The sequence below is a fragment of the Rhipicephalus microplus genome, chromosome 5 (assembly GCF_043290135.1).
Source record: "Rhipicephalus microplus isolate Deutch F79 chromosome 5, USDA_Rmic, whole genome shotgun sequence".
In the NCBI taxonomy this organism is placed as follows: Eukaryota; Metazoa; Arthropoda; class Arachnida; order Ixodida; family Ixodidae; genus Rhipicephalus; species Rhipicephalus microplus.
The window spans coordinates 68,524,281-68,582,008 of record NC_134704.1 but is presented as its reverse complement, the minus strand read 5'-3'; the positions used below and the strand labels follow the sequence as shown (position 1 = coordinate 68,582,008).

General features: G+C 47.2%; 2 protein-coding genes across 2 annotated transcripts; both read left to right on the top strand.

Moving 5' to 3' along the window:
• The first annotated feature begins 7,063 nt into the window (after window positions 1–7,063).
• On the top strand, window positions 7,064–28,174 carry LOC119185706 (uncharacterized). Its single transcript, XM_075895637.1, has 2 exons — window positions 7,064–7,763; window positions 27,464–28,174. The coding sequence occupies exons 1-2, from the start codon at window positions 7,365–7,367 to the stop codon at window positions 27,689–27,691; spliced, it is 627 nt and encodes a 208-aa protein (XP_075751752.1). The 5' UTR covers window positions 7,064–7,364; the 3' UTR covers window positions 27,692–28,174.
• Window positions 28,175–29,743: 1,569 nt separating this feature from the next.
• Window positions 29,744–37,768, top strand: LOC142817497 (uncharacterized). The gene is made up of 5 exons (XM_075894513.1): window positions 29,744–29,847; window positions 31,522–31,808; window positions 34,844–35,082; window positions 35,671–35,906; window positions 37,335–37,768. The coding sequence occupies exons 1-5, from the start codon at window positions 29,744–29,746 to the stop codon at window positions 37,699–37,701; spliced, it is 1,233 nt and encodes a 410-aa protein (XP_075750628.1). The 3' UTR covers window positions 37,702–37,768.
• Window positions 37,769–57,728: the final 19,960 nt, after the last annotated feature.

Here is a 57,728-nt window from a genome sequence, read left to right as displayed (position 1 = left end):
TCAGCTCGTCACTCGTGCACCCAGAGCCACTCGGCTGCCTTCTTTTTATTCGCGTGGCCAGCTGGCCAAGACTAGCGCGGTGCTAGAAACTCTTTTTGTTTAATTACCCAACTTTGGCTGAAGACCCGAGGTATGTACGCAGAGTTGTAAAGCACTTTCAAAAACCATTCTTTCCCAAAACGACGCCTCTGGCGTATAGCCTTCTTCTCCCGCGTTGCTGAATGTCCGCGAAATAGGAAAAGAAAAAAAAAATGGCAGATCCCACATACTTGTAGTGGAAATCGATGATATGCAAAGCACGAGTGAAAAGTTTTACATCTCACTTTAAAATCAGCACAATTAAAAATACGAGGCAGAGGTAAATTATGGAGCGCATGACTTCGTGTCATGACTATGATGTTTGGACGTGTCATTTACCTTCGCGTCCATTCACGTCACGTGATACCGAATTTCCTATATGTGGAGCTATAGAGCGAACAGCCGCGAGCATTTTATGGGCGTAGCATGTAGTCATGTTTTACTGACACGCATGCCACGATTATCATGTTTGGACGTGCCATTTACCTTCTTCATCGATTTGCGTCACGCAATACCAAATTTCGTATAAGTGAAGATAGCGAACCGACTGCTAGCGCACAACGAGCGTATCATCTAGTCATGTTTTTTTTACATACCACCCAAGGCATGAATATCATGTTTGGACGTGTCATTTATCTTCTTCATCCATTCACATCACGTAATACCAAATTTGGTATATATATATGAAGCTGTGTTTAGAAAAAAAAGGGTTCACAATTTAGAGTACTCGGTACTCTACTATGGGAGAGCATAAAGCTGTCCCGTGGGCCTCACACTTGATGAGTGTGAAACGGCATTCGAAAAGCGCACCAAATGTTGCCGGGCAAGAAACAAAAAAAGCTGGCGAAACGGCCGCGAGTGCATCATGAGCGTGGCATGTAGGGATGTTCTTACATGACACGCATCTCATGATCACGGCCACTCGATCTCCCCCTCTGGTGATCTCCCCCTCTGGTGAGAGGGGGAGATCGAGCAACGCCGACTAAATTTCAAGGCCGAGAAGCTGCCGCAGTGACGTCAGAGGGTGGGGGCCCAGTTACGCCGCGAACGTGGCGGAAAGCCTGTGTTTCGTTCACGTTTTAGGATAACCAACGCTCCCGCTCTCGCAGCTGCTGCGGCTTGATTGGACCGAATAAAAGATGTGGGAAAAAAAAAAAGTCTTACTGAGCACGCTCAGTTGGGCAACTGGGCCCCCAACCTCTGACGTCACTGCGGCAGCCTTTCGGCCTTGAAATTTAGTCGGCGTTGGATCGAGCGGCCGTGGTACGCGCCTATGCTCGTACGTGCTGTCGTCGCCGAGGCGGGACACCGGCGCCGACGGTCAATTTGCGCGTTTCGAGAAGAATCTAAGGACTCCGTCTTAAAATATGGTGTGTGCTAGGATTTTTCCCCACCGAATGATGGAAACGTGGCCGTCACCTATCTTGTTTACAATTTACCCGTAGATTTTGAAAGAAAAAAAAAAACTGAGCGCATTCGTAAAATTTGTACAAAAAGTATTAGGTGCACAGAGAAACAAGACAAATAAAATAAGTGAACTACATGTTTCGAGCGAACGTCATAAAACAAAACGTACGTGAGACAATAGTTACTGACATGGCTTTCCCCGTTTGTTAGAAAAGCGTAACACTTGGCGAATTTAACGTGTAAGTAATTTTCGGGACTTATTTCGTATACTCGATGTTTCGGGCTTCGTAAATATACATTGGTATGAATAATTAAATAGTTGGAGTGATGAAAACGGATGAATAATAACAAGGAAATATTTTTTTCTTGTTTTACCTCATTAGAAAATTTAGTGCTGATGCGACTCCTCTAGATAAGGACAATCCCGATGCATAAGTGACCCCAGATCACACCGAAACATACAGTTGCTATACCTGTTTAGAATATATGTTTTTTTTTTCATTGAACATTTTTGTCAGGTTAGGGCATGTGAGAAATACGTATTTAAACAATTTTCTAATGTAACGGAACATTTTTACATATGTAGTTGCTCGACGTATTCTGTTACTAGTAAGTTAATTTGCACAGTGAGAGCGCTGCTGTTTGCACCTTTATTTTACGTTGTATGGATATATTTAGGGCAGTTTTCTATATTATGTATTTATTGTATGAACATGGAATAATATGTGTTATTCTGGCACTTGCTTTTTTTCGAATATCTGAATTAAAACAAGCTTTACTCATGGCAAACTTTGTTGCTGTACGCTAGGTCTAAAACGAAATGAGTTAAAAAAAAATTGCTGTGGTACGGCCGTGTTCTCTTCTGGCTGTTCTCTGTTTTTAAAAAGTAGTAGTAAAGGCCAGCAAGTTTTCTAGTAAAACATGTGTGCGTGGCTGCGAATCGCCGGCGACCGTAACTAAAAAGCCCGTAACGGTGGGCCAAGCGCTCACTGCACGCCAGTATTTCAGTTGAATGAAAAAGTAATTTACTTTATTCATTACTCGTATTTCTTGCATGCATGGTGTTATTACTCTCTACCCATGCGATTCAGGTTCTTTTCGTTCTTTTCTTTCATGTTATGCGCTTTCGCACACGCACAGCTACCAAATTAGCGCACTCGAACTCTAACACCAGAACATAACCGCGTTGATGCCGTTTCAAAGATCGTTTTTTGCGTTCCCCTGCTGCCCCAGGCACTAACACAACTCTTAACAATAATCGAGCTCCATTTCACACCTCATTATTGAAGTTGAGCATACTTCAAGTGCCCTGCATGCAAATACAGTGCAAAAACTACTGCGCGTAGCAGACGCCCCTCGCTTTGCGCGTGCTTCCGAGCGCGGAAAGCCCACGATGGATGGATGGATGGATATGGCTGTACCCTTTAGATCGGGCGGTGGCTAGCGCCACCAAGCCGTAATACCTAATGAACCAAAAACTATATTTATTTTTTTCCTTAAAAAGTGAGTTTGAGGATTCGTACTTTGCAGTGAAGAGTTTAATTTTCACTCGTGTCTTGACTTTAGCCACCAATCAGGTAACCTCCTTCTGGTTAAGTCTACCCGCTTAAAGTTTATTTTGCCCTCCCGGTCCCTAAACCCCAGTGCTTTGAAAAACTCTGCGCCATCATCCTGAACTATAGGGTGAAGCCCTTTACAGAACATTATCAAGTGTTCGGCAGTTTCTTCTTCCTCTCCACACGCACTGCATACTGTGTCTACCCCTTCGTATTTGGCTCGATATGTCTTGGTTCGCAGTACTCCCGTCCTGGCCTCAAACAGTAGAGAACTACCCCGAGTATTATCATAGATCCTTTCCTTGGCAATTTCCTGCTTAAAAGTTCGATAGATCTCTAGTGCGGACTTCTTAATCATGCCCATTCTCCACATGCCAGTCTCCGTTTCTTTCACTTTCTTCTTAACCGATAGTTCTTTTTGGTTTGGCCACCTGCTGTTTTCTAAGTATTTACCAGTCAACTTCCTGGTTCGCTTCCTCCATTTGGTATCGACATTCTTCATGTACAAGTAGCTGAAAACCTTCCTAGCCCAACGCTCTTCCCCCATTTCTCTCAATCGTTTCTCAAACTTTATCTTGCTGCTAGCTTCCTTGCCCTCAAATGATGTCCATCCCATATCACCTTGTACTCCCTGATTTGGTGTATTCCCGTGAGCTCCTAAAGCAAGCCTACCTATTCCACGTTGCTTAATTTCTAATCTTGCTTGAACTTCTGATCTCATGCACAAGACCGCATTGCCGAACGTCAGCCCAGGAACCATGACCCCTTTCCATATTCCTCTCACAACATCATACCTATTGTAATTCCACAGTGCCCTATTTTTCATGACTGCTGCATTCCTGTTACCTTTAGTCGTCACGTATATTTCGTGCTCCCTCAGATACTCGGTCCCATTGCTTATCCATACGCCCAGATATTTGTATTTATCTGTTATCTCTAGCGTGACCTCCTGTATTCTAAGCTCACTACCTTCGTTGTCATTGAAAATCATGACTGCTGATTTTTCCTTACTGAATCTAAAATCTAACCTATCTCCCTCATTACCGCAGATGTCCATCAATCTCTGCAAATCTTCCTTGTTGTTGGCCATTAGCACTATATCATCTGCGTACATTAATGCTGGTAGTGCCTGATCAATAAGTTTTCCTTGTTTGACTAAAGAGAGGTTGAAGCCCAGTCCACTTCCCTCTAATTTTGCCTCTAATCCTTGTAGGTACATCATGAATAATAAGGGTGACAGGGGGCACCCCTGCCTAAGCCCCCGTTTTACCTCTGCAGGCTTGGATACCTGTTTTTCCCACTTTATAACTACCTTGTTACCTTTATAGATACCCTTTAAAAGATTAGTGACTACATGTTCCACGCCTAGTGTGTCCAGTATTACCCACAATTCCTCTTGAACCACGCTATCGTACGCTCCCTTGATATCCAAAAATGCTAGCCACAGGGGCCTGTGTTCCTTTTCTGCTATTTCGATGCACTGCGTCAGTGAGAACAGATTGTCTTCCAACCTCCTGTGTTTCCGAAACCCATTCTGCAGTTCCCCCAGCACCCCCTCATCCTCTATCCACGCCTGCAATCTTTCCTTTATAATTTGCATCGCCAGCCTGTAGACCACTGATGTCACTGTTATAAGGACGGTAGTTGTTTATGTCAGCTTTGTCCCCCTTTCCTTTATAGATCATGCTCATCCTGCTAAGTTTCCATCCATTGGGAACTTCACCATCGATTATTATTTTGCTCACTGCCTCTCTCAAAGCCTGCTTAGACTTCGGACCTAATGTCTTTATCAGCCTAATTGGAATGCCATCTAGGCCTGTTGATGTACTACCAGGAACCCTTTTCTCAGCCCTTTCCCACTCTTGTTGTGAAAATGGAGCCATTGCACCACTTGATTCGTCCTTGTCTATTGTGGTGCATAAAGTACTTCTTCGTTGAAATTTTTCTGTCACCCTTGTTCTTATATATTCAATAGCTTCGTCCCCTTCTAGCCTAGCACCTTGGGCTGTAGTTATAAAACTCTGCTCTAGGCTCGTCTCATTTCTTAGGGAGTTTAGATGGTTCCAAAATTTCGCAGCTGCCTTTCTATCTTTTTTATGTACTTCTGCCAGCCACTGAGCTCCCTTCCTTCTAATCTTTTCATTGATCAGAAGGGATGCATCCCTTCTACAGCTTAGAAAGGTTGCCCATTTTCTTTCAACAACATCTGTCAGTTCACCCCGCTGCTTAGCATGTCTGTGTTCCCTAGAGGCTTCCTGACGTTTTGCTATGGCTCTCTTAACTTCCTCATCCCACGAACTTTTGGGTTTGTGTCTTCTTTTCCGGGGTGATTTGTCACGCGTCTTAGCAAGCTCTAGCTCAAAGAGTCTAATTAGATTCGTGTATGTCCATACTGTCTTATTATCCTCCGTGATTACTTTCTCAATTTGTTTAGTGGCTATTTCAATTTGCCTTTCTGGATAAAAATTTTTTTGTAGTTGCTCATCTTGTCTCCTTCCCACTTTCACTGCTCTTCCAAAACTTAGCTTGATACGTTTGTGATCGCTACCCAGACTTCTGGAGCCACCTTCATCTATGTGCATTCCCCTAAGCTTATCATACATCCTATGTGACATCAGTGCATAATCTATTGTCGACTGAAGCCTTCCTACCTCCCATGTTATTTGCCCTTCACACTTCTCGCTACTGTTGCAAATGATCAAATCAAGCCTTTCACACATATCCATGATCACTTTGCCTGTCGGGTCGGTATACCCATCTATATCTTATATGTGCGAATTCATGTCTCCTAGTATAATTATCTCGCACTCTCTTCCTAACTCCTGAATGTCCTTTGATATACACTCTACCATTGCCTGGTTTTCCTCTCTGGCCTTTGCTCCCGTCCAGAAGTACACGAAACCAAGGAGTGTCATTTGACCTGCCACTTTCCTTTTTAGCCATAAATGTTCCTTGCACTCCTGCCTGACCCTTTGCCAGTCTGTACTTTTATGAATGAATGCCCCAATACCACCCCCCTTTCTGCTGCCTTCTGTTCTATTAAAATATTCCCACGCGTAGTCCGGATTGTTCGGAGGTTGTTCCATGTCCCTGAGATGTGTTTCTACAAAACCGTATACCATCGGCCTCTCTTCGCTTAGCTGTTCTTCTATCTCTTCCCACTTCAGCCTGTTCCTACCACCCTGCATGTTAATATACCCTATGTCTGAATTGGCTCGGCGCTCGTGGCTACGTCTATTTATGCCCCGGACTCTACGTATCTTAGATATTGGTGCCACTTTGGAATCGTATCTGTCCATACCACCTGTCGAAGAGTCTCCCTGGTTGTTTTCCTCGTTACTAGCTATCCTGCACCCCGAAGGGCTCGCTTGCCCCCCAAAAAAGCTACTGCGCGTCCTGCAAGTCGCCCACCCACCTCATGACCTAGCCGCCCATCGAAGTGAATTCTGTCTCGTTGAAAACCCCCCCACCTATGCACCTCTCTGTTTATTTCCACCACCTCAAAGCCTTTCTCTCGACTCATCCGCCATATCTCTTGGTTTGCGTTGACCACCGCTCTATGCAGGTTGCTATCACGCACCGGTACCTCCGGTATCGTGCATATAACTACCTGTACCTTAGGAGAAGTGGCGCGCATGTCATCAACGCCTTTCGCCAGTGTGGCTGCTAGTCCTTCTGCATCTTCATTGAGGACATCGTTTAAACCGCCTGAAATTATCACGAGGTTTCGTCTATCAGCCGTCGTTTTGAGCTTTGCGCTCGCTTGCCTCATGACTGCTTCCAGCTTGCGTCCTGGGAACGCCCCTACCGCAACCCTCTTGTCACCTCTTACCCTCTCTTTGATGGCTACAACCCTCTCTTTGATGGCTTGTCACCTCTTACCTTCTCTTTGATGGCTTTTGAGGTACAAATAGCCACGGGTCGGGCGCAGCAGTGGCGCGGCGCGGATGTTCACGGCAAAAGGTCAACGCGGGAGCCTGCACTTTGGACACTCTCCAAATTCACTCTAACTCGGCGCGCAGCCCTAGAGAAGAAGCACGTCTATCGGCCTCGCACCGGGTGCAGTAACCAACTCCTTTATTTACAGATATATACATTTGATACAAAACACTGTCACAAAAGGCACCACATAACATTTGAAATAAAAACCGAAACTGAACGAAACATCACGACAAAATAGTAGGCGGATGCGCATGGCTGCAGTGCCCACAAGATAATTATGATCATCACCACCACGAATCCACGCGCAAGGCGGCACGTTATCCCGTTAGCCGCGTGCTGCACAAGTCGACAGCTTGTTGGAGATTCTCGCGACTTACGACGATGAGGCGATGGGTTTCCGAGGGAACCGCGAACACCACAGCGCACCGCGACAAAGATTTCCGCCGCACGACGACCGCCGGCAACGCCTATGCCACTGACGACGTGCCAAACTCTGCTCGAGCTCCGCGCCCCGCTGAAGACGTGTCCGTGGAGCACCTCACGTACAGCATCAACTCCAGCCATCCGCGGACGTTGCGGGACAAGGACACGCTGTGCAAACGACACCAGCGGCGACGCGCGATGGTGCGTCGAGTCTGCCAGTCGGAAGGGCAGTTGAGGCCGACTTTGCCGGCCGCCAACACGACGCCGGTGATCCCTGCTCTGTCAGATGACCAGGAACAGGAAACGACACTGCTCGAGGTGCTTGGAACCTTGCACCAGGGGCTCGGAAGACAGACCGTAAGTTGAGATTTATTTACTATTATATGACGATTCCTTTCGAGGACGCGACACAGAAGGTTAGCGAGGTACAAATAGCTTACGAGAGAACAACGGTGAGAAATGATGCAATACTGCAATATCTGCCTCTTCGCTGTACAAAAAAAGCTAGTTAATTCGGCACCAGCTGATTCGCAAAATCGGATAATTCGGAGGCGTTCCGTGGTTCCGGCAAGCATACATGTAATGTTTTAAAGCATCAAACTTGTGTTGATTCGGTCATATTTGGCAGCAGCCCGGTTAAGTCATATCACTGCGACCCAGCAAAATGTCACCTAACATTGCCATTTGAAAGACCGCATTTCTCATATTCCAGGTATAGGTAATTTCTAACTGGGAATACGCATCAGGGTTGCAAAAACATATCGATACCGACCTAGCCACACTGAAAACCTGGACGCCGACGCTGGAATATGAGTTTTCGTTCCGTGGTGGTGTTTCAGCTAGTAGAGACCGCATGGGGTACTTAACGAAAGAAACAAAAAAATGGCAGCATATCCACGGAGTGAATGATGGAGAGTGGGGCGAAGAATTCGTCCGTCCATTCGTTCTTGCTTCCGTCCATCCATGCGTCCGTCAGTGTGACCGTCCATGCGTCCATCAGCCCGTCCGTGCGTGCTTCTGTTCGTGCGTCCGTTCCTGCGTTCGTCCATGCAACCGCCCCTGCGTCCGTTCATGCGTCCATCCATGCATCTCTATGTGTCCGTTCGTCCATCTATTCAACACTCCAAGTACCACCATCTCGCATCTTTTCATCATATATTCCCCATTAGGGAGCCTACATGAACGGCCGTGTTTAGGGTGATGTCAGCCTTTGACCGACTACATGCCGCCAACGCACCGCCGCCCGCCAAAACACAATGTTGCCAGGCAGCAACGTCGCGCTGTCGCCCCATCTTGGTGCCCGCACTGCGTCTACGCCCGGTTGTGTTTAGTTCTCAATAATACGGCGTCGAACGTTGCGGTAGCGTGTTGAACGCTGCCGGTGAAGCCTTAGAATGCCTGGATGCTGCGTACCGCTCTGCACTAACCACAACAGAAAGGGGGTGCGAATGTTCCGCTTCCCAGCGAGCCCTGGCTGACAACTATGGCTGGCTCAAGTGAAGCGAGACGGCTGGGAGCCCACCAGTGCGTCTCGTATTTGCTCTGTGAGTACTGCGTATTTCATTCACTGTTTTTTCCTGCGGCACACGTATATGTGTTTCGCGGTGTTCGCGAATGAGTAGATAACCGAAGTTGTCGTTGCTGCGTCCACGCATTGCGAGTAGGAAGCCCACAAACGGGACGCGTCCGCGCGTTCGTACGGAGACGCGCTGGCTAGTCTGAGCTGTTGCCACGCTTGCGTTCGTGTCAGCGTAACCTCAGTATTATGTCGCAAGTGTTTGTGTGTGGGCTGCGAATTTCTTCGTGCGCTCACTTTGAGAACTGGGTCGCTTACACGACCCTGAGAACCGCCGCTGTCAAAAGTCCAGGTGTTGTGTGTTGTTACGTCACACGGTCGGCTCCTTTTTGTTGCGCCGTACTTCGCGTAGCTGGAGGAAGCGGCGGCTGGCTCCAAAATGGCGGCGCACAGAAAATTATGCTGAATTTGGTGGAAGCTGGCAACAGCGTGCCCCGTTGCCCGCCTGGTTTTGGCTGAGTTTCTTGAAGGCACTTATTAAGATGTCTCCACCCTAAAAACGGCCGTTCATGTAGGCTCCCTATTCCCCATATAGAAGCACCGCCATCCAGCGGACATTCCAAGGACTAAACGAGAGGCGGCACACGCACACTTTCTTACGGCTTGCGCTTCGGGTCCACTTCCCACCTTTAACCACCTCGAGTTCATGGTATATACTAGTTCACTGTATTCATGGCACTGCGGCCGAACGCTCGCTAAACCTTTCGAAAACCAAGGAGGTTACGCCCAGCGAGTATTACGTAGCAAGCTTTTTCAGTCAGGGCTCAATGTACATGCCAATGGCTGCTAATGGGAAATGAGAGGCGGAGAATTCGGCTTTTACTTTCTTACGGCTTGCGCTTCGTATCTACTTCCCATTTTTAACCACCTCGAGTTCATTCATGGTCTATACAAGTTCATTGTATTCATGAATGGCACTGCGGCTCAACGCTCGCTACGCTCGCTAAACCTTTCACACCGTGACCTTTCTAAAGCTAAGGAGGTTACACCCAGCGAGTATAACGTAGGAACACTCTCTTGTCAGATAGTGCTCAATGTACATGCCAATGGCTGCTAATGGTGATCACAGCCTGCGCGTTAACTAAAAGCCGAATGCTCCTGTCTCTCATTTCCCATTAGCAGCCATTGACATGTACATCGAGCACTATTTTTTATTGTTCAACAACGCACAGAAGAAGTCTCTCACCGGCACCACCTTGGAGGTCAAAATGTTATACTTGTTACATACTACGGAGAACGAACGGGTGCCGCTATAAAAAGCTTCGCCTCTAAAATAGTGAATGTCCAGCGTTCGCGCTTCACAACCTTATTCTTTTAGGCTCATCATTTCGAATCGGGTCACAAAGTTCAAAAGGCTTCGGTCTTTCCTTTAAAACAAAACCATAACCAGCAATAAACGAAGCCGCTAGCGTACGATTCGCCGCCCGCAAGTATGAAGACTTGGCAAATGTGTGTACTACCCATCATTCCCATGGTCGCTGAACGATCGCAGCGCCAGAGTCCCCTCTAGTTAATTTTAGGAAACTACATCTGGGTAACGCATCGTCGCGAAACGCAGCATGTCGCATTTCGCGCCGGTTGCCATCGGACCGCGCCGACGGGCGCTGGTCGCGCTGGTCGCGCCTGGTGTCACACTATGGAGTGCTCGCGTTTTGCTAACGTAGCATCGCTATGCACAGCGCGCGCACACGTCAACGCTATATTGGAGCATATTGAGCCCTTCATGATGCGCTCGCGGCCGTTTTGGTGGCTCCGCATATACAAAATTGATTTTGCGTGACGTCAGTGAATGACGAATAATATGACTGGTGCAAACATGATGACCCTGACACACGCGTCATGTAAGAACATGACAACATACCACGCTCATAGCGTGCTCGCGGCCGTTTCGCTAGCTCCGGATATACTAAATTTGGCATCACGTAACGAGAACACATGGCGAAGGTAAACAGCACATCCAAACATGATAATCATGACACGGAAGTCATGTACGGCATCATTTATGTCCACCTCTTAACCTTCTACTGTTTTTAAAGTGACAAATCAACATTTCTCATTAGTGCTTCGCATAGCATCAATTCTCACTGTACGTGGGATCTGACAATTTTTTTTTATTTTAGCTGGCGCTTCCTTCTCTTTACTTACACAGCCACAGCACTATCCCTATCTGGCTCTACCTTATCTAAGCAGACAAAAAAGCGCCGATACTTCATTACTGCCACGTGAATCTCTTCGAAATTGTGACGCAACCCACACATTAACACAATCGCAGAGTAATGAGCGTCTCCGCCATAGGCCACAATCACGTTGCCTCCAAGCTTGTCTTAGGTACGCTCACATTACCGATTAGCCACGTATTCAGTTCGGTGGAGCTCATGGTGCGACGTAAGTCGCCACGACCCTACAATAGCGTGTGACGCGTCCATGCACACAACGGGTGACAGTGAAAAGGAGTGAAAAAAAAAATGAGAGGCCTCTTACAGTGATCTGTGTTTTGGATGATGATGATGAAATAAACATTTATTTTTCAAAACAGTGTTTTCGAGTTTGTGAGTTCGGGGTCACCCTTGGTGGGTGGGTCCCTAATTTCAGGAATATTCTGGCTGCAATCGCCTCCCGGGCCCTGGCCACAAGTCCTCGTTGGTCGTCTAGGTCACGTGCGGCAATCTTGGCCTCCCACGTCTCGGCTAGGGGGTCGATACGTGCAGTCGTTGCGGACTTGGTATTGGCATCTTCGTGGCGCCACGGGCACTCGAGTAGTAGGTGGGCCAGTGAGTCTGGCACGTCGCATATCGGGCAGTCGTAGGCGTATACCGTTGGGTAGATTCTATGCAGCAGGTGCCGTGTGTATAGGTGTTAGCTTGAAGTCTCCGAAATACTGTTGCCTCTTCTTTAGTCAGCTGGGGGTGAGGTGGCGGGTACACCCTGCGAGCTAGACGAGGGTGTTGTAGGATGGCATTGTATGTTGGTGGTACGGTCTCCACTTCTTCTGCAGCGCTGGCAAGCCGCGGGTCAAGCGAGGCGCTGAGAAGGGCCCGGTTGACGTGACAGCGGGCTGCTGCGTGAGACGCTTCATTTCCTTCGAGCCCCTCGTGCTCCGGCATCATACCACGCAGCTGTAAGGAAGCGGAGCTTGGCTCTTTCTCAGAATTTTGAGAGCTTCGGCTGTGTTTTGGAAGACGAAATAAATGTTTATCCAATCCAATCGGAAAAAGTATGGAGAGAAGCTTGTCGTGTACGTGCAGATCGTACAACTGCTGTTTCCTTTGTCCTTCCTTTCTTTATCTCTTTCTTTTCGATTTCTTTACCTTTATTTCTTTCTTATTTTCTTTTATTTTTCTCTTGCCTTTCGCGTGCTCCTTCCTAAATGCTTCTATTCTCCGCGCCCGCATTGGGACCTTCATTCACGTGCTTAGCAGCGCCACACTTTATTTGTCCTAGGCAACAGCAAAGGTCATGAAATCGTTTTCAAGCAACATTGAATTGTGACGTCTAACAACGACTAAATTCAATAAAAGATCGAGTTGCCGTATCAAAAGTGGCTGATTTCAAGACAAGTCTCTCAATGAAAAGACGTTATTTATTCAGAAAACTGATACAAGAGCACGCGTCTGACCGGGATATATTTATGGGTTGCACTTGGTTAGAGTCGTCAGCGTTCAAATATGTGCACAACACCGCCGCCAAAATGTGCGGCATAGCAGTATATCTCGCAGTTTGGGGCATTCAGGCCTACGGGACGGCTTTAAGCTCTCCCATAGTAGAGTACGCTGTACTCTAAATTGTTACCCACTTTTTTCTATCTCCCCTCCCCCCCTCTTTTCAAGATGTTCGTTACGATTGACACGGCCCCATCAAGTTTGTGGCCCACGGAAAGGCATAATGCTCTCTCATAGTAGAGTACCAAGTACTCATAGTCGTTAACCACTCGTTCTAAACGAAAAATACTTCATACAGTTGTAGTCCAAAAAACGGCTTTAAGCCCTCCTATCCAAGTACGAACTACTCAAAATCGTTACCCCCTTTTAAATGCGAAGCATTTCTTAGCGAACTACGGCGACTTTGAATCTATCTATCTATCTATCTATCTATCTATCTATCTATCTATCTATCTATCTATCTATCTATCTATCTATCTATCTATCTATCTATCTATCTATCTATCTATCTATCTATCTATCTATCTATCTATCTATATATCTATCTATCTATCTATCTATCTATCTATCTATCTGTCTGTCTGTCTGTCTGTCTGTCTGTCTGTCTATCTATCTATCTATCTATCTATCTATCTATCTATCTATCTATCTATCTATCTATCTATCTATCTATCTATCTATCTATCTATCTATCTATCTATCTATCTATCTATCCACCTACGACTTTTTGCTCTCCTGGTCATTTAGATAATGGTATCGATACCAAACTTGGTATGGCATAACATGACTGTATGAAGAACATATTTGATGAGTCATAACATGAAAGTTATGACACGTATGTCTTAAAAAACATGATTTACATTTCATGGTCCGGCAGCTCTTGCGGTGGTTTCGTTCACATGGCATGTTGCAAAACTAGTATGGCATGCTGGTATGGCGAGCACAAGAAACACACCCTAACATGAAAATCATGACATGCGTGTCATGTCACAACATGACTACATGCCACACTCATGATGCGCTCCCGGCCATTTCGCTAGCGTCACATATACCGAATTTGGTATTACAGTACGTGAATGGATGACAAAGGTATGTCACTGGTGCAAACATGATAATCATGAGATCCGTGTCATTTAACAACATGACTACATGCCACGCTCATGATGCGCTGGCGGCCGTTCCGCTAGCTTCAGTTATACCTAATTTGGTATTTCGGGACGTGAATGGAAGACGAAGGTATGATACTGGGGCAAACATGATAAACATGAGATGGGTGTCATGGAACAACATGACTACATGCTACGCTCATTATGCGCTCGCGGCCGTTTTGCTAGCTTCACATGTACCAAATTCGGTATTATGAGACGCGAACGTACGACATAAGTAAATGACACATTCAAACATGATTATCATGACATGCGTGTAATGGACAACGCGACTACATGCCACGCTCATGATGTGATCGCGGCTGTTTTGCTAGCTTCACATATGCCGAATTTGGTATTACGTAACGCCAATGGATGGCGAAGGTATGTTGCTGGTGCAAACATGATAATCATGAGAGGCGTGTCATGTGAGAACATGACTACAAGCCACAGTCAAGGCTCCAATACATTTCGACGTGACGCGGTGCGCGTGCTCGCCGGCGTTCATTTAGCCGCGTCACGCCGGCGTTGACACGCCCGGCGCCGGTCCTGCGAAATACTCGCAGCCGCGAGCCGCGCTGCTTTGACGCATGCGCATTTCAGCACGTCTGGCGTCCCTCCGTCACTAAAAGTGGATGTCGCAGTGTTGTCTGGGTAACGCATCGGCGCGAAATGCAGCATGTCGCATTTCACGGCGGTTGTCGTCGGGCCATGCCTACGGAATCTTGTCGCGCCTACTGTCATGCAGCTTATAGAGTGCTAGCGTTTTGCTAACGTAGCGTCACTGTGCCTAGCGTGCACGCGCGTCAACGCTACATTGGAGTATATTGAGCTCTTCATGATGCACTCGCGGCCGTTTGGCTATAGCTCACATATACCAAATTTGGTGTTACGTAACGTCAATGGATGACGAAATATATGACTGGTGCAATGCATAATAATCCTGACACGCGTGTTACGTAAAAACATGACAACATTTCACTCACATAGCGTGCTCGTGGCCGTTTTGCTAGCTCCACATATATTAAATTTGGTATCATGTGACGTGAATAGATGAAGAAGGTAAACGACACATCCAAACATGATAATGACACGGAAGTCTTGTGTGGCATCATTTGCCTCCACGTCGTAACGTTGTGCTTATTTTAAAGTGACATATCAACAATTTTCATTCGTGTTTCGCATATCATCAATTCCCACTGTATGTGAGAGAGAGAGATAGACTTTATTATTTCTGGCAGATCGCTGGGATGGGCGCCCACCTAGGGGCCAACGGAGAGACCATGTCTCCCGGCAGCTTCCTTGGCCTGCTGGATCGCCCAAAGTTGTTTGTCCAGGCCCGAACTGAGCAGCGCAGTCCGCCAACGCGCCCGAAGGTCTTCATTGGAGGCCGCGACCCCAGAATTTCTGACTAATGCTGGACATTCCCATAGGATATGGTCGAGAGTGGCTCTGGTGGTACAGTTCTGGCATAGATTAAAACTATAGACGTCAGGATATATGTGGTGCATGATGACAGGGTTCGTGTATGTGCGTGTTTGTATAGCTGTCAACACTGAACGGACTGGGCCCGATTTAGCTTGGAGTGAGGCGGAGGGTACTCCCACCTTTGCAGTCGATAGTGTTGAATTATGTCATTAAATTTAGTGAGCCGATCATCCCATTCCCACACCGGCGCAGAAAGACCCGTTTGGGTGGCCGCTTCGTCTGACGTGACTCGGAACGTAAGACCTCGAGCCACGTTGTGCGCCACTTCATTCGGTATGGCCTCCGCGTTACCTAGTAGTGTGTGGGCAGGGAACCACAATATGTGTACGTATTTGTCCGCCTCGTGAATTTTGCCTGTATTAAGAATTCACAATGCCTCGGTGGAGATTCTGCCGCTGGCGTAGTTTCGAACGGCTGTCTGCGAGTCGCTGATTACGCATGAGGCGTTAGTGTGGGCTATGGCCATCGCGATAGCCACTTCCTCTGCCGTTTCTACGTTCCGTGTGATGATTGACGCGCTGCTTTGGCATTGTTGTGTGCGGTCTACGACAGCAGCCACGAAGTAGTGACGTTCCTGGTAGCGTGCTGCGTCGACAAAGACTGCCTCATGCATTGCGCCCAAACATGTTTGACATGGTCCTGGCTCTACTGACACGTCTGCCCTTGTTGTGTTCAGGGTGCATGTTTCTTGGTATGGGTGGTACTGTTAGCTTAGCACGGATAGTGCGTGGTATGTCGTGTTTCTCTCCGTGTTGAGAGTGGTAAGTAATACCGAGATTACATAGAATCTGGCAGCCTGGCTTAGTCTTGGCTAAACGCTCGAATTGGGAGATTTGTTGCGCCTCAATAGGTTCCTCAAGGGTATTGTGTAAACCAAGTTGAAAGAGTAGTTAGGTGCTGGTGTTTTGAGGCAAACCTAGCGCTTGTTTGTAAATTTTCCTAATTAGACTGTTGAGTTTTGACTTTTCCGCGGTGAACCATCGGTGGTACGCCACCGTATAGGTGATGTGAGTTAGAAAAAACGCTTGGATCAAACGGATGATGCTGGCCTCTTTCATGCCTTTGTGTTTATTGGTAATGCGCCTAATGAGGCACATCGTAATAGACACTCTGGCTTCAATGTTGCGAACTGTCTCTCCGTTTGTACCCTTACTTTCTATGATCAAACCTAGCACTCTGATTTTGTTCACGGTTGGTATGGCGTGACCATCGCTTGTAGTGAGTTTTATATCAGCGTGTGCCTGCGCTTGGGGATGTTGTTTGGGTGGCCGACCTCTAAGTGTAGGGCGATATAGCAGTAGCTCAGATTTCTCCGCCGAGCAGGATAGTCCAGTTTCTTGTAAATACTGTTCGACTGTGTCAACCCCCCCTGTAATCTCTGTTCAATGGAACCGTCACTGCCGTCGTACACCCACAGGGTGATGTCGTCGGCGTAAATAGTGTGATGAAGTCCTTGGATGGTTTGAAGTTTTTAAGGAAGACCAATGAGGGTGAGGTTAAACAACATGGGAGATATCACGGAACCCTGCGGGGTGCCCGCACTTCCTATGGTTATTTCGGACGACCTGAGTGCTCCCACAGTGATCGTGGCCGTTCTGCCCGTAAGAAATGCCCTAATATAGTTGCACGTGCGAAGCCCCAAGCTTAGGGTATTGACCTGATTTAGAATGGTGCTATGCGTGACAGAGTCAAAAGCCTACTTCAGATCAAGACCAAGTATGCCCTTAGTGGAGCGTCCCGTACTGTCTATGATGTGATGCATAAGCTGCAACATATGGCACCCTGCGTTGAAAGATGCCTGCGGAAGCCGATCATGGTGTGTGGGAAAAAATCATTGTCTTCGAGGTAATTTGTCAGTCTAGCCAGGAAAGCGTGTTCCATCAATTTGCCTATGCAAGATGTTAAGGAGATGGGCCTAAGATTGTCAGTATTCAGTGGTTTGCCTGGTTTCGGAATCAGAATCACCTTGGCCGTTTTCCAATGCGGGGGCAAGATTCCGGTGTTCCAGCAGTTATTAATATAGTCTGTGATATGCGTGATCGACTCATCGTCCAAATTGCGTGTCATCTTATTCGTGATGTTATCCGGACCTGGTGCAGATTTGGTGTTAAGTTTTTGTAGGGCGGCACGGATATCCGCTTCGGTGAATTCTTCGTATAGAGTAGTGTTGATCTGGCCCGTATAATCTGGATGCTGCTGAGTAGGAGCCTGAGAGATATATTTGAGCTCTACCTCCCTAAGAAACTCCTCGTCGGTGCCCTTGTAAGCATGTATTAGTTTGTTGATGGTTTGTCGTTTGGCGGTTTCGCTGTCTTCTGGGTCGAGCAGGAACCGTAGAAAATGCCAAGATTTACTAAGACTTAGCTGCCTGTCCATCGCATCGCAGGTTTCATCCCAGTGTTGCCGGCTTAGCTGTGTTGCATACATCTCTATCTCTGTGTTGAGGAGTGCTATGCGTTACTTGAGGTTTCTGTTGTGTTTCTGTGTCTTCCACCTCTTTGGAGCGATTGCTTTGCCTCCCACATGTGGAGGAGCCGGCTATCGATCTCTTTGAGGTGTGCCTCGGGAGGTACGATTCGGGTGGCATTATTAATATCCTGTTTAAGCGTGTGTATCCAGTCCTCTATGTCGCTGATGGGTTGGACCTGGTTCTCACGTGATTTGCGGAACTGGGTTCAGTCTACCAACTTTATACCTGTGTCACACGGGCGCGCAAAAAGTCTTTTAAGTAAGCGGTCTTTTACGAAGTTGAAAGACTTTTAACAAAGAGGTGTTTGCGGCGCAGACACACGGCAGCAACGATCTCCTTTTAGTGTTTTCGTTCGAAGACGCTAGCGAAAGCGTGGCGCTAGCAGTTAAAAGAGAAGCAATGAAAATTAAACGATGTATCACGATGTACAAATTAAAGACTTGTTGCACTGCTCGTTTCTTCAAATAAATTTAAGAATAAGAGATGAAGAGACACCAATGTGAATGTTATTTTGCACTAGATAAGGAAGCATTCCCATAACTAGCGACGTGCACAAGTCCGTCTGGCACCACTGTGCTTTTATTTACCGTATTTGTTTTTCGCTGCTGTCGACTGCTCTCGACACGTTATGGGCGACCGTACGGGAGAAAAAGCGAGGATCGCAAGCCTCAAGGCCTGCCTTCTCGCTCTGGAAAGCGAGGCAGACGCTGCAAAAGCCGCCAAGGAGAGGATAAAGCAGCGCAAGACCGAGCGTCACCACGTGATATTGCCGACGCGTTGTAGCTGCTTACGAGAGTAGAAAAGGAAATAACCATTAAAAGAGTTCATTACACCTTCTGCAGGATATGAAATTTGTTTTTACAAAGAGTTTTGGTGACAGAAAAATAAGCATTCGCTCTTTTTTTCCCACCACTCGAAAATTGCTGGCGCCCACTGGTTTCGAGGCTACTCATTCGGAGCCGTAAAAGAGATCGACGAACGCCGTTTACGAAAAAGACCGCTTCTGAAAAGGAGTTCGCTCTGTGCCGTGTGTCTGCTGTCAGGAACTCCTTTTCGGAAAAAGAGCGCTTACTTAAAAGACTTTTAAGTGCCCGTGTGACAGGGGTATTAGCTCTTTTCCCGTGGGTTTACGTGGGCCACCTTGAACATGTACCTCGATGGTGTAGTGGTCGCTACCCAGGTCCTCTAGGGCATTTTTCCAGGTGGCTGCTGATGTGTTTCTCGGGAACGTCAGATCAGGCGTTGTGTTGTGTCTTTACTGGGGCTAGTGCCCGCACGTGTGGGTGTGCTAGGGTTGGTGATAGAGCTAATCCTTCTTGCTGCGAGTCAAACCAGAGGGCCCTACTTTTAGGAAACACATAAGGGTATCCCCAGGCAGTGTGTGGTGCGTTGAAGTCCCCCGCTATTAAGATGGGATTTTGGCCAGCGATGCTGAGGGCGCGTTTAAAGAGTGTGAGAAATCTGTGCTTTTTTTGTTTAGGGTTGCTGTATATGTTTAGTATAAAAAGACTTTCCTGTGTCTTGCGTTGCGGAACGAGTTCAATAAATATATAGTCTATATTGGTAATTTCCGTGTCGTGTTGCGTGAACGTAAGGTTTCGTCTAACTAGGGTGGTAAGGACAGTCGTCTCCCGGTTGGCATGTCCGATCGAGCGGTAGCCTGCCAATTTAGCGAGACAATGTGTCTCCTGCAATAAAATGATATCGGGCTTAACTTTCCCCTTAAGGTATTGGTGAAGATTTGCTTGCTTATTCGCGTAGCTTCTACAATTCCATTGCCAAATTGTGTAGGCGTGATTTCTAGCTATGATGAGATGCAGGGGGTAGGAAAGTTCGCCGGCTGTATCACACTGAATGCCGACGAAGAAGGTTGCTTTACATTCGCTGTAAGGTCCAGTCCGCTAGGTGGCAGAGGGGTGATTCCAGCATCCACAGCGATGAGTCGCTGTTGTAGGTGTTCGTTTTGTTGCTGGGTAATATTAGCTATAGTCTCTACGCGGTCAGTAAGGGTTGAGATCAGTCGGGATGCGTTGCTAATCCAATCATTTAATTCTTTGACTGATTGCTGAACTTCCTTCAGGATTTTATTCTCGGGCGTCACGCGTGCGGGTTTGTATTCATTGGCCTAGGTTTGGGCTCTGCGCTTGGGAGGTGGTGGTGTTGTACCTTCCTCCATTTTTTCACTGGGTGTAACAGCTAAGAGCGGTGGTACTACTGGTGGAGCATGCTTTGTTTTTTTATAGTGGTGGACCTCCTCCTTGAGGAGCCTGTTTTCCTCTCCTAAAGCTGCCATTTTCTGGTTACATTGTGCTAACATCTGCTTTAGCTGTGCTATTTCAGCCTCTAATTTATCAAGTTTGCCTTGAGAAGTGGCCTCCTCAGACCCCGAGCGCGCCCCCTTGACTACGTCTACCCAGCCCACCTTGAAGGTTACGCCAGGTCCAGGTGTACGGCTCCGAGATGTTGACTGCGACCGGGAGCGGCGCCGGGAGCGGGGCCGGGAGCGGGGCCGGGAGTGGGGCCAGGAGCGGTGCCGGGAGCGGGGCTGGGGGTGAGACCGCGACCGAGACCGTGACCGAGATCTCGACCAGGCTTTCTTTCCGGGCTTCCGGGTAGGGGTAGGTCCCGCTGCCCGAGGCTGTTGCCGACAGGCGTTGGCTTCGTCGGGTAGTCTTCGTATTGTTGTTGTCGCTCCCATCGCCGGCGTTTCACCAAGTACGGCGTCTTGTAACGTGCCCTGCACGCCTTCTCGGCCGTCTGATGGTCGCCGCCGCATAGTTGACAAGTGGGCTGGCATTGGTGACCTTGCGGGGGGTCGGTCGTACCACAGCCACGGCACACGTGGTCTTTCGGGTTTGGGCATACATCTGCGCGGTGCCCCAGGCGACCGCATTGGTAACACGTCTCTATCTGTTTGCGGTAAAGAGAGCACTTCAACATTGCCCCAACGTATCGAACGTATGTTGGCACGCGAAGACCAGCGAACAATACGATCACCGTCGTTGTGTTGCTGAGGCGTTTTGCAGCGATGGCTGTAGGGTTCTTTGTTGTAATCACATTAGCTGTAATATCTCGGGCAGTATCTTCCAACGGGATATCACGTATCACGCCTTTTGACGTACCGTCTGGTGCTGCTTCATATGCGCTTGTATCGTACGTCTTGTTGCTGACCACAATGCGAGAGATTTTCTGGTATCTATTAGCATGCGCCTCGATGGGTGTGCTCACAACGATGATATTTTGCAGGAAATTTGGGCATATTGTGTGCTCATCTTTTGCGTCTCTCGGAATTTCAGCGGCGTGGTAAATGCTAGTCGCCAGTCGGGCGGCTCCATGATCGGTGAGTCGAAGGCCGCCTTTAGGTCGGATGATGATCTTGTAGTCACCTCGGGGCAGTGGAGGCATACGGCTTAATCTTGTTATTTGACTCAGGCATTGCTCACGCCGTTTCCTGCTGTCATTCCCTCGTGGAGAATCCGCACCGGGTTCTAGTGATTGCCCGCGGGTCGACTTCTTTGATCCTAAGGTGCTCCATCCTGTACTTTCTTCGATTTCTTCACGAGAAATGGGTTCTCCCTCCACAGTGACCTCCATTTCTTCTCAAAAAGTCGGACGCGTCAAACGCGCCGACCGGTGTTTCTTGGTGTCCGCAGAGCTAGGCCGGCCTAGGCAGCAGCGGCTCTGGCAGCTGCGCTGCCGGTGGCTTGGCAGGCGTTAGGCCTATCTCTCTCGCCAGCGTGGTTGACAAAAATGCGTCGGTAAAGGTGTCAAAATTCAAGTCCCATCCTGGAACTTGGTGCCGGTCGATTCCTGATGACAAGCTGAGTACGCGGGTACCAAAGTCTTGTGGGCTTCTAGGTGACTTCCGCTGCAAAACATTCGTTGAAACCGGAGCCGACACGACGCGCGTCCACTCGCTCCGACGAGAGCAGCGTCTCTCCACTCCGTGGATATGCTGCCATTTTTTTCTTTTATTTTTCTCTTGCATTTCGCGTGCTCCTTCCTAACTGCTTCTATTCTCCGCGCCCGCATTGGGACCTTAATTCACGTGCTTAGCAGCGCAACACTTTATTTAACCCAGGAACCAGCAAAGCTCATGCGACCATATTCAAGCAACATTGAAATGTGACGTCAAACAACGACTAAATGCAATAAAAGATCAAGTCGCCGTATCAAAAGCGGCTGATTTCAAGACAATTCTCTGAATGAAAAGACGTTATTTATTTAGAAAACTGGGACAAGAGCACGCGTATGACCGGGATATATTTTAGGGTTGCACTTGGTTAGAGTCGTCAGCGTTCAATTTCTGTGCACAACACCGTCACCAAATTATGCCGCATAGCACTATGTGACTGAATTTCCGGGGACGGCTTTAAGCTCTCCCATAGTAGAGTACCGAGTGCTCTGAGTCGTTAACTACTTTTTCTAAACGCTTATACAGCAGCTTGGCCATTGAGGCCCACGGGACGGCTTTATGCTCTCCCATAATAGAGTAGCCTGTACTCTAATTTGTTACCCACTTTTTTCTATTCCCCCCCCCCCCTTTTGAAGATGTTTGTCACGATTGACACTGCCCCATCAAGTTTGTGGCCCACGGGAAGGCATAATGCCCTCTCATAGTAGAGTACCAGGTACTCATAGTCGTTAACCACTTGTTCTAAACGGAAAATGCTTCATACAGTTGTAGTCCAAAAAACGGCTTTAAGCCCTCCTATTCAATTACGAACTACACAAAATTGTTACCCCTTTTTAAATGCGAAGCATTTCTTAGGGAACTACGGCGACTTTGAATCTATCTATCTATCTATCTATCTATCTATCTATCTATCTATCTATCTATCTATCTATCTATCTATCTATCTATCTATCTATCTATCTATCTATCTATCTATCTATCTATCTATCTATCTATCTATCTATCTATCTATCTATCTATCTATCTATCTATCTATCTATCTATCTATCTATCTAGCCACCTACGACTTTTTGCTCTCCTGGCCATTTGGATAACGGTATCGATACCAAACCTGCTATGGCATACCATGACTATGAAGAACATATTTGATGAGTCATAACATGAAAATTATGACATGTTTTCTTAAAAGTCATGATTTATATTTCATGGTCCGGCAGCTCTTGCGGTGGTTTCGTTCACATGGCATGTTGCAAAACTGGTATGGCATGCTTGCATGGCGAGGACAAGAGACACACCGTAACATGAAGATTATGACATGCGTGTCATGTAACAACATGACTACATGCACATTCATGATGCGCTCACGGCCGTTTCGCTAGCGTCACATATACCGAATTTGGTATTACAGTACGTGAATGGATGACTAAGGTATGTGACTCGTGCAAACATGATAATCATGAGATCCATGTCATGTAACAACATGACTACATGCCATGCTCATGGTGGCTGGCGGCCGTTCCGCTAGCTTCAGTTATACCAAATTTGGTATTTCGGGACGTGAATGGATGACGAAGGTATGATACTGGTGCAAACATGATAAACTTGACACGGGTATCATGGAACAACATGACTACATGCTACGCTCATTATGAGATCGCGGCCGTTTTGCTAGCTTCACATGTACGAAACTCGGTATTACCAGACGCGAACGGACGACATAAGTAAATGAAACATCCAAACATGATTATCATGACATGCGTGTCATGTGATAACACGACTACATGCCACGCTCATGATGCGATCGCGGCTGTTTTGCTAGCTTCACATATGCCGAATTTGGTATTACGTGACGCCAATGGATGGCGAAGGTATGTTGCTGGTGCAAAAATGATAATCATGAGATGCGTGTCATGTGAGGACATGACTACATGCAACAGTCAAGCCTCCAATACATTTCGACGTGACGCGGTGCGCGTGCTCGCTGGCATTCATTTAGCCGCGTCACGTTGGCGTTGACCGCCCGGCGCCGGTCCTGCGAAATACTCGCAGCCGCGAGCCGCGCTGCTTTGACGCATGCGCATTTCAGCACGTCTGGCGTCCCTCCGTCACGAAAAGAGGATGACGCAGTGTTGTCTGGGTAACGCATCGGCGCGAAATGCAGCATGTTGCATTTCGCGGCGGTTGTCGTCGGGCTGTGCCTTCGGAATCTTGTCGCGCCTGCTGTCATGCAGCTTATAGAGAGCTAGCGTTTTGCTAACGTAGCGTCACTGTGCCTAGCGTGCGCGCGCGTCAACTCTACATTGGAGTATATTGAGCTCTTCATGATGCGCTCGCGGCCGTTTGGCTATAGCTCACATATACCAAATTTGGTGTTACGTAACGTCAATGGATGACGAAATATATGACTGGCCTAATGCATGATAATCCTGACACGCGTGTCACGTAAAAACATGACAACATACCACTCACATAGCGTGCTCGCGGCTGTTTTGCTAGCTCCACATATATTAAATTTGGTATCATATCACGTGAATAGATGACGAAGGTAAACGACACATCCAAACATGATAATGACATGGAAGTCATGTATGGCATCATTTACCTCCACGTCGTAACGTTGTGCTTATTTTAAAGTTACATATCCACATTTTTCATTCGTGTTTCGCATATCATCGAATCCCACTGTATGTGGGATCTGCAAATGTTTTCACTTGATAGCATTTTTAACCGTGCACACAAGCTAGAAGAGCTGGAAACGCATACCGCGTTTTTCGCGACTGAAAAACGCCACGTGCAGCGAACAGTGTTATTGGCTGCACGGTGTATGAAAAAAAGAAAGCATGCATTATTCTTCTAACACTAAGTTCCCACGTGCGAAATGCCATTATGGACGCTGTGCACTGCATTTGCATTTCCTCACAATTTTTTTCGGGGAGGCGGGGGAATTTTTAAGTGTGAATACACTTTATGAGCGACCCCAAACCATCCACCGCCGTCGGCGGCGTCCACAGTCTTCTCTCTATCTTTAAAAGAAAGAGGACTTGGAGGGCCGCAGTGCGACGCTCTACCGAATGAGCCACGGACGCGACGCTGTTATCGGTGTCAGTAACGCGCCTTATACTACCTCCCCCTTCGCTCGCTCCTCCGCTCTCCTCGCTCGCTGCAGCTGCGCGCGCTCCCCTCTCTCTCTCGCCTGTCCGCCTTCTCTCTCAGTCTCCCGTCGAGAGCGGGTCGTGAGGGAGAGTAAAGTTAAAATCCGTTGGCATTCGCCAGTGAGTTAACGTAAACTCCCCAGTGTGATCAAATTGCGATTCCCAGGAACCATTGCACCGTAAAGGCGCCATAGTGTGATTAATAAATATAATAGTGCGAATTAATAAATACCCCTCATAGCATCACCCCGTGTATTCGCACTAAACCATGTTCACCCTCGGGGAAATGCTTGGGAGTTTATTTTTAGGGGCGAAGCTTTTTATAGCGGCTCTCATTCGTCCCTCGCAGCTGTTGTATTGTGTAGTAAGTATAACATTTTGACCTCCAAGGTGGTGCCGGTGAGAGATTTCTTCTGTGCGTTGCTGAACAATAGAAGATAGTGCTCAATGTACATGCCAATGGCTGCTAAGGGAGAATGAAAGACAGGAGCATTCGGTTTTTAGTTAACGCGCGCGCTGCGATCTCCATTAGCAGCCATTGGCATGTACATTGAGTACTACCTGACAAGGAAGGGTTGCTACGTTATACTCGCTGTGTGTAACCTGCTTAGTTTTAGAAAGGTTTAGCGAGCGTTGAGCCGCAGTGCCATGAATACATTGAACTAGTATATACCATGAACTCGAGGCGGTTGAAGGTGGGAAGTAGATACGAAGCGCAAGCCGTAAGAACGTAAAAACCGAATTCTCCTGTCTCTCATTTCCCATTAGCAGCCATTGGCATGTACATTGAGCACTATCTGGCAATAAAAGGTTGCTACGTTATACTCGCTGGGCGAAACCTTTTAGATGCGGAAGCATCTTATACTCGCGCCTTGTAGTGCGCCGTCCGCGCCGTCCGCACCGCTTCTCGAACATTCGACAGCTGACGCGCGCGCATGCGCCGTCGCGCCGTCGCCCACTCTTCCACCATCTGTGCATCCCTTCCTCCTCTACACACCTCGCGCGCTTCACTCCTCCACCATCTGTGCACCCTTCCTCCTCTACACACCGCGTTCGACATCTACAATTCTCCTGATTCTCCAGTGGACGCGCATGTGGCGTCGCGCTTCGAGAACATTCAACAGCTGACAGTGAATGCGCCGTCGTGCTGTATATATACTCAAGGTCGGCGCTCGCTTGCTCAGTTGCCGCTCGTCGGTTGGTTTGTACGGCGCGTCGACGTCCAAGGTCGTGGTGAAATGAATTCCAACGAATCCACAAACACAATGATCGACGTCCCTTCGACCAGCGCCGCCCTTTCGCATACGTGTGTACGTGTTCACTCATTTAACACCCCCTCCTACAACCACGTTAACCAATTTAGCCATCGACCCAAGTAAGTCGTAATTTAACACCCCATTTCACAACCACGTTAACCAATTTAGCCATCGACCCAAGTAAGTCGCACTTTGACACCCCGTTAACCAATTATATGGTCCGCATCCTCCTCAGTGTTTCCCCGAGGGAAGCTGCGGGCAATTTTTTGATTTTAGAAAGGTTTAGCGAGCGTTGGGCCGCAGTGCCATGAATACAGTGAACTTGTATATTCCATGAACTCGAGGTGGTAAAGGTGGGAAGTAGACCCGAAGCGCAAGCCGTAAGAAAGTGTGCGTGTGGCACCTCTCGTTTAGTCCTTGGAATGTCCGCTGGCTGGCGGTGCTTCTTATGGAGAATATATGATGAAAAGATACGATATGTTGGTACTTGGAGTGTTAAATAGATGGACGAACGGACACACAGGCAGATGCATGGATGGACGCATGAACGGACGCAGGGGCGGATGCATGGACGAACGCAGGGATGGACACACAAACAGACGCACGCACAGACGGGCGGATGGACGCATGTACGGCCACACAGACGGATGCATGGACGGACGGAAGCAAGAACAAATGGACGGGCGAATGCTTCGCCCCACTATCCATCATTCACTCCGTGGATATACTGACATTTTTTTTACCTCGAGTTTTTACAGCTTCAATGTTAGAAACAAGCCAGGGTGAAGTTAATCTTAGTGCCAAAACTAGAGTGTGGGAACGAAAGTGGAGCACGGAAAAGCCGTGTAGTATCTGAACTCTCAATCTTGCAGAACAAGACATCATGGTTGGTCCTCAAACTCTAGGTAAGAGAAGTCGACAATGGCTCGCAGTCTAAGAAGTGCACCAACGATGCTATTGTTATAATAATTTTATTACTTTTGAAGAGTAATATTTCAATGTTATTACTTTTGTGCCACCTGTAATCTATGTATAGTCAGGTGCGTCGCCAGGATTTTTTTTACCGGGGCAAGTTAGTTCTTTCAGAGGGCACAGAGGCTGGGGACATATGCGTTGTGTTTTCAGTATGCTTGCTTTTGATGGGGGCCAAATGGGCAGGAAGAAATTTTTGGGGGTGGTGCTCCAGCCCCCTTCCATACCTCTGCTGGTTCTGACTTTGAATGTAGTTTAATTAACACTTTAAAATTTTCAGCCGTTAATTAGTCAATTTAATGGCATTATACATTGCTAACTTGGCGTAATGAAGTCGTAACGTAAGTGCGTGACATCTGCCAAAGCATATCACCGGAAAACCACCGCAAGTTAATGATGCGCAAACGTGCCGATTGGTTTCAGGGGCTGAATACCACCGAAACGACTGAGTGGCCGGCCACTTCGGCGTCGGTGTTCCCGTATATCACCTCACCGTCGCGCCCCTGTCATTCATGCCGGCGATCGCCGTTCGGGTACTACAACATGGACAGCGACTCGAGCAGCTGTACGAGCTGCACCAGCAGCAGCACGATCACCAGCAGTGTGAGCAGCAGCGAGACCACGTCCGTCCTGTACGTGAGAGTCGCGTAAATTCTTTAGATGCGAGGCAGGTTTTGCTCGCTGCTGTGTCCGTCCCTTAGCGACCGTCCACCCCCACACTGCGCATCTGCCAACTTTGCCCCCTCACCTCACGTTAGCGCGAGGAACGGGGGGAGGGGGGAGGTGTCCAAGCGCTGCCACCGCTTCGTTTCTCCTCTCCCGTTCATCGTTCTGTTACAGCTGTGCGCTTGTATGTAATGCTGCGCGTGCTCGCTCCACTGCATTCTCATAGCAGCACTGGGTGTTCACTTTGTGGTACACACACGGTATTACACACAAATGGGAGGGGGGTAGCATAAGCGGTACACAACATATACACAACTTCCACTACCCTTTTCCCATGCCGAACTGTTGAGGTGTCATCGTAATGATAGACAGTTACGGGCGGCACCTTTCTCTTCCTTTTCATTTACATAACCACATAGTAGTTGGAAACATACAAATAAAAACAAGTGCGAACACAAGGGAACACCATTGCTGCTTCGCATGGTTCTCTTTAGTGGGAGATGGGGTATTTTTTATTTACGATTTCAATAGGCTCCATCTAAAACAAAGTTGTGCTTATGTTAAGACGTCTTGGAATCAACTTGATTTGCTTCTAAACGGAGCGTACTATCGGAGGCACACAGATGCACATTCGATGGAACAATAAAAAGCAATGATTTTTCTCGCATTAGCAAATTAGTCGTTTGCAGTTTCAAAACCACCGCGCTCGCCTCGAGGATACGCTATGGCAGCTAGAAAATGCGCAAGAAAAGAAGGTGTGACGACGCCACCTTGAATTTTTGGCTACAATCGTCGTGACGTTATAGATTCTGACGGCGTCTATGAGGTACTACTTAGATCTTATTACCATCACGCGTTGCTTGGTAACGGCAGGATGGAAAGCACAAAAGAAAAAGTAAACCTACTGCATAAAAGGGCAATCGGATTATACTTCTGGGCGAAAAGTGCAAGAAGAACACGAAAAAAATTATTGAGCAAGAGAAATTGCCTCCATCGGGAAACATTAGCTTTGGAACATTAAATAGCTGCAAATAAGGAATAGATGCATATTGTGGGGTCTCGATTTGGGGAGCGAGTGCCATGCTTTTGAAGTGAGCGGACCCAGCAGACGCTGTCGCAACAAACCAAACAATAACGCATTTATTTACTTAACTACTTTTTGAACGACGATATCGTAAGCTGAATTACTATAACATCAATCGTGATGACCACGCTAATACATCCTTACACAATATTTGACAACCCTCCACAACATGACGAACAAGGTGGTGTCGCTAACGCCTGACTCACCACAAGGACCCCGGGCAGACGGCCCGCGGTGCCGTGCACCGGGGTCCTACTGCGAGAGACAACCGTTCGCGCCAAACGCCCCCAGCCGAAGAGACCAATTTATTTCTCGCGCGCCGCCACCAAGGCTTGCCACCAAGGCTTGCCACCAAGGCTTGCCACCAAGGCTCTCCACCAAGGCTTGCCGCCAGGCGTTGCCGCCGGCGCTAACGTTTTCTAATCATGATGAAGGTGGTGGTGATCAACGCTCGCGAACACAACGCCACCTACCGTTCAATAGTTGTGACGCAAAAATAGGGTTTTCCTGTGAGACACGCGCGCCACGCGCTGCAAACAACTTTAGAGGCAGTGTAGCACCCCTACATCCCCTCTTAACCTTATAACCTTAATTCAAACCATATCCCCCCCCCCCCCAAAAAAAAAGAACACGAAAGAATCAGCTACACAAGCTCTAACAAAAAATGACAACCCATGTCCCTACATAGTGTCCGTGCACGAGGACACCACCGCCGGTCGACACTGCTGCACTGTCCGGTTCGACGACCTAACCTCAGTACCGGTCCCGCACCAGCGATGTTGCCGTCGGCGCAACGAACCGTCACTCGCGCCGACGCGTCTGCCGGTTGCGATCAGCACCCACGAGGGCGCCGAACTGGAGGCAGTTGCACAGGTTTCAGGCATCTCCATCGCCCGACCTTGCGACCGCAATCCTGGCCAGTGGCGCTGACGATGTGCAGAAGACAACCAGCCATGGGCTACATCACTCCCGCCGCGTACATTCCAAACACTCGAAAGAACAATGCAGTAGGCCAAAGGGAAGGGAGCTTCGGGCTCCTCGCCAACATGGTACGATGGTCAGTACTGCTAGCTAATACATCGGCGGTGGCCGAGACGCCATCAAAATAAAACAAAAATAATTTTTGCTCACTCGTGCATCGCAAGATATAAAAAAAGTGAGGGAAGCAGAGTGCAACACCTTGACGCCACGATCCACCTAGTTGTGCCACGTGCGACAGGCGGCTGCGCAGAGGGTTAGGCTTATTGAGTCGCTTAGCAACAACCGGCCTCCACCCAGCACCTAACCTAGGCGCGAAGAGGCAGCCGCAAGGAGACGTGCATTCTGAAAGGTGGCCCTATCGCTCGCCGCACACAGCAGCTTGCCGAGCGATCGGCGTCCCGGATAGCATCACGACGCCCCGGCATCTAGCCGCAAGACGAGACAGCAACCACGCCTGACTCCCTGAGTCCAAAGAGATAGAAGATGCTATTCACACAAAATCGGACCACCCACGAGGCTTCTGTACTAACTCGCTTCGGCCTTGGTCTACAAACCACTTGCTCTAAGCTTTGTTGATGATAATGTTTGGTGCTTTGTGGCGCAGAGGTCATTTGATGGACAAAGAACACCAGTTCATGGGACAAGAGATGTGGACAATGATTGTGATTAGCTGCTGTATAAGCGCCTTAAAATTCCTCACGCAAAGGCGGGTAAAGAGATAGAAATAATAAAATCATGACCTTGCCGTGAGAAGCATGGGGTATTAATGAATGACGAAAGTTTGTGATAATAAAAACCATGATGGACATGTACAGAATTAGCACAAGTGCCTCAATCGTTCACACCCTTGCGTCCAAGGGCCGTGAGGCAAGTGCTCTAAGCTTTACTCACCCCAAGATGCCGACCACATGGCTCTCGTCCCAATTGAACAACGTTCTTGAAAACCAACGCGAACAAAAAAAAAAAACACTTGTGAGCAGAAAAGAACTGAACGTGCCGACAAGTTCAAGCATGCCACAAAAACCGATCTCCTCGCTCTCAACAAAGCACACCGCCGATGCTTGCAATGCGTGTCTCTCTAGACACCCTAGGCCTGCTCTTCCCCGACTCAAACAATAGCCGTTCCGAACCGCGAAAACTGACGTCTGATGTTCCGAGAGCTCCACGTTGGGCAGTCAGTGCGGGGTCACGAAATTGTGAGTGCCCCCTCTTGGAGTAAACGGACACAGCAGACGCGGTCGGAACAAACCAAGCCAAACACAACACCCAAAACAACCCCCCCCCCCCCCCCCCGATTCATCTCCTCCAGCTTAAAAAAAGTTCGCTTATAAACGGGAACCCTTATCTTCTCTATGATTCTGCTTTGTTCAGCGAAATGGGAGCGCGGCGGTAAACACAGACACAAAGCAAAGGAGGCACACAGCACACAGCAATCATGAATTACCAATTAGCCCACCTTTCCATCTTATTGCAATGATTCTGCTTTGTTTTGACGCGCACTACTTATTCCCTCCATTTCAGCCATGATTCTCAACCATATAGGTTCCCAAATGGGTGACGTACATGACCATCTGATGATTGTCATGTAAAGAGCCATTACTGGCGACAAGCATGTGAAACGAAATTGTTTAACCTTTTTTATAGCTCCTATCCGTCTATCTATGGACCACTTCTTGCAGCTCAAACAAAACATGGCTAACTCCTAGGTCTTTATAAATACTCTATCATGCTCGGACTGCTCGGGTTGTAGGCCCCGTCGTGCAGCGCGAGGGAGTAGCCAAGGTGCCCTGCCTCCGAAGTCGACCGGAGTCAAAGCCGAGTACACACGTCGTGACGTTGCCACGGCGACGGACACGTTGCCTCCCTATGGCCGCTGGGGTGACTGGATCGGGGGCGAGAAACTCCTCATGGTCGGCGCCGCCCTGCTGTCCATATTGCTCATCGCGTCGGCCGCCGCCACCACTGCCAGCATTGCGGACCGGCGATCGACCGCCGTGGGTGGGGCCGGTCACCGCTTACATGATGGCGCAGTGGCAGGCAAGTGACGTTTGAAGCATGTTCTAATACTGCAATAAATACTAGATTAGTTTGCGCAGAAGCTTTACGTGTACTGCTTGACGACGCTACGCTTGTAATCTCGAGTCTTTCTTGCAAAGTGTTTGCAGCGTATGTGAGCAAACGAACAGTGCAGCCGCCATTGGGGCGTTTCAGTCAGGTTGGGGGAATTTTCAACAGGACAATAATTTGCTCGAACTTCGTCACTCTCGTAAAATGGCCTTGTGCGTCATTAAAAATCAACCTGTATAAAATTACTTTGCTTTATAAACAAAATTCGCAACGTGATAAGCTTGTCCTCAGTAACTTGTTAATTTGGTGAGTTTAGAAAAGTGTGTGTACTTGAACATTAAAAATAAATAAGTAAATAAATCAAGTCCCAACTACACCCTAATCGAACGAGCGAATATTGAATAAACTATCCTCCGTGCCGCTGGTGGCTGAAGTACCGCTGTGATGGGAGAATTTCAAAGCAATTTGCTGTGAATTACAAAGTACAAGAGTGTTCCACACTCTCCCTCATGACCGCGACTACCGCTAGTACCCCGAATTTTAAGTTCACATATATACCACATAAAGTATATGGGAGGATGATCACTGCCGTAGCTCAATCGGTAAATCATCGAACGCCCTATTTGAAGGTCGCAGGTTCGGTCACTGCCAGTGACGGATTGTCTTTTAATCTACTGTAATTTCTCCCAAACTATATCATAGCTACTGTGCACTGAAAACAATACAAATAACGTTCCCTATACCTCCTTGGCTTCATTGTCTATTGGGTTGCGTGAAGTTCACGTAAAAAAAAATAAGCCGTTAAAATTCACCTTCTTTTGTTCAGAAACAGGCAATGTGGATTTCGAAGTATGAAGACTAATAACATCTGCTACCGTGCACAAGTTTAGATAATTCTTGTTGCTTTCATCTCAGTATTCAGTACTCCACACAGGCCAGAGCTGCAGAATGCAGACAAAAAAGCGCTGCCGGGCCCCTTTAACCACTCGGCTATCTATAAGAACGCCGTGCTGAATGCCTTGTACAATATCATATAGCAAGGTTATAGGAAAGAGAAATAACGTTGAGTAAGGAAAGAGGAAAGGGAGAGAGTAAAATATAGTTAATAAAGAGCCTTGTTACAACATAGCAAAGCCTATAAACAAAGCAAAACCTAGCCAGAACCTAGCTGCATCACATAGTCGCAATCAGCGTTAACCTAAATGTGTGAGAATCGACCAGCTTTGCTGTGCCAAGCTTTCTGGGACTTAGTAAAAGCTTCCAGCATTTTTTTTATTATGATGACAATAGAAAGCTCAACGCACTGCCCATGTTTATGACGTCATTAGAATAGGTCTCGGGATCTAAAACTTCAGCTCCCCTCACCGCGAGCATGTGAGCAATATTCTGCAGAAAGTGATCCGATCTTTGCATTATCCAAACCAGGGCCTTTAGAACAAGTACTGCCCTCGCCTGGAATGCAGTAGGAAAAAAATGATGAATATTGGTTTCGCGGATCAGCCGCCTGCGTCGGCATTACACGTCGGCTTTGCCAACACTTAAAGGGGCCCTGCCACTCTTCATGAGCATGGTGAAAAAACGCTGCTGATCGGTAGTAGAGGCTCCAGACAACACGCGAGCCAAATTTATCTTACTGTTGAACCCCCTATTCATTTTTAATAATTTGTGGGCGACTGCGTGGTATACACAGCTGTTAAAACCCGAAATGACCAAGTTAAATTAAACAACGCCTTGCACTCAATTGAGACATGAAATATTTTAGCAGAGCACGCGGCTTGGAATTCACAATAAATTATCAAAACCTGCTAAAAATTGCTTTCTATTCAATCGAAAATTCACGTTATATGCCTAAAAATCACACGTCACAGACCCATCTATATGCTATTGACGGATTTGTAAATGGCGGGCTCACTCGTTACAAAGATCGCCGCGAGAGGCCGCTAAATGTCTCTGCGTGCGCGCGCGATCACACTGAGAAAGCCGCGCATTCGAAGAAAAAAAAGAAAAAAATATTGCTCATGGTCGCGAAGCGCGCGTAACGTTGTTCTGGGGCCGTGCCATCCATCCCTGCTTAGCTTCCAACGCTTTCGTCGGGACGAGAGAAAAGAGAATGCAATTGCAGCATGCGACAAACCTTTGTAACTGCACTCATTCTTAAAACTCCACGCATTCTTAAAATTTTTGCGGCGTCGAGTTTGTGATGCAATAAGCGCTTACAGTGAATTCATTCTATGGTTACTTGACAAAGTGTTTCAGGGCTCCTTTAAAAGGACACTAAAGACAAATAACAATTTACGTCAGAGTGAGAGCTGAATATTTCACAACATCTACAACAACAATATAATCAACAGTGGTGCCCTACTTACCAAGAAATTAAGGTAAATGTAAGAGAATATATGTGCCCCAGTAGGACATTCTCGAAATGATACCGATGACGTCAGATCAACCACCTACAATTAATCACTAGTAATTGATCTAGCTCTACTGAATAACCTTCCGTACATCAAGAGATGCAATAGAATGGTGCTTGCTCGTTTTTCTTTGATTTATGGAAAAAAGAACCACTGGACGTTAGGATCTAAAATGGTGCGAGTGGTTCAAAAATTCATTTTTCGCGTGGTTACGCTGGGCGTGTAATGCCATCTAGGGGGGGGGGGGGAGGGCACTTTAGCGAAAACACGTCTGCAATGACGGAGCCAATGGCAGGAAATTGATCAATGGTCATTATTGTTGCTGTGGCTCTCGCTCCTTTCGTTCTGTCGGTGACCGCGCAGTAAAGCCGGCCAACGTTGCGCACGGCAACAGTGACGTCAGTCGGACCGCTTCTTGAGGCGGGTAATTTGGAAGTGCGCCAACCCGATGCGGGCGACTAAAACGGCATTTTATTTCAAAATAAGCCCTCCTTTGGCACAAAAGTAACACTACGAGGTTTCTGGACCGCTATTTCAACAATCAACGCCGACTTTATAGTTGCCTTTAGTGTCCCTTTAACTCGGTAATTCCAGGAGTGGCACCCACTGACCCGCTGTTACCCGGCTTGATTCCGTTCACCGAGTTTCCGGGGCAAGGCGATTTCGGCACTGTATACAGTCAGGCATCAGCAAAGACCTCCTGGAAGTCCACAACGGACGAAGAAGCTGAGGAGACCGACTCGACCACTGAGGAGCCAGCCACAGGATATGGCAATGCCAGTGGTGACTTGGTCGCTGTCGAGGATCCCTTGGCGATGCCGTTCCGAAGAGCCGTAAGTGACAATTTTACGAAACGGAATCGAAAGCGCAGTACTGTATATCAAGAACACTTATTTACAGCTTGCCATATATAACGCACCCATTCTGGGTCGGGTAATCTACTAGCTCTGCCTGTAAGTCGACATGGTCATCTATCTATCTATCTATCTATCTATCTATCTATCTATCTATCTATCTATCTATCTATCTATCTATCTATCTATCTATCTATCTATCTATCTATCTGTCTGTCTGTCTGTCTGTCTGTCTGTCTGTCTGTCTGTCTGTCTGTCTGTCTGTCTGTCTGTCTGTCTGTCTGTCTGTCTGTCTGTCTGTCTGTCTGTCTATCTATCTATCTATCTATCTATCTATCTATCTATCTATCTATCTATCTATCTATCTATCTATCTATCTATCTATCTATCTATCTATCTATCTGTCTGTCTGTCTGTCTGTCTGTCTGTCTGTCTGTATGTCTGTCTGTCTGTCTGTCTGTCTGTCTGTCTGTCTGTCTGTCTGTCTGTCCGTCCGTCCGTCCGTCTGTTTTTGAACACGCGCGAATTTTCGGAAGGGTATAGTGGGTGGTACGTTGCTTATCGCAGGCGAAACCCGAATGTGGCGCAGTCTTCTACACGTACTGCCGCAAGCCGCGGCGTGAGTTCCTCTATCGGGCGTCGCTGAACGCCTGCCTGGCCGCAGCCGACGACCGCCCTGCGCAGCTCTGCAACCGCGGCCCCAACCGGTTCTCATCGTGGCGCGATTGCGAAAGGAAATGTGTCTTGACGGAACCGCCACACGAACCCTGCGAAGACAAGACGCTGCTAGTCGGATGCAGGAGGTATGCACTGCGCACTCGTCGCTTACCCGGGGAAAGCCTTTGTAAGCCTTTGGAAAGTCGGGGAGGGCGTCCGTTTGGATGTCCTTCACGTCTTTCTCGATCCTCAGTCCAGGTTGAGGGGAACACCATAACCACCACCTATAGCGGGCAGGATCGCGTGGCTACCTCACGAAACACGAGATGTTCTGCTCCTGTTTTATTAAAAAAGCACGTTCAGATAGTTCTGACACTAGCTTCACGACGGGAAAAGGAGATACAACACGTAGGAGCAGTACAACCTCTGTGCACGTTTCTGGCATTGTATATTGCTGCTAGTAGAGAAAGGTGTGACGACGTAAGCTGAATTTTGAAGGCTGCATGATTATGTTATGCGGCATATATTTGGTGCTAGAGACACCTATCGCCAACAAAAGTTTGCTGTGGGCATGCTTAACCGGAATCTTCCTGCAGTTATGTGTGCAGTACACCTGGAACGCCATGCTGGGGTGGGGCTTAACGTGCGCTGCGAAGTGAGAATCGTGATGTAATGTAAAAGTTCCTGTCCATTGAATAACGGGGTAATTAAGTGACTACTTTGTTAGTGATTACTCTGGCGGCTTCGATAGCACAAATGTTTGTCGTTAAGAATGGTCGATGCATGGTGCATACAAGTAAAGTCTTGCTTGCGCTTTCCTGAATGGTTGATCTATCAGCCTGTACGAGAAAAAGATACTATAAATGAGGCTTCTCTCCGTCCGTGGCCCTAACAACGTCATTGAACTGCTTATATGCCGACACCACCACTATTCCCAAAAGCGTTATCTAGTTCGAACGCAGAAGTGACGTGGTCTCGCGCACGAATTATTGGGCTATGTTCCATCACACGCATTGCCCCTAGAGCATCTATCTTCAGCGTCTTTCCGTAGACGCCATTGTTGCATTAAGAATTCATATGTAATAACGTGAACGCTTTACATAACTAGGATGGCGAAAAGGCGCACACGTAAAGGAACCACCAAGTATGTACTCGTAAAGCGTGCAACCTAGCTCAGTGGAACTGATCAGCAATGGCAGCAACTTCTGCAAAAGCTAGCGGGAGGGAGAGAACCTTCTGCCATATCCGGAAGTCTTCACTCGAATGAGCGCCCCTTGCTAACAAGCAAGGGGCACCTTGTGAGCATCTTCCTTCGTATCACCTTTGCGTTCTCTCTGGTAAAATATTTTCTATTCAAAACCAAGCCTGACATGCAGCATTAAATCTAGGAGCAACCTGTCCAAAAGAAATGGTTTCTTCATCCCATCCCATCAAATATACGAATAGTAACCACCTGAAAGTGTTTTCTTCTTGGCTCTGCGTTGCTAGTAGTTGGACAACTCCTTTATTATGAATCCCAACTCCACAATGCAGGATTCGGCAGAACTGATTGTAGATAGTCATGCTTATTGCAGGCAGGACGTCCGCTCTAGCTGGTGGTGGTTCGATGGCCGGGTGTGCCTGGCCTGGAACTTCCCAGGTGGTGGATGCCCTGCCAACGGTACAGCTGTGTTCGCAACGGCCAATCAGTGCGCGGCGCGCTGCACAAACCGAAGATATCCGCCCTGCGCCACCCCACGCACCGTGCCCTGCTCCAGCGAACAGCTCAAGTTTCCCTTCTTCGCGGCAGAGGCGCCCTCATCGGCTGCTGTGCGGGGCCGGAGGCACTGCTTCAGGCTTACGCGGCGCGTGCTGGAGTCGCACCGGTGCCTGACCGGCGCCAACCGGTTCATGACCAAGGCTGCCTGCGAACAGGCCTGCAAGAAGCCGCGCTCAACCTGACCGTAGTCGCAGGCCCTGCGTTGTGGTCATTTTTTATATGTAACAATACAATAGCAGAGTTTTATAATTTGATCGTTCCCTTCGTGTGAAATGTTTCGCATGTCGGGCTTGTGTCTGAGACGAACGTACAAATATGCGACGGGCTGCCACGGGCAGCCTCGGCGGCATCATAGTGCTTAAGGTTTCAAGACACAGGAGCCATGAGTGTGGGACAATCTTTTTCTTTCTTTCTTTCTTTCTTTCTTTCTTTCTTTCTTTCTTTCTTTCTTTCTTTCTTTCTTTCTTTCTTTCTTTCTTTCTTTCTTCCTTTCTTTCTTTCTTTCTTTCTTTCTTTGAAGAGGTTTCGCAAAAGCTGGATGGCAGAATAGGGAGTCTTTTAAATTAGGGTTCATTGATTCATTAATTTGTAGGGTTTAACGTCCCAAAACCACCATATGATTATGAGAGACGCCATAGTGGAGGGCTCCGGAAATTTCGATCACCTGGGGTTCTTTAACGTGCACCCAAATCTGAGCACACGGGCCTACAACATTTCCGCCTCCATCGGAAATGGAGCCGCCGCAGCCGGGATTTGATCCCGCGATGTGCGGGTCAGGAGCAGAGTACCTTAGCATAGACCACCGCGGCGGGGCGAAATTGGGGTTCATAAAAGAGTGAAAATTTCAGAATACTTATTTATGTTAGCAAGTTTTTTTTTTTTTTAGCGGAGGGAATGCAGCCTTTTCATGTGATGCGAGTGCAGCTGGTAAATGGAGTCAGGGCTTTCTTATTGACATCCAGGACTGCTTAAAGAGTGTAGGACGTAGCTAGAGTTTGGTTGCAAGACATCAGACATCAGGATCAGTTCCGAGTCCCCTTGTGTTATTGCTTCTTATTAACAACATTGTAAATGACGTCAGATCTTAATTGCGGATGACTGTGTGATTTATAGAGTTAAACATAGAGTGATATTACTTTACTGTAGGCTAGTTTCGACACTATATGATCATGGTGTGATAAATAGAAAATATACTTGAATCTTCAAAAATGTTCACGTCACCTTTTCGAAGAAACGTACGCATATATCAGTCTTGCACATATACGCTAAACAATATGACCTTAAAGAAAGCTAAGGAATATAAATATCTATGTATTTTATAGCGTCTGATTTAAGGTGGAATAGACACATTCGGCTCATTAAGAATAGAGTAATAAATCCACTGGGTTTTCTTTGCCGTAATTTGAGTCAGTTGCCACAGAAATCGAAAGAGCAACTATATTTCACGTACATCCGCAGCATAGTTGATTACGGTTGTGTTTGTTGGGATCCGCACACATCGGATATCGCAGAGCAGTTTGAAAGCATGCAAAATAAGGCGGTGTGGTTTGTACTCAAGAGTTACAGAACATCAAGCATGACGGAAAGCAAACGTAAGTTATCATGACTGGCTTTGCAAGATAGGCGGAAAAACCTTAGACTGAAATTTTTTTCATGCTGCATACCATTATAAAACCGGCATAAGCAATAAAAGTATATTAAGTTAGCCACTTACGTCTCGTCGAGATGCGACCATGCCCTGAAAGTTCGCGAATTCCCTTCCTTTGGGGGGTGACGTGTTCAAGTATTATTTTATTCCACGAGCCATTAGAGACTGAAATGTCCTATCGCCTGACGTAAACATTTTGGACAACGATGTATTTTACCTCACCAGGTAAGTGTGTTTTTGTATATTTGTGCCCCGCCGGGGTGGTCCAGTGGCTAAGGTACTCGGCTGCTGACCCGCAGGTCGCGGGTTCGAATCCCGGCTGCGGCGGCGGCATTTCCGATGGAGGCGGAAATGTTGTAGGCCCGTGTGCTCAGATTCGGGTACACGTTAAAGAACCCCAGGTGGTCGAAATTTCCGGAGCCCTCCACTACGGCGTCTCTCATAATCATATTGTGATTTTGTGACGTTAAACCCCACATATCAATCAATTTTGTATATTTGTGTATGTAATCCTGCTTATGCAATAAATAAATAAATAAATAAATAACACTAAAAATTACACCATCTCGCACTAACGATAATTATGTGTAGATGCGAAGCAGTAGGCGCTAACGGTTACACTGGCGGCGACGCTGACGCTGGCGATCATCGTGACGTTGCGCAGGAGAGAAACCTAGGGACGCGCAAGGCACGCAATGATGGACCAGTGTTTCCTGCTGGAACATGCCGGTCGCTGATAATGGGCAATGAGAGACAGAAAAGCAGCTTTCAGTTCGCTTTTAGTTAACACGCACGCTGCGCTTTTTTGTTTTTAGTTCAACAACGCATTGAAGAAATCTCGCACCGGCACAACCTTGGAGGTGCCGGTGCGATGAAGTGCTTATATATATAAGGTGGTCAGTGAATGATTGGGCAGCGCGAGTATTCGGCTTTTAATGCGAAGCATTTCCTTGCGTACTGCAAGCACTTTTGGCGTATCCATCCATCCATCCATCCATCCATCCATCCATCCATCCATCCATCCATCCATCCATCCATCCATCCATCCATCCATCCATCCATCCATCCATCCATCCATCCATCCGTCCGTCCGTCCGTCCGTCCGTCCGTCCGTCCGTCCATCCATCCATCCATCCATCCATCCATCCATCCATCCATCCATCCATTCATCCATCCGTCCATCCATCCATCCATCCATCCATCCATCCATCCATCCATCCATCCATCCATCCGTCCGTCCGTCCATCCGTACGTCCGTCCGTACGTCCATCCATCCATCCATCCATCAATCCATCCATCCATCCATCCATCCATCCATCCATCCATCCATCCATCCATCCATCCATTCATCCATCCAATCCCATCCCATCCCATCCCATCGCAGAATTAGTACGGGAATGAATACAAGTCACTAGACATGACATGAATATTGTCAGAATCCCGTCGCGTGCGTCATCAAACACTTTCCATCAGACAGTGGCACATACCCCGGGGGCAAGTATGTGCCCCTGGTATATTGGTATGTGCCACAAGTGATTGACACGTAGTACCTACCCGGAAAGGGCGAGAACACACATGGTTATTTCAATGCATGATCGGTAATATAAAGCTGACGTCAGCAGCGTTGACCCAACGACTGGAAAGAATAAATGTCAAGATACCAGCAGAAATCAATCCCCAGCATTCTGCGTGGCAATGAAGTATTCTACCACGCAGCCACGCCAGGTCGCGGATCTGATTTTTGAATAGGCCCTAATGTTAGCGAAACATCAATGCAGTGCTCGCTATCCATTTTTATAAACATTACATACGTGTTCCTAGGATACAACCGTCATGTGGGTTTAACGTCAATTGTAGTTAGGTGTCACCCGCTGAAGTTGATTTATGTAGCGGTCTCCAGGGCTACCATCCTTGCTATCACCACCGCTTCACATCAGCTTACCGCTTCTGGTGTTGCTAGTATTCAGATAGCTCTTAGCATCGTTACGCAACTGTAAAAACCTGGGCATACAAAACATATGCAGCTTTTTAACGTATGTCTGTGTAACACTTGTGCATATCTTTAGCGCCACTTACGTGTGTTTCACTCAATAAAAAATTACAACATAGTCACCGTACATACGCATTATTCACATAACATCAATTTCCAAGGCATGTAGGATCTGCCGAATTTTCGTTTTTTTGATTGACAAAGTTCACAATAATGAACTCAGCCACCATATCAAGATGACTGGGCATTGAGCAACGGCTTAAATTTTCGCCGCGTGGCTGGATCGTTTGTCAGACAGTCAAACGGTCAAACGGACTGATAGAGAGACAGACCAAACTTTCTTTGTGGAAGTACCCAAAAAAAGACTACCGTGTTTAATAACGGAAATGGGTGTTTTTCTTAAATAGTCAAGGTCTTCAGCAAGTGCACCTCAAAGTGCACCCGAAAGCGATACTTTAGGCTAAATAGTGTTTATATGAGCTTAGATTTGGTAAGTAAGCAATCATGGGCGCTTTTAGGCATTCACGCACAAACAATAAAACAGGCATTTGCAGAAACTTAAAAAAAAAGGCTATTTGGCTATCTTTCCTTCCTTCAGTCCCAGTTCAGCGTGTTCAACGCCCATTCCTCGCTCAGTGAACGATTTCGCCTTCCGGCGAAGGGGAAACACCTCCCAACCGAACGACTTGCAGCGCTCCCTGGAGTATCCGACTCGTCTCGGCCCACCTCGGATTCTCTGCCTCTGGACTGAAGACAGGTGACTCTCCGTTTTCCAACCTTGGATAGAAATGACTTTGTCCTCGGACAACTGGTCTATGTACAATGCTGTACATAGGCGTCACTGCCCGACTTGCTGGTTCGGGCTCGACACCACGTGAAGAATGCCTTACATGAGAAGTAGCAGCCGTTGCTTCCTTGTGGTGCCGTGTCCAAAGGAACTAAGGATTGTTTTATAGCAACTCTTATGTGTGGGTACGTATGTGGTGCTATGCTCGAACGTTCATTAGTGTTTGCCGGTGATGTTCAATCAGAATTTTATCCTGTGAATAATTAGTCGAAGGCCGACGCATTCGCTCTTGCCTTAAGTGAAATACGTGATTTCAAGTAAAGCTACGAAGTTTTACAATTAAACAAACTATCGCCGAGATATAACTTAAACAGCTGAAGTGAAAAGCAGAAATGCGTGAAAAAAATTCACAGCATATCCGCGGAGTGAATGATGAGTGGGGCGAAACGTCCGTCTGTGTCTGTACGTCCATCCGTCGGTCCGCCTCTATGACACTAGAGCACGCATCGAACGGACGGACGAATGCTTCGCCCCACTCATCATCATTCACTTCGTGAATAAAAGCTCTGAATTTCTTATTATAACAGCGCTATCCTCTTTAATCGTCAGCTATAGCGAAACCACTAACGCCATCTAGTGATAATATTTCCTAGGACATATACACACAACGTCATCTATTGAGCAATTAACAAACTTGAGATGGCTGCATTCATATTACACACCAACGGAGGAGGAAATGACGCACATCCAAATGAGCTTTGTCCCTGAAAGCCAACGCTGTTGGTAATGCTAATGGGGCTGGTGTGGATGCTGACGCCTGTCGTTTCATCTCCTACCAAATGAAAGTGGTAGAAAATGAAATTAAAAGTGTGAATACTATATAAAGTGAATTCTTTCGATGAAAGCGATGCTGTTCTGGGACCAAATGTTATGGTTCTGTTCACGTTTTACGCAATGTCACGAACCAGCTGTCGAAAAATACAAATAGGGGCAAAGAGGCAGAAAATAGATTGCGTCGGTAAAATCTTATCTTTTTTTCCCAGATCAGGACAACTGTAACATATATCGGATCGTGTTGATAGAAGAGGATGTCGCGTGTTAATAGTGGTGGAAAAGACAGTCTCATCATTTCATCTTGATATTGACCCTTCAATGGAGATAACTCGGACTGCATGCGTTACAGCATACAACTTACGCTAAAATACCTATAGGATCATGGTATCACCCACAGGATCCGCAATCCTCTATTTCCGTGAATCTACGTGATAAAATAGAGCGAACTACACAACTTAATTCAGCTGATGTGACATACCTTTTTAGCGATTTCAATTATTCGCTCATTGATTGGTCTGCAATGTCTACTACATGTGGTGTCTGATGAAATTTTCACGAAGTAACTTTCGACTATACAACGCATCACAACTTGTTCATCAATGTACCAATGGTGGTTCATCGCTCTTGGCATATTACTAAGTCTTCAATGAAGAAAGTCGGAACTGTGTGTGTGTGTGTTTGAAAGAGGCTCAGGATTTGTTTGTCTTCTACTAAGTAAATGAGACGAGCAGAAAAAATTTCATTTATTATTTTGCCAGATAAGAAGTTAGCGCAATGGGTATGATATTGTCCAGGGTGTATCCTGCGCAGTTGTTTTTAAGAACAGGAATATTTTAGCCGTTTTCCAACTAAAAAGAATCTATGAGCATTTTGTAGAATGGTTAACTATAGTCAATTAATTATTGCCACGTTCTTTCCTCAAGTTTGCTTATCACCCCGCTACGCTGTACGCGATTCTCAGCGCCAACCGCGCCTGCAGTATTCGAGAAGCTTCAGGGCTGCCGTGGATCATTTTGTTGAGATTACGCCCACGTCGGGAGCATTTCAGATCATGCTGGAATCAACGTCGCCGCTAGCGAGAACGCTAGAATATTCGATGGCGAGTGTTTAAATGCCGACACGCTTCGCCGCTTGTCAGTTGATTGACGGCCGATGCTCTGCTAGCCACTATCAGGGCCAGTGTCTTGATGTAAGCTGACTTTCGCTTTACGTGGTCACAAGTTCGGCCCAATTAAACAGTTTATTATTCTACCTGAAGTCTGCACCCTTCGTTCACGTCGCGACCCCGTGACATCTGGTAAAGGTGCTTTCAGTTCATGTACCGAACGCCCCCCTCCAGTCGAGAGCCAAGCCCCATCCGTGAAGCACACATCCCCGCCAACCTCGACCTGCGAGCAAGCCGCCGACAACAGGGGCTACCTGCGTAGTACAGGGCTCTACTCAATAATACTCGCAAGCCGAAGGCCACTGCCACTACTGACCACTATGACATCCCTGTACCAACGGCCACCATGGTCGTAATGCAGCAGCCAAAGGAGCCACAGATCTTCCACGGATCCTCATTTCAAGAACCAGAGACCTGGCTAGAAACGTATGACCGAGTGGCCGCCTTGAACCAGTGGGACTCTGAAGAAAAGTTGCGCCTCGTCTACTTATATCTGGAAGACGCTGTGAAGATCTGGCATGAGAATCAGGAGTCTGCAGTGGGATTCCGGGATTGTTTTCTCGGCGCATTCCTGGAAGATTTCCCAAGCGTCGCTCGCAAAGAAACAGCCGCTGCTTTGCTTGAGACCCGGGTGCAGTTACCAACGAAAATGTCACCATCTTCACAGAAGAGATGCCGAAACTGTTTCGGCACGCCGATCCTACCATGGCTGAGGAAAAAAAGCTCCGCTTCCTCATGCGGGGCGTGAAGCAACAGTTGTTTGCGAAACCCTTCAACCAGCATCCGAAGTTAATCCGGGCCTTTCGACGCACAAACAAGAGCAGCTGAAAACCTGCTCCTGAAATACAAGAACTGCTTTTCGTCGTCATCGAGAATTCGACAGACCCCTATCGCGAAACATCGGATGTTTCGCGACAGGGGTCTATCGAATTCGGAATCTTAATAGAAGAAACTACCAGGCCACACCACCCGAGTCCGTGCAGAGTGTTGACGTGAGAACGTGGGGCTATAAAGAAACAAGTCGACGGAATACTCCACGACGACATCATTAAGCCTTTAAAGAGTGAGCGTCAACGGTGGTGTTAGTGAAGAAAAATGATGGAAAATACGCTTCTGTGTCGACTATCACCGACTCAACAAGATAACAAAGAACCCCTGCCGTGGTGGTCTAGTGACTAAGGTACTCGGCTGCTGACCCGCAGGTCGAAGGATCGAATCCCGGATGCGGCGGCTGCATTTCCGATGGAGGCGGAATTGTTGTATGCCCGTATGCTCAGATTTGGGTGCATGTTAAAGAACCCCAGGTGGTCGAAATTTTCGGAGCCCCCCACTACGGCGTCTCTCATAATTATATGGTGGTTTTGGGACGTTAAACCCCACATATAAATCAAGATAACGAAGAAGGACGTATACCCTCTCCCCCGAATAGACGACGCCTTTGATCGACTCCAGAGTGCTAAATACTTTTCATTGATGGACCTGAAGACATGCTATTGGCAAATTGATGTAGACGAGAGAGACCGACAAAAGATTGCGTTTATAACACCAGACGGCCTTTTCGAGTTCGAAGTCGAGCCTTTTGGTCTTTGATCGGCACCTGCGACTTTTCAACGCGTTATGGACACAGTGCTGGTAGGATTTAAGTGGCAGACTTGTCTCGTTTACACGGAGAACGTCGTCATGTTTTTCTCAAGCTTCGACGAGCATCTTCGGCGCCTTGAAGCAATACTTCAAGCTATTCCGACTTCCGGATTCACACTGAAGCCGGAAAAGTGCCGCTTCGCGTACGAGGAACGTCTGTTCTTGGGCCACGTAATAAGCAAGTCTGAAGTAAAACTTGATCCGCAGAAGACAGCCACCCTCACTGCATTTCCGCCGTCCGCCGACCAGATGGCCGTGCGTCGATTTCTCGGCCTGTGCGCCCATTACTGGCGCTTCGTGAAAAACTTTGCTCGCATTGCCAAGCCATTCACTACTAACCTTACGAGAACTGACGTCGAGTTTAGATGGAAAACCCCACATGAGAAAGCATTTGGGGAACTATATCAACTGACGCTTGCAGATGCCGCCGATACTCGCGCATTTCGACGCAAACGAAAACACAGAAGTGCACTCTGAAGCAAGCAGCTCGGCGCCGTCCTTGTGCAGAAAACTGATCGACTGGAAAGGGTTATTAGTTATGCTAGCCGGTCACTACATAAGGCAGAAAGCAATTATTCCACGATAGAAAACATGTGCCTTGTCGTCATCTCGGCGACGTCAAAGTTTCGTCCTTACCCCTACGGCAGGCCCTTCAAACTTGTGAGCGACCACCACGCCTTGTGTTGGCTAGCTAACTTGAAAGACCCTTCAGGTGGCCTAGCCCGATGGAGCCCGATACTTCAAGAATCCGACATTACCGTCATTTACAAGTCCGACAGCAAGCACTCTGACGCAGAGTGCCTGTCGCAAGCCCCCGTCGACCCACCACCGCCCGAAGACAGGAATGACGGCTGCTTCATTGGAATGATAACTGCCGACGACTACGACTTCGCTGAACACCAGCGGGCGGACCCGGAACTTAGGAGCCTAATCAAATACCTCGAGCGCAGGGCCTCTGTTGTTCGGAAGGTTATTTAACGGGCGCTTACGTCGTTTTCGCTGCGAAACGACCTTCTTCAAAAAAACTTCTCGCCGCTTCAAGGCAAGTACCTTCTTGTCGTGCCTTCACCTTTGCGACCGCAACTCCTCCAAGCCCTGCACGATGATCCGACCACAAGACGCCTTGGTGTTTCCCGCACGCTCGCGAAGATACAAAAAAGGTACTACTGGCCGCGCCTTACCGCCGACATCGCTCATTACGTGAGGGCATGCCGAGACTGTTAGCGACGCAAAACACCACCGACAAGGCCAGCAGGCTTTTTTCAGCTGATCAAACTACTTCGCCGACCATTCCAACAAATCGGGATGGACTTACTGGGACCATTTTCGACGTCGAACTCGGGAAACAAATTTATCGTCGTAGCTGCTGGATACCTCACCCGCTACGCCGAAACAAAGGTCCTACCCAAAGGTATTGCCGAAGAGGTGGCCAAGTTTTTCGTTGAGAACATCGTCCTTCGTCATGGCACCCCAGCGGTTGTCATCACCGATAGAGGTACGGCCTTTACTGCTGATCTGACCCAAGCAATCTTGAGACATAGCCAGACAAGCCACCGCCGCACCAACAGCTACCTACTACCCACAGACAAACTGTCTCACCTAGTGGCTAAACAAGACAATCGCCGACATGCTGGCCATCTACGTTGACGTCAAAAACAAAGACGTAGGACGCCATCGTTCGCTACGTGACCTTCGCATACAACACGGTCGTGCAGGAGACGACGCAGATGCAACCGTACAAGTTGGAACCCGGCGACAAGGATCGACGCAATGCTGCCCAACGTCTCTGAAGAAGAAACCTCGACGTCACCTTCTATCTTCAGCGCGCTGAAGAAGCTCGTCCACAGGCCCAACTGCGCGTCATGAATCCGCAGACAACCGACCACCACGGTTACAATCTTCGGTGACGCTTCGTGGAATACCAGCCAGGTCAACGTGTTTGGGTATGGACGCCGATACGCTGATGTGGACTCAGTGGAAAAACTTCTGCGACGGTACCTCGGACCATAAAGGGTAGTGCGACGTCTCGGCCCACTCGACTGCCATGTTGTCCCCAACGGCATTACGAACTTTCAACGACACCGATCGCGACCTGAAGTCGTCCATATCGTGCGCCTAAAGCTGTTTCGTGAGCGTTCACGAACCGAAGGAGTGTATTTTGTTATTATTATTGCTGTATCGTACCTTATTATTTGTACTTCTTTACAATAATATTCCACTTTCATCTGTTAAATCATCAGGACAATGCCTTTTAAATGCGAAGCATTTCTTAGTGAACATCGGAGACTTTGAGCGTTTGTATCTATCTATCTATCTATCTATCTATCTATCTATCTATCTATCTATCTATCTATCTATCTATCTATCTATCTATCTATCTATCTATCTATCTATCTATCTATCTATCTATCTATCTATCTATCTATCTATCTATCTATCTATCTATCTATCTATCTATCTATCTATCTATCTGTCTGTCTGTCTGTCTGTCTGTCTGTCTGTCTGTCTGTCTGTCTGTCTGTCTGTCTGTCTGTCTGTCTATCTATCTATCTATCTATCTATCTATCTATCTATCTATCTATCTATCTATCTATCTATCTATCTATCTATCTATCTATCTATCTATCTATCTATCTATCTGTCTATCTATCTATCTGTCTGTCTGTCTGTCTGTCTGTCTGTCTGTCTGTCTGTCTGTCTGTCTGTCTGTCTGTCTGTCTATCTATCTATCTATCTATCTATCTATCTATCTATCTATCTATCTATCTATCTATCTATCTATCTATCTATCTATCTATCTATCTATCTATCTATCTATCTATCTATCTATCTATCTATCTATCTATCTACCACTTTTAGCTCTCCTGGTCGTTCCGATAATGGTATCGATACCCAACTTTGTATCGTTGGTTGGTAACATTACTGTATTGAAAACGTATTTGATTAGCCATTACATGAAAATCATGACATGTGTGTCATGAATGTCATGATTTACATTTCATGGTCCTGCAGCTCTTGCGGTGGTTTAGTTCACATGACATGTTGCAAAACTGTCATGGTATGACATGATTGCATGGCCAACACATGTGACAGACCCTAGCATGCAAATCATGACATGCGTGTCATATAGCAACATAACTACATGCCACGCTCATGATGCTCGCAGCCGTTTCGCTAGCGTCACATATACCGAAGTTATTATTACGGGGCGTGAATGGATGACGAAGGTACGATACTGGTGCAAACATGATAAACATGAGATGCGTGTCATGTAACAACATGACTACATGCTATGCTCATGATGCACTTGCTATGCTCATGATGCACTAAGCTCATATGGGGCCTGCTACGCCCGCACCGCCAGCAGCGCTTGCAAACGGTATTCTAAAACTTCCTAATGATGTGCTCGCGGCCGTTTTGCTATTGCTTCACATATACCAAACTTGATGTGACGTGATGTCAATGGATGACGAAATATATGTCTGGCGCAAACATAATAATGCTGACACGCGTGTAATGTAAGAGCAAGACAACATACCACGCTCATAGCACGCTCGCGGGTGTTTTGCTAGCTCCACATATACTAAATGTGGTATCACGTGACGTGAATAGATTACAAATGTAAACGATACATCCAAACATAATAATAATGACACGGAAGTCATGTACGGCATCATTTACCTGCACATCAAAACGTTGTGCTGATTTTAAAGTGCCATATTCACCTTTCTCATTCACGCTTCGCATATCATCGATTCCCACTGTACATGGGATGGAATGGAATGGAATGAAAAAACTTTATTTCTGAACGTGGGATCTGCCAATTTTTTTCAGAGGGGGGCAATGCCACGTTCCTTTTCTCAAGTTACGCTGTACGCTATTCTCAGCGCAAACCGCGTCTACAGTGTTCGAGAAGCTGCAGGTCTGGAGTAGATCCTTTCGTTGATATTACGCCCACGTCGTGATTATTTCAGATTATTCTAGAATATACGTCGCCGCTAGTGATAACGCTAAATGTTCGATGTCGACACGTTTCGCCGCTTGTGAATTAATCGCCCCGGCATGGTGGTCTAGTGGCTAAGGTATACTCGGCTGCCGACTCGCAGGTCGCGGGATCAAATCCCGGCTGTGGCGGCGAGTAATCAACGAGTGCGCTAGAAGTCAACGCCAGCTAACATAATGCGGACTCATGTCTAAATAGTGATGTTTAAGTGTACTACCGTTCACTTTGCCTCGATTTTACAAGGAAACGTTTTCTTCGAACTTTTATTCGCCGTTCGTGACATCTTTCGCCAATTAGTTTGAGCAACCAACAGCGTAGAAGCGTATACATGTGATATCTGCAGCGTGGTTTATTTGTTTCACACATACGCAGGTTCTTTAGCATGCACAATGCTAGTTATTATTTTTTTTTGCTTTAACTGGAATAATTGACGCCTATAGCCACGTCAAAATGATGAAATTTTAATTTTATTCGATGGTCACAAAAATTCAAATTTATTAGAGTGCACACAATGGGAATAAGAACAAGAAAATCTGTGGACACTCCTTGCGTTATGTAGTTTTTTTCTTTTTTTCCGATAAATTACCACTACGTATGCGAATGAAGACATGCGAATTGTACCATGATAGATAACTTGACAATCTGCTCACTGATAACGTGAATAATAGGCACTGCATGCGCAAGCAGGAAACTGGGCTGTAGGAATATTGATGGAAGGGAGTCCAGCGAGCAGTGCATTCCGAACCTTTGTACTTGTTTCTTATCTAGAAGACACGGGTTACCAGGCATATACGTTTGTTTGTTCTGCATCCTTGCACAGCAAATTGTTTCCGCAGCTACCGACGGAAGCACTCGGCGGTAAATGTAATTCACACCGTTCCACTTACCATTAAGGCACAATATATGCTTTTATGTACGTGGGACGATATTCAAGCTCGAATTCTCGAAGTTGGACAGACAGTATTGAGACGCGCAGTAATAATGTCCCCGTCATTCTTAATATGAGCACGCAACGCATCTAGTAAAGCAAACGAATTGACGAAATATAAAATTGTGAAAACAGCGCCGGGCAGGTTCGATAGTTAGATTAGATATGAAGCGATAATAAACTAAGATGAAAAAATTTGGCAGATCCCACGTATCTGGGAGCCAACTTTATGCGAAGCACGCGGAAGGAAGGTGGCCATGTTGCACTTTTTTCATTGGGCGACACGTCATGAAATTACGCTAAATATATGTACAAATATTGCACGCAGAGACATATGTTGAAGAGTTGCAGATCTTTATATAACCAGTTTTCGGCATGCACAGTCATGTCAGCGGGAAACGGGATTTAGCAACACCAAAAGCGGATATGTAGCGCTGATATTCGCGAAGATGCTGGCCCTGGACACTGCTGCACAAATCAACTTCAGCGCATGGCACCTCACTACAATTGACGTTTACCAGACGTGATGGCTGTATGAAAGGAGTACATTTGTAATGTTTATAAAATTGGGTAGGCATCACTGCAACCACTACTGACGTTTCGCGAAGATTTGCGCCTATTGGAAAAGTAGTTCCGAGACCTGGCGTAGCTCGTGGAAGAATGCTTGAATACCACGCAGAATGCTTGGGTTAGATTCCTGCTGGGACCCTGAAATTTATTATTTGCATTTGTCGGGTGGCCAACGCTGGTATGTCACGTTGTTAATTAACACTGACATTTATGCTATGCCTTCGTTGGGTCGACGCTACCGATGTCGGGTATTGCTTAACGCTCTCGCGTTAAAATATCGCATGTGTGTTCTCGTTGTTCCTGGGTAGGTACTAAGTGTCAATCAACTGTGGTACATACCCGTATTCCAGTGGGACATACCCGCCCGTGGGTATATGCCACTGTATGGCGGGAAGTGTTTGACGACGTACGCAACGGGATTGTGACATTATTCATGTCTTAACCAGCGCATCATATTCGTCAAAGCATCTGACCCTCCCATGCTGATATTGGTTCACGCCAAGTTAAGGGGGTGACCACGAGAGGACCCAAACGTAAGCGGCTAGATAGATAGATAGATAGATAGATAGATAGATAGATAGATAGATAGATAGATAGATAGATAGATAGATACGCTCAATAAGAAATGCTTCGAACTTAATATACCGGAACACCATATTTACGTCCCATTTCTAGTTGCGGGTTCGCTCAGGCAAGTTCTGCTTTTACTCCTGCTAACTCCGCTATAAGCTAAAATGTGCACATGTACCAATGAAATTCAAACCCGTTTTAGGTCAGCTTAGATATAACTATGCATATCTAAACTAGGTATTTTTAGCTGTAGGCAGGCGATCGTATGGTGTTATTGCCGCAATCGATAATTTTCAAGCAATCCCAGAACCCACCACGGTAGCGCGAAGCACTGTGGGAAAAGTCTGTACGTTGAGTGCGTTGGTTGTTCCGTCGACCACTCTCGTTGTTCCGTGGGAGCATTCAACGAAAAACAGTCGCCGCTCTTGACTCCAATTAAATCCTAAATACTACACATCTCTTAACGCACCTGCATGTACGTATATCTGCACATTAAATGCGAAAGAAATTGGTGTATATTAGTAATAAAACTGAGTAAGTGTTCATATATTACTGAGTGAATGCACACGGCATGTAGCAGTTCCGCAGCATGCGACATATCAAGGGCCGATACACGCAGTCGAAACGTGCCATCTTGAGCAATATTAGTTGGAACACCGAATTTTAAGTGTGAATACACTTTATAAGCGACCCCAAACCATCCACCGCCGTCGGCGGCGTCCGCAGTCTTCTCTCTATCTTTAAAAGAAAGAGGACTTGGCGGGCCGCAGCGCGACGCTGATATCGGTGTCAGTAACGCGCCTTAAACCCCTTCCCCCTTCGCTGGCTCCTCCGCTCTCCTCGCTCGCTGCAGCTGCGCGCGCACCCCTCTTTCTCGCGCGCCCGCTTTCTCTCTCAGTCTCCCGTCGAGAGCGGGTCGTGAGGGGGAGTAAAGTTAAAATCCGTTGGCATTCGTCAGTGAGTTAACGTAAACTCCCCCGTGTGATCAAATTGCGATTTCCAGGAACCATTACACCATAAAGGCGCCATAGTGGGATTAATAAATATAATAGTGCGAATTATAAATACCCCTCATAGCATCACCCCGTGTATTCGCACTTAACCATGTTCACCCTCGGGGAAATGCTTGGGAGTTTTTTTTTATTTGTAGTTATTGCTCCCAAAGAAAATCACCAAGAATGAATTGTTGTAGTTCATTAGAGGTCCGACAAGTTCATATTCACACCTTCATGCACACACACACAAAAAAAAAGACAAGGAGATGCCCGCAACAGCGGAAGTACGATTTCCAAGCACACTCCGAAAACAACACCAAATTTATGAGAATGGCTGAAACACCATGAAATCATTTGGGGTAACTGATTCGCTCAACATTTGATCGTGTTAAGGTCCAACAAGTGCGCTCACGTACATGATAGAAAACCGCACACATATCTTGTAATGGTCTAGTCTGTGACTACGTTACTATAGTAATGATGTTACGGGGAATAAAGTATACACTGGCGAGCAAATGCGTACTGGCGAATATACTGGCGAGCAAATGGGTACAACGCTGCTGCAGTCCGAGCACGTTCACATTCAGCACTTCGTCGTCGTCATCCTCAGGCATCTACTTAGCCCGCCGGCGACATTACCCGCCGGCGGCAGAAGCACCGTCCCGGTGCGATCAATTCTCGGGGCGTGAGTAGTATCGTTTAAGCCGTGAGACGTGCACTATATCGGTCGGGACTGAAGCTGGTACTGATGTGGTATGGAGTGGAGCTATCTCATAGGTCGTCCGCTGGAAGTGGAGGGGTTCTGGGGGCATTGCGACGAGTCGATGGGAGAGCTTCTGTGACTCTTCTTGCGAAGTGTTGATATCAGGCGTCGATTTCTTCGGGGATGAAGCGGGCTTTCTGGCCCTGGCATACACTTGACGCCAGCTGCCTTCATCATCGTCCAGAGTTTCGGCGGAGGGAAGCTCCTCTCGCTCTGTTTCGTGGATGACCATGTTGGTAGGCCTAGCCGGTAGGCCTAGCTGGTAGGCCCAGCTGGTAGGCCCACCGAAGTAGTCGAACGCTGCCAAAAAGTCGATCTTTGTGGATGCGAACTGCAAGGCACTCACTTGAAATCACTTCAGATGATTTGGTTGATTCCGTAGAAAGCTTCACATTTGTTCAAGTTGCCATTGAATGACTTAAACAGTCAGAAACAGGAGTTTCGCCGTAGCGCTTGCGAAACGCGGCCGCTCCCGGTGGCGTCTATGGCGCGTCTCCCCGCGTGAATGAGGTTTGCCTGCGCTAGCAACTGATCGCGCGAAGATCTACGTCACATCGCTCGTCGCTGTCGCGTGCATTTTCGCGCTTATGAGGTTTGGCCCTTAGAATTTACCCATAGATTTTGAAAAACTGAGCACATTCATAAAGCTTGTACGAAAAATATTAGGTGCGAAGAGAAACAAGACAAATAAAATAAATGAATTAGATGTTTCGAGTGAACGTCATAAAACAAAACGTACGTGGGGCAATAATTACTGACACGGCTTTCCCCGTTTGTTAGAAAAGCGTAACACTTGGAGAATTTAACGTGTAAGTTATTTTAGGGATTTATTATGTATACTCGTTGTTTCGGGCTTCGTAAATATACATTGGTATGAATAATTAAATAGTTGAAGTTATGAAAACGGATGAATAACAACAAGGGAATGTTTTTTCTTGTTTTACCTCATATGAAAATTTAGTGCTGGTGCGATTCCTCTAGATAAGAACAATACCGACGCATAAGTGACCCCAGATCACACCGAAACGTAGAGTTGCTATACTTGTTTAGAACATATGTTTTTTCATTGAACACTTTTGTCAGGCTAGGGCATGTGAAAAATACGTATTTAAACAATTTTCTAAAGTGACGAAATATCTCTACATATGTAGTTGCTTGACGTATTCTGTTACTAGTAAGTTAATTTACACAGCGAGAGTGCTGCTGTTTGTACCTTTAATTTAACGTTGTGTGGATATACTTAAGGCAGTTTTCTATATTACGTATTTACTGTATAAACATGGAATAATATGTGTTATTTTGGCACTGGCTTTTTTTTTTCAATGTCTGAATTGAAAACAAGCTTGACTCATGGCAAACTTTGTTGCTGTACGCTAGATCTAAAACAAAGTAAGTTAAAAAAATTGCGGTGGTACGGCCGCGGTTCTCTTCTGGCTGTTCTCTGTTCTTAAAAAGTTGTAGTAAAGGCCAACAAGTTTTCTGATAGAACATGTGTGCATGGCTGCGAATCACCGGCGACTGTGACTAAAAAGCCCGTAACAATGGGCCAAGCGGTCACTGCACGCCAGTATTTTAGCTGAATGAAAAAGTAATTTACTTTATTCAATACTCGTATTTCTTGCATGCATGGTGTTATTACTCTCTTCCCGGGCAATTTAGGCTATTTTCGTTTTTCCCTTTTATGTTATGCGTTTTTGCGCACGCACAGCTACCAAATTAGCGTACTCGAACTCTTAACACCAGAACATAACCACGTTGATGCCATTTCAAAGAACATTTTTGGCGTTCTCTTGCTGCCCCAGCCACTAACACAACTCTTAACAGTAGGAGAGCTCCATTCCACACCTCCTTATTGAAGTTGAGCATACTTCAAGTGCCCTGCGTGCAAATAGAGTGCAAAAACTACTGCGCGTAGCAGATTTCCCTCGCTTTCCGCGTGCTTCTGAGCGCGGAAAGCCCACGGGTCGGGCGCAGCAGTGGCGTGGCGTGGAGGAGGAGGAGAAAAACTTTATTCAACAGAGGAGTTTGGAGCACGCAGGCTCCCGGGCCCCCGCACGACCCCTTTGCGCTCAAGCGTTCATTTGGTGGTGGTCCATGACGCTGGCAGCCCGGTCGGCCGCCATGGTCTGCTCAACCGGGTCCTCTGAGCGCAGTAGGGTCTCCCAATCCTCCCAAGTCTTTAGGTGCTCTAGGGCCCGCGGGGGAGGATCCGCCGGGCAGTGAGAAAGGATGTGTATAGCAGAAGCATGAGGTTCAGGGCAAAGGGTACAGGCTGAGGTGAGGAAAAGGGGGTGATAGTGCGATAGAATGAGAGGAGAGGGAAGAGTGTGAGTTTGTAGCTGGCGCCAGAGGGTTGCCTGTCGGTTGCTCAGGGACTTGTGCGGTGGGGGATATAGCTGACGTGCTGCCCTATAGGCCTGAGTCAGCTTGTTGAAAGTGTGCGCGCGTGGATGTTCACGGCAAAAGGTCAACGCGGGAGCCTGCACTTTGGACACTCACCAAGTTCACTCTAACTCGGCGCGCAGCCCTAGAGTAGAAGCACGTCTGCCGGCCTCGCACCGGGTCCAGTAACCAACTCCTTTATTTACAGATATATACATTATACAAAACACTGTCACGAAAGGCGCCACATAACATTTGAAGCACAAACCGAAACTGAACGAAACAGCACGACACAACAATAGGCGTATACGTATGGCTACAGGGCCCACAAGATCATTATGATCATCACCACCACGAATCCACGCGCAAGGCAGCACGTTATCCCGTTAGCCGCGTGCTGCACAAGTCGACAGCTTGTTGGAGGATCTCGCGGCTTACGACGACGAGGCGATGGGTTTCCGAGGAAACCGCGAACACCAGAGCACACCGCGACAAAGATTTCCGCCTCACGACGACTGCCGGCAACGCGTATGCCACTGACGACGTGCCAAACTCTGCTCGAGCTCCGCGCCCCGCTGAAGACGTGTCCGTGGAGCACCTCACGTACAGCACCAACTCCAGCCCTACGCGGACGTTGCGGGACAAGGACACGCTGTGCAAACGACACCAGCGGCGACGCGCGATGGCGCATCGAGTCTGTCAGTCGAAAGGGCAGTTGAGGCTGACACTGCCGGCCGCCAACGCGACGCCGGTGATGCCTGCTCTGTCAGATGACCAGGAACAGGAAACGACACTGCTCGAAGTGCTTGGAACCTTGCACCAGGGGCTCGGAAGACAGACCGTAAGTTGAGATTTATTTACTATTATATGACGATTCCTTTCGAGGACGCGAGACAGAAGGTTAGCGAGGTACAAATAGCTTACGAGAGAACAACGGTGAGAAATGATGCAATACTGCAATCTCTGTCTCTTCGCTATACAAAAAAGCTAATTAATTCGGCACCAGCTAATTCGCAAAATCGGATGATTCGGAGGCGTTCCGTGGTTCCGGCAAGCATACATGAAATGTTTTACGGCATCAAGCTTGTGTTGATTCGGTCATATTTAGCAGCAGCCTGGTTAAGTCATATCACTGCGACCCAGCAAAATGTCACCTAACATTGCCATTTGAAAGACCGCATTTCTCATATTCCAGGTATAGGTAATTTCTAACTGGGAATACGCATCAGGGTTGCAAAAACATATCGATACCGACCTAGCCACACTGAAAACCTGGACGCCAACGCTGGAATATGAGTTCTCGTTCCGTGGTGGTGTTCCAGCTAGTAGAAACCGCTTGGGGTACTTAACGAAAGAAACAAAAAAAAAGAGCCCGAAACCAGCAACTTACATGAAATAATCCCTAGTAATCACTACGTGCGGGAAGCCCCACCGCGGTGGTCTAATGGCAAAGGTACTCGGCTGCTGACCCGCAGGCCACGGGATCGAATCCCGGCTGCGGCGGCTGCATTACCGGTGGAGGCGGAAATGTTGTAGGCTCGTGTGCTCAGATTTGGGTGCACGTTAAAGAGCCCCAGGAGGTCGCAATTTCTCATTGTGGTTTTGGGACGTTAAACCCCACATATCAATCACTATGTGCGGGAAAACAATGCGAGTACGATTTAGCAAAGTCACAAAACAGCATACGGTGCGATGCCGCGAGCCACGTGAGAAACTTCAGTGGTCTGCGTGTTTGGCCTGTTCAAGGGGAAAGTGGATCTACTTATAAACAGTGATATCACGGGTATTGGCATGAGCACCTTCACTCAGATAAAACATTCATCATTTAAGGGTGGTCAGTGCCCTGCAGTAATTTTGCTGTAATAAATTACTTTCGGGCTGATAATGCAGTGATTGAGTCGATTAGTTCAGCTTTGTAATTAAAAATTACTCA

Coding starts and splice junctions, on each gene's coding strand:
- LOC119185706 (XM_075895637.1), top strand. CDS start 7,365: ATGAGGCGATGGGTTTCCGAGGGAACCGCGAACACCACAGCGCACCGC. Junction 7,764..27,463: donor AGGGGCTCGGAAGACAGACC/GTAAGTTGAGAT, acceptor GATTGGTTTCAG/GGGCTGAATACCACCGAAAC.
- LOC142817497 (XM_075894513.1), top strand. CDS start 29,744: ATGGGCTACATCACTCCCGCCGCGTACATTCCAAACACTCGAAAGAAC. Junction 29,848..31,521: donor CTCGCCAACATGGTACGATG/GTCAGTACTGCT, acceptor CTCGGGTTGTAG/GCCCCGTCGTGCAGCGCGAG. Junction 31,809..34,843: donor ACATGATGGCGCAGTGGCAG/GCAAGTGACGTT, acceptor CGGTAATTCCAG/GAGTGGCACCCACTGACCCG.